This window comes from Lytechinus pictus, chromosome 18 (genome assembly GCF_037042905.1).
Source record: "Lytechinus pictus isolate F3 Inbred chromosome 18, Lp3.0, whole genome shotgun sequence".
NCBI classification, from domain to species: Eukaryota; Metazoa; Echinodermata; class Echinoidea; order Temnopleuroida; family Toxopneustidae; genus Lytechinus; species Lytechinus pictus.
This window is the reverse complement of record NC_087262.1, coordinates 25,242,802-25,314,890: the sequence shown is the minus strand read 5'-3', so window position 1 is coordinate 25,314,890 and position 72,089 is coordinate 25,242,802. Positions and strand designations below refer to the sequence as shown.

The following is a 72,089-nucleotide window of genomic DNA, read 5'->3' as shown; positions in this document are numbered from 1 at the left end:
TGTATACTCATGATGTACATGTAATGTAGAATTTACCTTATTAAAGCATCTGATTGACCTCATCAACTGTGGTCAAATTAACAATGACGTCCTTTTTTTTATTCTGCTACCCGATTCAATGACCTTTTTAAAATCTTGAATATTACATTGCAATATCATAACAAGCGCATTCTTGTTATCCATAACGAATGAATCCAACTGAATCCAACCTCTCTGCCGAGTGTTGCAAACTCTTACGAATGTTTGTTTGCTATATCAAATCTATTTTCGAATTGCTTCTGTTTGCGGAAAAAATAGGTTCGCAAAAAAATGAACTTGTTCAAATTTTCTTTGATAAAAAAAGACAACTTCTTACAACAATGAAATTTTGTTATGACTTGTATTGCAACCTGTTACGAACCTTTTGTAACCTGTTAAAAGAATCCTGGCGTTATCTCAAATTCGTCACATTCGCAAGCATTCTCCTCTCTAGTCAGCGTGATACACGTGACCATCGAGTCTCTCCTCCCGACATACCCGATAAAACCGATTGTGGGTGTGCAGAATGACCACTTTACATTGGGTGCGTCTTGTATGAAGGAAACCAAAATCCAATCAAAGAATCAAACAGAGAAGAAATAGTTAACTAAGATAATCAATTGAAATTTAGTTTTATCAAAATCGGTTATAAAGTAAGAAAATTTTGGAAGTTTGAAAAGTATTGATGTACTATGTATGGGGATCCTCAAGTTGGCAAACATGCTTCAATATATGTGATATATATAGATAATATGAAAATATATGGACGAATTATGGGCAAAGATAAGTGACACCGTACCCCCTTTACAGTTAAAAACACAATACTAATGCCATAAAATTGAAGTTTTGACTGATGTTGGAAAAACATCATATGTTTGATAAACATCTGAAAGAGCTATAAAACCATCAAACGTGACATAAAAATACCATCAAATATAAAATTGTAATTTTTTTGGTGTGCTTCACGTGCAAAATGCTGCATTATAATTTTGCGCGCAGAGCTCGCCGAAAATTTGGTGTATTGTCTTTACCCCCTCTCGCCGTCCAAAACATGGAGAGGCATTCCTGACTCTAAACTATATGTTTTATTATTTTAGTCTCAATCAGCGAGTATATAGCGACAGAGCCATTTCCAAAAAAATATATATATCCTAAAGAATGACAAAAATTCGAAGCGCTTTTGACAAAACACGGATATGTTTAGGGTTAAAGCTTCAATTTTTGGGCATTAGTATTGTTATATCCGTGGTGGGTAAAGTATGGGGAGGTTAATCTGAAAAAAAAATTGCAAGGCAGTCTACCTTATTGCAGGAGATCATTTAGATGCTATTTTGCGAGGGAGCGTTTAGCGACCGAGCGATACAATTTTCGAATTTGAGAAGTAAAAACTTAGGTTTTAGAGGACTTGACAACATGAACGGAATACTGCATTTATCAATACATATATACACATATATGACCTACATATATATCTTTTTTTTTTCTTTGTGGTTGAACATTTTGGGGGGCTTCAGTCCCCAAGGGCCCCCCTAAACCGAGCTTGCATATCATGCAAGTAAGAAAAGAAAGACGTTGGCCTTTAACGGTTACCTTCTATAGACTGATTGATGATATTCGTAGAGGGAGCAATCTTAATGAAATCCTAGTAGGTCACCAATCAGTAAGAAACTAAAAAGAGGAACAGATCATTATCCCCTTGGATCTAAAAAGAGAGAAACGGGAAAATACCCTCTCCTGTAACCTTGCCGCATGAAATTGTGTTATATCGTTTGCAAACTGACATGTGCACTGATCAACAATTATTATTATCATCTTCAAGCTTCTCATAAAAAAAAAGAAATTGTTTTTATTGTCTCTTATCACGAACCATTAAAAAATGAAATAATATATGCATTTTATATCACTGACAAAACATTTGGGGGAGCTGCTCTTATACAATATGAAATCAACAACTTAACATTTTATTAACTTACTTAATTCAGTAATGGATTTTCCTCAAAACTTCACCATAATTTTTGTTTATTTTTCTGGTATTCAACAAAAATATTTTTGCCATGGTGCTCTTTCCCTTTAAGCAAATTCAGGCTTATACAGTACATGTTGACGGTTTGCAAATAACCTTGTTTTCCCCGCTGAGGTCGTAGACATTTTGAAATGCCATGCAGATCGGCTATCCTTCCGAATGCCTTTGTTCATTCATACCCCATGTCGCTCTTCATACTTTGCTAGCTGCATAATCATGATAATAGGAGCAAAGAAATGTATTGCCAAATGACCTTCATAGCAACCAAGAAGTCTTTGTCTAAAAGTGGTCGCGCGGTGAATCAAAATGGCAGTTTCTTCCTGGAATTTGGACAAACGACATTGTGTGCAATTTTCCTAAGCTCAGAAACTTAGGACGAAAATGCTTTTTACGGATCACCTTTTTTTTCGACAAAGACCTCCTAGCTGTTCATTGTGATTTGACTTGCATTGTCAATACATTTACTGTGTTCCTGAATTCGCTCTGCATAGCGGTGCAAAGACTTCCTATGCAGACCTGGGCCTTGTCTTACAAAGAGTTGCGATTGATCCAATCAATCTCAACTGTGTGGAAATCCATCCACACCATTTTTTTCTACAGGATATTGACACAATCTCCTTAGTTAACAAAAATAATCACACTGAATGTTCAAGAGAACGATGAATGTATGTACAGTATATGTACATCATATCTAGAAAACATTTTGAACAAATTTGCATTTTAGATGTTGACGTTGATGGCGGCCCAGGCCATAGTTGAGGTTGATCGGATCAATAGCAACTCTTTGTAAGACTGGAAGACACCAATCAGTTCGCCTGTGCATATAATATAAATAGTGTTTGTGCTGAGCATTGGTTAAATAATAACAATTTGTTCGATACATTCACATGATTACCACAAAATCGAACAAACTTATATTTTTTATATGACACACATATCCTGCATGTCTTTAAAAATGGAGCGCTAAAGAGCGCTATGCGTATGCTATGTAAACTACACTGATTCCTGGCAGGCAATAATGCGTGATAGATCATGCTCGCCCGCCATTACATTGTATGCTAACGGATGTTGCTAACCATTAGAAAATCAATAATACACCAGTAATAAGGGAGCAATAGTTTACATGCCAATTGGGTATGTAATGAAACAGTGCATTCGGAATCAAGGCACAATGTGCAAATAAAGAGTATCGGTCACACAGTCACGGTGTCGGCTGAAATGCTACCCAAAAATGCATATTTTCCATGTGTCGAGCGTATTTTTAGTGACTAAAAATATTTTCATAGTACTGTATATTGGAGGAAACCTTCTCAAAGTAATAGAGAGTAGGAAATTGACTACGCGACACATAATGCGCTGCAAGCATAAATATTTGCACTGTCCAGATAATACATTTTTTTTTAATGAATATAATTGTTCAATGAATAAAGAGCGATCATTTGCAGTTAATTCATTTTGGGGTATCTACTGCATTTCCCACTAGGTCTGTGTGAAAAAGCCCAAAATATTATCGTATGAGGTGTGATTGTTGGGTTGATGTAAGTATTCCGGTGTGACTGGCTTCAGATCCAAATGATACCCAAGTGGAGATGATATCGGTCAAGAGATTGATGAGGTAAGGGAGTTGGGGGTAAGGGACACTCTTGGGTTTCCTACTTGAACGAATGAATAATAAGAGTCAGATATTTACGGAACCAGAATAAACGAAGAGGAGAATGAGAGGGGAAAATGAAAAAATACTCGGAAGTATACTTCGATAATTTCATTTAAATTATCATATTGATCGTAGGAATGTTCAAAACGATAAACCCATATCCTGCCTGACAGAAGGGCATTAGGTAGATCCAATTTCAGTTTTCATTTTCATTTCATTTTTAATTTCATTCATTTATTCCAAATTCTTTTTAAAAACATACAACATACAAATCAAATAATACACTATAAACAAACAAAGATACAAAAAATAGAAATACATTTAACAAGAGAAGAAATGAGAATATGAGGGAGTCAGCATAGGCCTTTCTAATGCTGAGCTCCCGAGACCATGATGAAATCATAATAATCAGAAGAGAGAGGGAGAATGTAATGTAAACATCGAAGTATATGGGTGGATAATAAGGCAATTACAACTTATTTTCAGATTTATTTATAGGGCATCAATAAGGATTTTTTTATATAAAATGCCAACTCCGTCTTTAGACGGCTTAATCATCACATTCCGTCTCCTACGGTGAAAAGCATAAAAACTATGATAACGCATTATTGTAAGAGGAGACAAATTTAGAAAAAAAGAGTAAGATTTCATGCAGACAGGTATTCATTTTCTTTTTTTTTTCCAATGGCTGAATCTTTTCTTGGTGTGAATATAAAAGCAATTTCCTTAAATTCACATTTTGGGGGCGGTGAGGAGATCATAATAATCCTAATACCAATGTTGATTCTAGTGTCTTAAACGCATTTTTTTAATATTAGTAATATTGTGCAGCGGATAATATCAAAATTATATCACGATACAACGCGCACACTAATTTCGTGCCATTCACAGTCCACCAAATTGATAGATCTGCAAAAAACCGAAATAGCATCTTGAGGGTGATTGGCAAAATTAGGATAGATCGCATGACAGTCTTAAATCACACAGCAAAAATCTCGACATATCGCTTCTTAGCATACTATGATAATCATGTAAGAGATGATAAGATTTGAATGGAATAAAAAGGGGAAATACGAGTACTTTTAATGCATTTTAAATGTATTTTATTCTACCAAATTGCTAACTTCAATGGGAAACAAACTTTCTATAGAAATTATTAATGTGAAGTCAAATTAGATCTAAGATACTTTGCCTGCAATGGTAGCCTACCCCTAAAACGCAGAAATATGGGTTGCGCCTCCATCGCATGTTCGACAAAGTGCTAATCATTGTTCGATATCAGTAACGAACAAAAAACGACTTTGATGGTGCTATTTTTCATTTTCATTCCTCTATGGAATAGCTCCTCAGAGCTTGTCTATCTTTTATTCTGTTTCAATAAAAAGTCCATACGTATCTCAGGGGCCGCGGAACAATTTTGAGAGGGGACTGACCATGCTTTGTTTGATGGTCATTTTCTCTTTTTTGAACAGTGCTACAAACAGAAGTGGGGAGGGGCGGCAGCCAAAGTTTCCTCCCAGACTCTACGGTCCCTCTATCTGTACCCTTATGAACAGTAACATTATACAGCAAATATCAAAGGGAATATTCAAGCGTCTCATGAATCTCCTTGAATCCAGTAATTAATTTTTGATTGCCTATTCGGCCTTTACCTATTTAAATGCGTCACTGGCTGTGCACTGAGTGGTATATCTATATGAAGTGGTCAGTAGTTGTATTGTCACCACGGGTTGTCAAGATCTATGAGTGTTTTGTGTACTTGAGGTGTCCTAGTGCAAAATGTATATGAATGTAAGGACGGTAGATTTATTAACTTCATTGCTCAACAGGGTCTGGCCCGAATCTTCAAACTACAGGGTTTCAAAATGAAAAGCGAGAGAGAGAGAGAGAGGGGGCAGAGTATAACAATCCATACGGCATATTACATCACATGAATACAGACATCATGGGCGGAAATCCCAGGGGGACAGGGGGCGCGCCCCCCTACCCAAAATAGTAGGGGGACACAATATAAAATGTCCCCCTACTATTTTTGGTCTTTTATGATGGAAAGAAATACATCATTCAAATCTAAATAAAACATGTATTTTGGTCGAAATTACCTTACATTTGGGGTGATAACCTTTTTTTTTGCTTGTCACTTTTATTTTGGTCGTAATAACCTTACAATTGGGGTGACAACCTCTTTCTTTTTTTTTGCTTGTCAAATTTTCCAGCCTCTAGTCCCCCCTACATTTGGGGAGAGATTTCCGCCCTTGAATACAAACCTACTAATTAGAATGAAGAATAGCGATATCAATAATAATAATGATAATATCAAATTTTTATAAAGCGCTTTTCCCAGAATGGCTCAAAGCGCGTTACAGCATATTATTACCCCGGTCATTGGATTAGATATTAATACATACACTCTAAAAAAATGAAGTGCTAATTTAGCTCTTAACTGCTTAAGGAGCGTATATAGTGACTGCACTTTGTAGTGCCGATTTTGCTCGTTCAAATTTGAACTAGCAAATCAGCACTCCGAAGTGCTGTCACTATACATGCTACATTTAATTAGCACTTCATTTTTAGAGTGTAACCAGAAGTATGCCCTATAGTCTAAAAAAAGAAATTCATCCATGTTAACGAATCTTCGTCATGTAAGTCATGCGAGTAACACCCAGTGATGGGGAGTATATCTTCTTTATTTGACCCAGGAACAGTGGGCAGGACATAACAATGAGTGGTGACAACCCCTGGAGTGATTGGAAATCAATGGTTCTAGGACAACTACCCCCTGGACAATCACCCCCCGGACAACTACCCCCCGGACAATTACCCCCCGAGGACAATTACCCCCCGGACAATTACCCCCCGGACAATTACCCCCCGAGGACAACTACCCCCCGAGGACAATTACCCCCCGGACAATTACCCCCCGGACAACTACCCCCCGGACAATTACCCCCCGGACAACTACCCCCCGGACAATTACCCCCCGGATAACTACCCCCCGGACAATTACCCCCCGGACAATTACCCCCCAGACAATTACCTTCAGAAAATCCCCCCTTCTCTCCAGGTTTCCGAAATATTTTCTTCTTTATCTTACGTTAATAACTTTTTCTTTCTCTTTTATATTGCTCTTTCTACTGTTCTCTCACTTTCTTCTTTTTTCCTTTTTTGTTTTTGTTTAGCGGCGCCTTCTGCATCATGAAAAATGGGGGGGGGGGGCTTGCACCCGAAACCTCCCATTTGGCTATGCATATATACATCAGAAAATTTGTAAACTTGCCCTCATTCTAAGTTTTCATAGAACAATTGAACACGATTAGTCATAATAATCACAAATGCTGAATATCTCTGATTCCAACTGATCTGATTTTTTTAAATATTTATTTTGGGTTTAATTTCAGGTAAGAAATCAGGCAAATAGATAAAACGTAAAAAAGACACCTTTATAGGTAGAAATAATGAAAGTCGATAACGCGACTATCAACACTAACACTGTCAATTAGACCTATAAATCTGTTAGTTTAAAACAGTTTAACTAACAAGAAGCTAAGAATTATGAAACAATTGGTGCACATTCCAGATTAAGATGTGGCTTTATAACTTAATACAGTAAGCTAAAAAACTTTATGCAAAGATAATACACACAAGAACACCTTATGAATTACAAGGTGTTTTTGTGTGTATTATTATTGGGTGAAAGTAATTAAACATTAAAGTAGGTAATTAAGTACCAAATTTACTAAATAGTAAACAATATGACATAATCAAATACAGTGTTTGTTTCTATACAAATTGGCAATCATGATAGTATACAATTCGTTTAAGGTGCATTTTAAGGACGGTTTGTAAGAATTTATAAAGAAGTAGGCCTATGCAAATCAAATAAAGCGACCGAGCACCGCGAGCTGAAAATATTAATATTTAGACCATAAAACGGAAATTTTACAAAGCACTTGAAAAATCAATTTGTAAATTTAAAAACAATGAAAGCTCGATATCCGAGATGAAATATGTTTTGTATATTGACTTCGAAACTTGATATTTTAAGCTCCATATCAGCCTATATTGAGCAAGATATTAATCTCATTGAAAAAGCAATGCGGGCGCGAAGCGCGAGCGAAAAATACTTGATATTCCGGTATGAAAATGGTGAATTTGAGCACTATATAAAGCATTGTGTATGGTAATTGTGAAGTGGATTTGGAAAGCACTTAATAAATGATGCAGATGTGAAGCGCGAGCTGATATCTTCATTATTATTTTGACCTAGGACCTGGACATTCTAGGTCTAAGGACATTTTGTCATCATATGAAAATGATGACAACTTTCTTATTCCTCTTCCTGAGCGCGATATGAAACATATGAAACTGCGATATTGTCGATATTCTTTTCTGAAAAGGGACAATTTAGTCATTAAGAATTCATGAAAATTTTATTATCATATTTATTAATATAATAAGCCTAAATGAGTGAGTAAAATGTGTTGACACTGAGGCCTGAAAACTGGATATTTTAAGCACTTTTGTAATCATGAATATGATTTGTGAGTTGATATATTTTTAACAAAAATGCGAGCGCAAATCGTGAGACGAAATTTTTAGTAAACTGTCATAAAAGGGGGGTTTTAAGTAGTTTGTTATATACATGTAATTTGGCAAATCAAATAATGCGAGTGCATAGCGCAAGCTGCAAGTTATATTCACACCATAAAACAGACATTAAACAGAGCACTTAAAAATCAGTTTGTAAATCAAACAAAATTATGAATAATGTCCGAGCTGAAATATGCTTTGTAATATCGACTTCAAAACTTGACATTTTAAGCTACATATCAGCCTATTTAGCAAGATGTGTATCTCATCGAACAGGCTATGCGAGCGCAAAGTGCGAGCGAAAAAATTAATATAGTGACATGAAATATATTTTTTAATCATTTTCCAAGTCATCCCCTGACCTTTTTTTGCACTCGTCTCCCTCCTCTTATTTTTTCTTTTTTTCTTTCTTTCCCCCTTTTTTCTTCATTTTTTTGCTCTGCCGATAGGGGGGGGGGGGGGCCGGGCCCCTCGGCCCCCTGGATCCGCCTATGGATGGAGCTCAATTTTACAGCTTTGTTACGGCGTACGTTTGATTCCAAGATACTCGAGAATGCCTTGAGTACTTCTTACGTCAAACGTACGGCCGACGTATGACTCTGTGCACCCCTTTGTCTAGGGGGTAATTGTCCGGGGGTAGTTGTCCGGGTGGTAATTGTCCGGGGGGTAGTTGTCCGGGGGGGGTAGTTGTCCGGGGGGTAATTGTCCGGGGGGTAATTGTCCGGGGGGTAGTTATCCGGGTGGTAATTGTCCGGGGGGTAGTTGTCCGGGGGGGGGGGTAGTTGTCCGGGGGGTAATTGTCCGGGGGGTAATTGTCCGGGGGGGGGTAATTGTCCGGGGGGTAATTGTCCGGGGGGTAGTTATCCGGGGGGTAGTTATCCGGGGGGTAGTTGTCCGGGGGGTAGTTGTCCGGGGGGTAGTTGTCCGGGGGGTAATTGTCCGGGGGGTAATTGTCCGGGGGGTAGTTATCCGGGGGGTAGTTGTCCGGGGGGTAGTTGTCCGGGGGGTAGTTGTCCGGGGGGTAATTGTCCGGGGGGTAATTGTCCGGGGGGTAGTTATCCGGGGGGTAGTTGTCCGGGGGGTAGTTGTCCGGGGGGTAGTTGTCCGGGGGGTAGTTGTCCGGGGGGTAATTGTCCGGGGGGTAGTTATCCGGGGGGTAGTTGTCCGGGGGGTAGTTGTCCGGGGGGTAGTTGTCCGGGGGGTAGTTGTCCGGGGGGTAATTGTCCGGGGGGTAATTGTCCTCGGGGGGTAGTTGTCCTCGGGGGGTAATTGTCCGGGGGGTAATTGTCCGGGGGGTAATTGTCCTCGGGGGGTAATTGTCCGGGGGGTAGTTGTCCGGGGGGTGATTGTCCAGGGGGTAGTTGTCCTGATACCGAAATCAATAGATGAATTGAATTCTGAATTAATTCAGATCTCAAATCTGATCCCTTTCCTTCTTGAGTATTGTCAGTTTTATGTTCAGTTAACGAACCCTAGCTCTCGTATTCATGATCCAGGCTCCCTTCAAAAGCATAAAATATTTCTTCTTCTTTCGATTTCTTTCATGATAAATTTCTTTGTGAGAGGAAGGGTATAACATCTTTAATGAAATACATTGACTTGAATCAAATCCTCGCGATAAATGATTTGATGAAAAAAAAGGAAGCCACGGGGCCGGTTGAATAAAGAGTTGCGTTTAAACGTAAATCCCGAATGCTCGCTTCTGATTAGTTAAAAATCAAGTTGCATATTATTTTCAGAGTTACGATCGATTGCATCTCTTTCTGCAAAGGACACCTGGTGGGTGTTACATAAAGCTGTTCGTAAGTTAAGAGCGACTTTAAGAACGACTGGTGAACCTTTCTTACGCTCTAAGTAATCACCAATGAACATTTAATGGTCAATATCATGTACCACAAGAAAGGATCACCAGTCGCTCTTAAAGTCGCTCTTAACTTACGAACAACTTCATGAAATACTTACCTGGGTTCCGTAAGGAAGTGGCCTATCAAGATCACCGTTGCATGCGCATTTTGCTCAGGATACTGACTAGAAACCAATCAGCATTGCTTTTTCAAATTATCGATCAATCGCTTAACATTTGTGTTACGGGACACTGTTCCTACTGAGAATTGGGATTAAGAATGACGTAGATGGAAAAAAAAAACACCAGCAACTGGAATCTTCATTATCTTGTCTAACATATTTGTGACCAAGAGTGAAATGCACTAAGATTTAAGACTCCCCTAAGGTCTCCACTTCACGGTCAAACAATTTTGAAATATTGTTGGGCGATAGACATGTTACTCCCATGATAATTGGCGACGTCGAAACTTACACTCGCTGCACTGCCTTTTTAAATATGACTTATTATTAGGATTACTTGACAAAGTATGCAGAGGGGAAGGTTGTAAGTGCGCCAGTTTGACGATGAAGAGATGCCAAAAAATGACGTACGAATGCGGTTCAAACTTGTTAAGTTGACTTAAACTTTCATTTCCTTTCCTTCTCCTTTCATCTCTTTCCATCTTTCTTCTTCGCTGTCATTTTCTCCCCACTGGACGCCATGAAAAAATAGCATGCAAGGATTGGTACAGCTGTTCATGGGTAACCCAGTTGATTCGATATTTTATAGTCATTTGATTTTTATTGTGTAAACCTGCGCGCATTTTTATAATATCTTTGTGATATTTTTTTGCAACTATTTTTTTGAATTAGAAATTTGAAGAAATTTTTTTTTTCTACTATTTAAGCCAAGATCTTTCATTCTACAGCTGTATTGAATATATTGGTATTGGGGGATAAGAATTATATAAGCCAAACCATGAAAAGGTGTGGTGGAATATAGTATGATTCCTCGGCTCGGCTACAATTGTGAAATGCGTTACAATTATGTGATTAGTTGCTCCTTACGGGGTTCAAAGATGAAACCATTCTTGAAAATACTTGAAACTATATACAAAAATGGTTAACGACTTTGTTGATTACGTTACATCAAGATTTCCAGTTATTATAAACAGTTTAGTTGCGGTAGCCACCTGTTTTTGACAGAATTGATCCAGGCGATGATACCAAATACTAGACACATTTACGAATCTGCTTACATTTCTCTTGCGTTCTTTGTTATTGGCATGCAAGCAGATGTAACATTTTTTTGGAAATTTGATCCTTAATTTGGAGCCAAGCTACGGTGAACTTGATTAGGAAATCTAAGGTTTATACTTTACTATAAAAAAAAAAGAAAATTGTGGAGGTGAAATCGGATTATGGTAAATTAAAGGCATCTATGGAAGGCCAATCTGGACGATATTAGTCTGTAAATGGAACGTACGCTCTCCACGTAAAAATTCACTGCGTCTACATTTTCCTAGAAGCCTATTTTGGCCAGCTTAGCTTTCCATATGGATGGCGTCGAGCTGGAGTGATGACGCTCTCATGAATTGGGGACCCCAGAGCTTTTATATCTCTCTATACATAAAAATATTATATGTTCAGAGAAAATTCAAACGATTGTATGATTTTTGTTTAAGTATCATTGTTTATCATCATACAGGTTTTCAAGTGTACTTCCCGGCAAACCAATACATGTATACAGTTCCAGCTGATTTCCCTCTCAACCGGACTATAGCGCGGGTATTGGCGTTAACTCGTCACGCGGTCAACGGCGTGCGCGCGGACATCAGATACAGCATCCGTCATGACCATCATCGAATCACGCTTGACGACGGAGTTGCCAATTTTGATAAGAACTTCAGGATTGATCCAAATACTGGGAGTTTTTCAATGATCAATAATATTACAGGTAAAGCGAAAATTAACATATGTCGAATTTACCTAAATTAAAACAATGATAATTACGTAATTTCTATGGATAGGTTCTATAGTGTGTTTGCTACCCTTCTTCAATGTCTTTTGAGGCTGATTGAAAAAAAAAATTAATTTGATACAGAAGTTGAGACTCTGCAAATGTATCTAAAAGAAGGGGGTTGCTTCATTTTGCTGATGTTTCAAATAAGTAGTCTTCACGAATGTAAAGATTGCTTCACAAATCATTTTGGAATAACCTTCCTTTAAATATAAAATCCCTTCAAAGGAGCCTAGAATCATATTTGATTGATAACCGCAATATTATATTCTTTTTTCTATATTACAGGCTTTATCATTACTTTAATTATGTTATACGTCTTTAGGGTCTTTTTAGGTGTTGTATACTGTAAGGTTTTTGTATAATTTGTATTTTGTTCCTTTGGTGTCAGCACCAATAAGGCTTTATTGCCCTCTAAGCTGTCTCATTTCATACATTATTTCTATTTCTTGTATATTTCTATATCAATATGTTTGTAAATGTTATTGTTAAGCTATGAACGAAATAAATGCATATGCATGAATGAATGAATTAAAACTACACTACAGTACCATTATTTTGAATTTTGATGAAGTCCATTATAGAAACAAGTGTTGAAGGTAAATGAATAGGAAATGTAACATTTTCCGCTTCCACTTTTAATTCAATAGTGGATTCAGAAATATCTTAAAAACATATGTAAATCGCTTTCTTAGAACCGGGAGGGAATGTACATGTATGCTGTAAGGTACGCCTGAAGTTCACCTTCACGGTAATAAAAATCGTTCAAGAGGACCGATTTTTTTTTTAATTCTTGGTCACGTACGTGGACATTAGATCGGTCCCAAGAAGTGAATGATTACATATGTTTAATACTTACCTTAGACCTTAGCTCGTTCTATCCACATGTGGACATTGATCCGCAATGTCCACATTAATACTGGTCTGTCAAAATCAAAATACAAACACGCCCGCACAAACATATCAACCATGCGTAGACAATATACCTGATAGATTAGTTTATTATTTATATCATTGTTGAAGGGAATGATATCAGAATACCAATCCGAGCCAGTGGTCATCATTGCGGTAGGGTTAGTGAGGGAAGCACATGGATTCGTCTTAAAGTGCGTCACAAGGTCCCATCGTGCATGTGTAAGATAAGTTCTGCCTTGCACGTCCACGAGTCGCAGTTCCCAACGCAATCCATTGCATTTTTACATCAATCTGTTGGTAGCGTTGATGGTGGTGAGACAACGAGATTCGATATCATATCAGGTGGGTAAGCATGAACCCGGCCCTCCCTCCTTATTTTCTTATTTGCTGGAAAAAAAACAGTGTGCAACAGAATATCCAAAGAGTTAAAAACAGTGTGAAATCATATTTTTTTTAATTGTGAAAATAGTTAAAGCTGAGTATTTTAACAGTGTGAATCGCATCCATACAAATTCCACAATGTAAAAACACCGTGAGTACACACTGAACCCCCCCCCCACACACACTTTTTTTCTTAAACCATGTACAAACACGTAAAAATTACCATCTGATTGTGACTTTTTGCATGTTCAGCCCTCCCCCCCCCCCCCCTACACACACACACATACTTTCAAAACCTCAAAATCGTTCCGAGGCCCCGGACATTTTACTTGTTATTGTCAACGCTTGTGTGGGTCCGATATTTCTTTTTGAAAAAAAGAGGAAAAAGGGTGATTGGGTTTTTCACGAGGCAACTGGGGGAGTCATAAATAAATGATGGCATTCCACAAGGATGTATTCTGGGTTCTTTGTATTTTGTTTTGTTTTGAAAGTTGCTTATGCATGTGTTTTTAATACTAATTTGCTTTGCAGGTTTGGACTGTAAAATTGTGATAATGAAACAATACATAAAGCGTTTTTTCCCCTTTACAAATAACTAAAATACTCATATCGAATATTACTTAGGGTAGTTGTCAATTGAGAAATTTTGTCATCTTTTAATGTTTGAAATAAAACATTTATACATTACTTAAAACCAAACTGAAACGCACTGTCAAAATCATATGAAACACATAATGATTAATGTATAAAAACATGCTTAACACTGCGTCTGAGTGGTCATTGTGGACAGGTGCTGTCCACTTCATAATTTTCGTTTTTAATAATCTTTTATCCCTTATTGACGTTATATTTTTGATTGTCAAATCGAATAACTTATTTCCAGCACACCCAAGCAGCATTTTTCACATCAACAACACATCTGGAGAAATAAGCATACGCACGTTCACCTTGATCCACACGAACCAAACAACGGGCCATATCACGGTAAGGTGTCAGAGGTTCAGGGAAAATGGAGAAATCCTGAAAGGGAATACTCAGAATATAACTCTCAACATCGACGCTTCTTACAACACGACGGTTCAAGAGAGATTGATGTATAAAAGAATCAAGGTTTGTTCTCGTGCATCATGGTTTGAAGTAAATAAATATCAACGTTGCTGTGTGTATGTTGGGTGTACTGTGCATGCATGTGTTATTCGTACGGTGTGTGTGCGTGAGGGTGTGTGTTCGTATGTGGGTGAGGGTGCGTTTGTGTGCGGGTGTATGTGTGTGTTCGTGGGTGCATGTGTTTACGTATGTGGGTTTTGTGCAGAAGTGAGTGCTTCGGGGATGAGGAGAGGAAATTTTATTCATGAGCAAATATAACAGACTTTTTTTTATATTGATCTATTTATCCTATAAAATCATTAAGTCAATTATTAGGTAAAGGGAATCGTATTCTGACTTCGAAATTGATATGTAGTTTCGTTTCACCAATGCAATATGTTTCATGTTATGAATATTCCGGTTTCCTGGAATACGACATCATTCATTGAACATATAAGCCATTTCAGTAATTTCTGTTCACAAGTCGGTTTCGAAACTACTTTGATGATAGTTTTATAATGTTTGATTTCACTACTGACTTCGATGTTGTTGGAGATAAATATTCAAATCGTGTTAAAAGGGTGAGTTGCTTAATAGTGATATTGTGGAAATGAAAGTAACAATGTTGTGCTCCACGTGGTGCTTCCTGGGCGTTCATTCTCTTGGTCTCTTGTGTGTGTCATCAGCAAAATGCTGGAGGATGAAAATACAGATAATCTACAAAAGCCTTTGTATACAATATGAATAGGAGGGGACACAACAGACTTCCCTGTGGGTAACCACATGTTATACTGTATAAAATGGAATAATTGTCTGTAAGATAAACGAATTATTTGGGATAGGTTATTCATGAACCACTCCAACCCATTTCCACGTACGACCACCAAAATGGGAAAGTTTTTTTTTATTTGTAATAAAGATCCACTGATCTATGGCACATTTTGCTAGCCATCCTCAACCACAGGTAGACTAGGTGTTGTACGAGGGAAGGATAGGGGTGTGTGTCCTTGAAATCTTAAACTACTTACTATAAGAACAGAAGTTTGAAGTAATATATCGTCTTTTATTGTATCGAATGTCTTGGGTAATATACCAACCATTTTCATCAGAAGATAACAGAGCATGAACGATACGCTGCATTTTTCTCTAAAACTGATGAGGGTTGATAGATTAATGCGTGCTATTTTTAACAGGGGTTACCATAGTTACAAAGTAATACTATGCAAAAGCGTGGCGAATATTAAGGCGTGTGGTATAAACGTTGCAAATAAAATCAGTACAAGAAAGTCTCCTTTCAATTTTAATACTTGTATTTACATGAACCGTTCATTGATGTTCAGCGATATGTCATATTCCCTTTGTCTCACCCCCCCCCCCCACCTCGTCTTTATCTCAGTACTGAGACAGTCTTTTGATATTCATTCATAGTACGTTGTATGGCCGGTTCACAGATTGCTGTAAGAAATGATCATATTCATAAAAAATATATATCGAATATAAAAATCGAATTCTGAAAATGACTTCGGATCAAAGCTATCATTATGAATGTCTATATATCCGCATGGTGTCTACATGGTCTAGAAGCATTACCATGATGATGATACGTGTTAATAAGCATGATGTGCGAATTGTGGATATAAAAAAATTAAACCCCTTGCACACGCATTACAGTGTACATGAGTCTGCACCGTTAAAACGGTTTATTTAAAGAATGAAAATCGATTTATTTTATTTCTGCTTTCACATTAGAGAAGAGTATACAGCATGATACATACAAAGATAATAAGCACATAACAAACCAATAATACAATGTAATGGAAATAAATAACAACAAAATGATAATTTAGAGGAATGCAGGAGACCGCCATCGTGAGCGATTAGTATTTCTTCATTGATCAAGTGGGCGCAATGCAGGTGCTGGCGCAGTCGAGAGCAGTTGATGTTTTAATTTGAAGGGTGTGAAGCATAAGATGGTTCATATTTTTTAAGATTAGCTTTCAGGAAGTAAAATGTGGAGCATGATATAATATCTGGAAAATGCAAAGTTTAGGTTGACCAAATCTATTTCTAAAAGATTGTTTGCACTATTCATACGTGTCTTTGTGAGCAAAGCGATTACCAGTACATTGTTCGATTCGATTGTTGTGCGATTCATGTGACGCATTTAAAAAAATAACATCTCAGATGCATGAAAATATCACAGACTGATATATTAAGCGGATATTTGATGTGCCAAACAAGACCGCTTTAGCCATCCACATTAATATATATCCTACATTTGTAATGATGAAATTTTGGAACGAATTGTGTGTATTGAATTCCCTAGGGAGATGAAGTATTTAATTACACAGTGCCTCAGCACCAGTACCGCCCATGGATGAGGCATGCAGAAGTTTCCTTGCTCGGCGATGAGGTGGCTAGAGAAACATTTGGAGTAAAAAAAGTGATACCAGTTGGACAAGATGCGCTAGGAAATGCTGCTGTAGGTGAGTCACTCAAATGATCATATCATAGTTCACCTGTTTAACAATCATTACTTGAAGATAATTTGATTTCACATAAGATGCATTACGTAAAATATCATGGACAGTATTGCTATGCTAAATATACCTACCCACCCTTTACATTGTATTTGTGTTTCGTTTACATTGTTCATACGAATATGTAATAGGAGGCTGCATTCTACAAGCTTCGCTTTTTAGCAGCTTCCTCCTTTTTCGTCCTGATACATGGTTATCTTGATTATTATACATGTAAAGTTTCCTTCTTTTATTGATTATAATTATATCAAGATGTATGTAACAAAACTTATTGTAAATGATTGTTGGAAATGAAAAAAAAAATGAAATGAAAACTTCGTTGTGCGATGTAATATTTTTGTTTAAGAGGGTATCCTCTTAAATCCTCGTATCAATGTACCTATTAAATGGATGGATTGGGCATTGGCGAATGCTTCAACGTGACCATTCGTTCTACGCATTAAATACTGTAACAGGATGTGGGGGGCCCCTTTATCAAAGGATAAACTTTCCTATTATGGCAACTACCATGGTAACAGCTCAACAACCGATCACACTCAAGCTTACCATAGTTGTGGGATTTTTTTTATGAAACTGGCCTTATAGATATATTTTATATCATATTTAACCAGTTATAAGTTCCATAATTCATTCTTATATCGTCGCAGAGATATATTTATTACGAAGTATTCTACGGGATCTCTCTGGCTCCGTTGCGCTCATCGTTCGGATTAACGAGTATGGGTGTGGTCGACGTGGCAATGAAACCATCAAAGGTGGACGAACACTGGACATCGCTTTTAATGTCACAATCTGGCCAATGGTCAATTACGAGAGCATCGTGTATAGTAACATCACGGCGGGAAGTCCGGTAAGACGCCCTTTTTATTACAGGCAGGTAGAATTATTCTATTGAATCATAGTGACGTACAGATCTTGCCCCTCACCCCCCCCCCCAAAAAAAAAAATAAAAAATGGATAAAACGAAAGAGAGGATGGTGAAATACGATATTATTTTTCTGAATATTATAATAAAATCTATTACAAAATTTGATTTTTATAATAAGAATGTCGAATTTTTGCTCGCTCGTTCGCAATTTTTGATAAATTTTGCCCAATACGCCATATCTGGCCCCCTCAAAATTGCTGGCTCATAAAGCCACTGGTTAATCATTTTAATGACAGAATGAAATGAAAAGGCAGTTGCAAAATTTATCATCAATGAAAATTCGAAAAGATCAGTAGGCATATATATATATATATATATATATATATATTGTAAAGAAATGGATGAAGAGAACAATGGTAGGCGTAGCTTAAATCAAGGTTCCCCAGAGCTATCTACCCTTTGGAAAAATTGGTAATGCCGAAAAAATGTCTCTGCCGGGAATCGAACCCGGGCCCCCAGCTTTGAACGCCGGTGCCTTAACCACTAGACCACAGAGACGGGTTAGTGGCTAGGGCGACCCCGATCCGATTGACCGTCAGATAGACAAATTTTCGACACTATACCAATTATAATTTATATATATATATATATATTCGAGATCAAGTGTATGGAGAGGGCCGTAGCTAGGTCAATACCCGTCTACATCAAGCTTTCGGGCACATGCCCTTCATCAGGATCTAAATCAATATATAAAATACAAAATACAGGCCTACTTATAACAATGAAGGGCATGTGCCCGAAAGCTTGATGAAGACGGGTATTGACCTTGCTACGGCCCTCTCCATACACTTGATCTCGAATATAATTATGAAGGAGACCCGTACACGTACATCGCCAAGATTGATCACACTTATATATATATATATATATATTTATATATCATATGTATGTATGCATGTATGTATGCATGTATGTATGTATGTACAATATTATATATATATATTGTAGCCGAACCGACTTTCTTTCCTGACGAGCTGGTTCGTTTCGGCTGCAATATACAACCAGTTGGTGTAAAGTCCGTCTTTTTCATTTCTGACTCTTTGCTCCTTCTCAGTAACTTAGATTATATATCATGGATTCAACATCTCCGTCATTCCGTATCTCCATTATCTCAGTCATTCCAGTATTCAGTATCTCAGTAATTTCAGTACTTTCAGTATCCTCACTCATCTCGGTATTTTCAGTATTATCGATAAATTCAGTATTTTCCGTATCTCAGTAAAGTCAGTATTCTCACTCCTTCTCTAGTCAGTACTTCGGCTTTTCCGACCATGTATACTTGTAACTCTGTTTGTAGCTCTATGCTCTGACCATAAAACAAAATAACGACAAGCAGGAAGCAAGGCTTTCGGTTCTTATAACATTACAGAAGGAATCATGGTCATTCTGTCGCAGTAGGTTCCAATAAAAGATTGAGCAGAGCTACTGCCAAGCATACTGCATGGCTCATAATTGAGCATGGAGCTCATCATTTTTCGAAGATCGTGTAAGGAGATTGTCAGCCAGTAAAATTTAATCATCTATTAAAAACAGTTAGAGTTATGAAATAAACCTTTTCAACTACAGCAATCGTAATTGTCATTACTATTTATACCTGAACAGTGAAGAACAATTAAAGATAAACATCTAACATAATCAAACAGTTGTAAACATCGTTATTTCTCAGCAAATAGTGCTTAAATACATTTTAAAGAAAAAGCCTAAATAATCGATTACAAATGATTACTGAATTTCCCAATGCAACAATATTTTTGGATTAAAAATTCTTCTACGCTCTTCACTGTTACAAAACCATGCTGAAAATTAAATAAACCTTTCATTTCGTTACAATATATATATATATATATATATATATATGTGTGTGTATACGTTCTTCGGCTTAAATACTCCATACGAGGTCATTGCAGATTTTGTTTTCAAAGTTGATATAAAAGGGGAATGATTATCAATAAATCCATTGGTGCTGGTAAAAGATATGTATGAATTATACCACTTTTATCAAACTAATAGAAAATTTAACTTGGAATGTTTGACTGTTCAAAACAGCTGATATATCTCTTTATAAGTCTATTTGCATTGTATATAAGTTAAATATTCTGGCTTCATTTTAATTTGGGATTATACTCATATACCAGCAATGTGACGAAATTTGCGACGCTGTACATCGGACACCACAGATTGAGAAAATGTACATCAATGTAACAATCTTTATGCATTATTCTTCTATCTAAAATCGGAAAAAAATGTGGAATAAGACATTACCGTTTGGTTACTTCTCCCACGACAGAAAGTGCCTTTTGTGCCTTCTAAATCACTTTGAAACATTTAGACTGTAAGAGTGACATAATTGAACTTATATAAAGGGGTCCCTATCTACTTCACAGATTGCTTAAGGCGCATGACAACTAGATCCAAAGTGGCCCACATTTTATGTCACAAATATAATGGATACATACAAGTGGAAGGTATACTTAAGAGGCTTTGTCAAGTTGCAGAGTGGGGTTTTGTATGATCATCCATTCACATTATCAATAATTCAATGACTCTCATGTCCATTGTACATCGGATTTTTGTTCAGGAGTACTTTTTACTCGTCGTAGTATTTAATTATTCAATATTTACAATGACCACTGCTATAAACACAGAAGGATTATCTAACCTGCCGTTAGGCCTACTCCAGAATACTATTTTCAACAGTGGCCATTATGGTACTTATGTAAACCATAGATTGGGTCTTTCTTTTTTACTAGGCTGGTAAATGACCTACTTTATGACCCATGTCTATTCATCTGTCTTTCGAAATAGTTATAACTTTGAATCAATAATTTACAAACCGATACACAATTAAGAATTTGATCAATATAGAACGGTTCCCATCTGCATTTCTTCGGCTACCCCCAAAGCATGTTAGAAGCTCCATTTCAAAAATAATTCGATCTTCCAAAGTTTGAAAGAAGACCTACTTTTGGTTTAATTCTAAAGAAAACAAAACACTGATTATCTAGACGTAGATGTGGTGTATAGTTACTTACAAATAATCAATGTCATGTTTAAATAAATATTAATATCTTTCCATTGATTTTCAAGAGCATGTTACCATTTTCTTTCATATTGAAGCACTCGGTGTTTAAAGATAACGGCGTGGGACTGTCCGCAATTTAGATACAATATATAATACAATTATATAATTCATATCATGATGGTGAAATAACATTGCCATTTATAAAAAAAAAATAGTACCTGCAAAAAATAGGTTTTATCAAGGTAAACTCGCTCATGGAATGTAATTTGATGAGATAATGAATACATACTTTTTGATATAAAACAAAACAAAAATTGTCATTCCATATATATCACGAAATTCCAGAGTACAATAGAAATACAAAAAGGATAGGGTAAATAGCAAGAAAATTAGAAGACAAACCATCAACAGATATAACACATGCAGAAGGAAGTGTATTGTTTAATATTATTTTTTCATTTTGATAGCGAATAAGGGTATAACACCATACTGATAAGATTAATAACAATTATAACAATGGTCCGTGATACATTTTACACCTCCTCTATTTCCTATACATGTACCTCCGATAAAAATCCGAGCCGGCAATGCGTCTATTGTTGCCGACAGTTCGAATTTATTCTGGGATAAAAATCCGAGCCGGCAATGCGTCTATAGTTGCCGACAGTTCGAATTTATTCTGGGATAAAAATCCGAGCCGGCAATGCGTCTATAGTTGCCGACAGTTCGAATTTATTCTGGAGCGAAAGCGATATCCCCCACAACTCAGATTTCGACCACTCTGTTTTGTAATTAATGTTTTTTTTTTTCCTGGCTGCATCGTTAGAAATAGTAATCTTGCATTCAAGGTTTTCCTTAGTTCTCATCGAACTCACACTTAGTAAATGCTGCAGTCACACCCACAAAACCGACTCCAAACCGATAAAAGCTATTACGTTATTTCGAATGGCATTATCATCGGTCGGTGTGGAGTCGGTTTCGGTTACAGTCACACCAAATAACCGACTCCAAACCGATCAAAGCTAATTACGTTATTCCCAATGACATTGTCATCGGTCGGTTTGGAGTCGGTTTTGGTTACAGTCACGCCCACGAAACCGACTCCAAACCGATCAAAGCTAATTACGTTATTCCCAATGACATTGTCATCGGTCGGTTTGGAGTCGGTTTCGGTTACAGTCACGCCCACGAAACCGACTCCAAACCAAAGCTAATTACGTTATTCCTAATGATATACGATCGGTCGGTTTGAAGTCATTTTCACTGTTGTGACTCCTCAAACTAATTATGTAACATAGGAAGGCATATCAAACTTAAACCAGGCTGAAAATGAAGGCTTTACAACGTGTTAATTTTTGAACGTGTTGAGACACACCGTCACAGTACATATCATTCATACAACAATATGTAACTCATATATATATATATATATATATATATATATATATAGGCGAAAGAATGACAAGACGATTTGACGTTGCTGTAGACCACAATTTATTCCGAGCTTTCGGCCTTAGGCCTTCTTCATATATATATATATATATATATATATATATATATATATATATATATATATATATATATATATATATATATATATATATATATTTATATATATTTATATATACATAAATGATATATATATATATAGAAATAGTCTGCTTCGGCATATGGAATATAGTAATCACAAAAGGTTTAGTAAATGCCGTTGAAATAAAATCGTAGATTTTAAAAGGAGCATAGCTCTAAAAATGAAAGGTAAAGTCACACTCTTCGTCAGTGCCCATGATGTGACAAAAAAGAGAATTAAAAATCCGTTTCTGAAACAGTCGCGAAAAACACGTCTGTTCATGGGCATACGGATTGTGAAACTCACCTTTCAAAGAAATCAATGCGCTGAAGATGGAGGAAGCGCACTGTAAAAGACGCATCTAAGGACGCGTTACCATGACTTCAAGATGACAATGGCGAATCTCCGGCTCCAAAACAGGAAAATCTGAAAAGGGCCTCACCGCCAACAGTCCAAGTATAGTAGTAAAAAATACCTGAGTAAAATAGAAATAGTCTGCTTCGGCATATGGAATAAAGTAATCACAAAAGGTTTAGTAAATACTGTGGAAATAAAATCGTAGATTTTAAAAGGAGCATAGCTCTCAAAAATGAAAGGTAAAGTCACACTCTTCGTCAGTACTATATATATATATATATATATATATATATATATATATACAGTATACATTCCTGCCATTTAAAAAAAGAATATACAGTAAATATATTCTAATTAGTCATGATCATATATGATTACAATTTTACTCTAGCCGAGAAGGAAGTTATATAACCAAAGCACTATCTCTCCCAGAACTAGCCAAACTATTTAAATGATGATTGATGCATTGTAGTATGTCTCCAAGCGCTTTACAGATATGTGATATTCATGTTATGTGATCACGACTCCTTAGGGAACATTCCCGTACGAACTAAAAAGGCAATGGCAAGAAATATTTTGTAGGGTGACCCAGATAACCTATGGATTAGCTTAAACATAATCGGTGCGATCATTTCCTGCCATTAATAAAAACATCGTAATATGGTTGCATCACCAAACGCACCCTTCCTTTTTTTCTCACTTTTTGTGTGTAATACTTTATGTTTTATGATTATAATAATAATAATACCATAAATATTAATGACGATAACATTAAGCACAATAATCACCGTTGGTGGCGGAGACGACAGACTATCACTTTCGAAGCTGAGGAAAGATATCGAGTACTTCCGGCTCGCCGAGGATCATTCTTAAATCATTCTTCATGTTCGTATGACTCTATAGTCCGAAGTAATCAGTGAAACATAAAACTCACCGAGGTTGATGATTGATGGGAGAACAGCACTTTATCACGTGATTGACTTCTGACCAATCCTATAGCAAGATTTTTAGTCTGTGGAATATGATTATCTTTATCACTTGAAAACCCATGGATATAGTTTCATTCCTCAAGAACCCATCCCGGAATCGAATACCAATCCAATTTCAATGGCATTGATTGGAATCAAAAATGACACTAGGGCTTAAACCAGTGTACGATAATTGGTGGTTGTCATCATGATGATAATATTGAAACCTTTGGGTAAGAGACCTACTTAAAAGGGATTCACGATCACGATGTGTAGTCGTAATCGCCATCACCATGACCACCGCCGCCATCATCTATATCGTCAACACCATCACCCTCATTACCATGATTGCAATTACTAACCGATAAACATTCTATATTGGATAGGATCAATGGCATACTTAGAAAACCTCATGAGGAGGGGCGAAAATGTTCCCATTCCAGTCACAAATTTTCGGACAAAAAATTGTCAAATGTCAAAAAAGAGGTCAAAATATCATAAAGATTATATCCTTGGAATTTTTCAAAACAACCCTACAAAAAGTTTCTGTTCAGCTCAAAGGTTATCAAAAAGGATTATTACGGTTATACAAAATATATTGGATAACATTGAAAAAAAATGTCTTGGACGTTTTTGTTTAAAAAAAGATGATAATTTTAGTATGCTGAAGCCTCGGTTGTTGTTTTCCACACAGTTCAAATCTCCGGGGAAACCTCAGCAAAGCGCACGCCGTGAAATACAACCACCAAATGCTGTGTAGCAAGCGATGCGTGCGTGATTTATCTCTGCTTTTGGTCATCTGCTGAAGAGAAAGGTTTCTTTCTTTCTTTTTTAAATTGAAATGGAAAACTTCAAGATGGACGCGGGCCCCTTCCTGTGCATTAATATACAAAAGAACCGTAATAGTAGGACGAAGGTGAAGGGGTTCATGAAAATCAAGTTTTTTTTTCACTCTTTATGCAAAAAATCTCGGGGGGAAAATGGTTTCCTTCTTCATGTTCTTGATTTACATTCCGATCGTTTATTTGATTACCCTAGATAAAACTAAGAAAGGACAACTCTGATTTCCCGTATATTTTACATCCTTTGCCGCATTCGTGTCCGGTTTTGAGTTTCTCCTCGTTAAACCATGGACCTATTATAGGTCCATGGTTTAATACATTCCAATGCAACATAAAAAGCTCTTAAAGGCACCTTAATATTTTGCATGAAAATATTCATGCAGTTTTGATGTTGTATAAAGATGCGTCCCTTAGAATGAAATATGATTCCGGAAACAAGACCACTATGTACTTGATGTGATGTTGTAGCCTTTGTTGAATAAAATGGAAAGTCCGTCGCTCTAAGAAATCTCAACTGAATTCATTTACTTGCATTCATCCGTCCACAAAATCAATATTATTCGCGTTGTCTTGTTATGATTATTATGATGCAACTCTGTTTTCAATCAATACTTCTCTTGTCATCATGTTCCTATCATATTCAGCTTTACGGCCTATGAAATAGTGATATGATTCCTAATCAAATGATTGGCTTAAATATGTCATGTGACCAGTCATTTATTTTACCATTGAACAGACATTTTGCTACTTATAACCTGTTTTAATGACCGGACATGGTTTTGACATGATAGTTAATTAGGATCTATCTTATACACATGATCATCATTATTTTAGTTATCGTATATATTGAATATCGTTGTCATCGCAATAATCGTTTTCATTTAGGATATTACAAGCAGTACGTTGTAATAATCTGTTTATAACCCCTTTCCCTTCCACTCCTGGTTTTAAAGATTGCAGACCTTTCAAGTTTAGTTTTGGCGTTGAAACGCCCTCTACCAGCGGTCAACGGTGAATACTGGCACTCTATCTTTGAGATGGAAGAAACAATGGAAATTGTTTACGTCACAAACAGAACTGCATTGAAAATTATCGCACCACGCGTTATCACTCTGTATGTTGAGTACGGATCTGCTAGTGATATTCTCGATGCTGGAATTATCATTAATCTGACTATCACTATAGAAAAGACAGGTGAGTTTTTAATTTTCATTTCAAAATGTTTCCCTAGATTTTAATGTTACTCTGATAACCACGTTAATTCTATGTTGCTCTAATAATAAAATATTATTACAAACGAGTTGGCAAAACACAACAAGAGCAATTCACTCAAAATATGAAATATATGAATAAATACATGAGAATATTCGTTTAATAGTTGATTTTTTTCTTGAAATAAATCAACATGATTGCATATATACAAGATTTGAATGATTCAAAATAAAGAGTTGAATTACCGAAGGACGAGAGTAGTGTTGATTTTTTGTTTAAGCAATGAGTGAATTCAAAATGACCATTTAGAAGATGACAAGAAATGTATTTGTTTTCTTTATTCATGAAGTAATATAAAAAGTGCTAAGACCAATACAATGATTATCTACCTACCGATGACACATTTATCTTTTTAATTTCAGAATTACAAAGTTGTAGGCTTGGTAAGTAATATCCATGTGTATTCCTCCTTATTGTTAAATTGTTTATATGCTTCGAAACTGATGTTAACGAAATAACTTTGACATCAATTTGGCAATAACTTTAGTACTTGACCGATTGTATCATGTCACTTGAATAATTTTCTTGTGTCTGTAATGGCTGTTGTTAACTTTTATATAAAACAAAATGTCAAACGAGAAATATGAAAATAAATGAAATGAAAAGTGAAGTATCCTCCTCTTGTCATCGACTACAATTTCTGAGTAAAAAAACAAACACCCAATCAATCGGTGAATCATGCATGATGCCGCTTTATAAACAGTCACATGGGTCATTTCATAGTCCATAATCATGAAAATAACTGGGAATAATAGCCTTTTGCTTTAATGTGCTCACTCACTGACTTTGTTACTAGCTTTCATCTGTTCTAAAGCATATCTAGATATTTTTCTTAACTTGAAAATTCTCACTTTGGTTATCTTTTATTTTATTTTCTGGACTTAAACTGTCAAAATTCATGAAAGGTGGACTTTTCAAAATTAACACTTCAAATCAGAAATTAAGAACTGTTTAAAGTGCAAAGGATGTTTCAAAGGTTTCATAACTAGATAATCACGCCTTTAGAAATATATATATATTTTTTCAAAACATGGATTTAAGGCATGATGTTAAACAAAATTCAGAACGGAAAATAAGCATTAAAAACCAGATTCTCGTCGTGCATGCCTTAAAGGATAGTTTCACAGGCGTATTCATGTTGACTGTATATGTTTTGTTTTTATTTCACTATCTCATTGACTTAAAAAAGTTGACAGTTGTTCCCGCTTGCGCAATCGTGCCGATTGTTTGACCCACTGTGGTGCAGGTTCAATACATGACCATTGTTCATGGAGGGCTGATGGATTGAGACGAGCTATGTCCACAGTGTATGCAACATGTACCCCTAATATCAACACCTGTCCTGATAACAGATGCGATCCACTGGAAATGGAACATCGAAATGATATATGCCCTCAAGACTGTACATGTGAGTATATGGGTATTTGATTTACTTATGAATTAATTGTTTTATGTTAGATAATCCTTGCTGGAGAGAACAGAGTGTTCCACAGTGTAGTCGCAGTGTGGAACACATTGTGAAAAATCATCTTCACATTGTAAAAAAAATGTTCAAATTGAACATGAATCTCATAACTCACATAGTCAACTTTGCGAAAAGCGAAGCACTGTGCACTGTGCACATCTGTGAATGGAGAAACTGTGACGTCCAGGGTAGGCCTGTATAATATAGTCATTGGTAATAGTCATCTTTGTTCATTCACCAATGATCCAGGCATTAGAAGGCATGTTTCTGATATCATTTGATGTCTTGTGTGGATCTTTTAACAAAGTAGGACAATGTGAGACTTTCAGTGCCGATTTTTTTTTTCTATCATTGAGCACTGGACTTTCTCTTCTTGATTTTTCAGTGAGAACGAGCGGTTTTCGTAGACCACTCAACAAGAGCCTACCTGGTATCCAGGTAGCCATTGGACCATGCTGGTGTGACGCTGGAGGCAGATGTACGTGTATGGGAGCTGATGCAAGGCAACCACATCCCGATCCGAAACCAGGACCTACTCTCCCTATTGTCAGGTTTCCAAGTAAGACAATAGCATTGAACTCTTAAGAGATATGGTATCATGTCTGTGTCTGAGACTACGGCCCAAGTTACACATACGTCGAAAGATGGACTGAGGCCGGCCCGAAGCAGGGGCCGCGGAACGGTTTCCAAAGTGGGGGGGGGGGCTGACCATGCAAAAAATCACAATCATATGGTCCTTTTTACGTTTTTGTACACTTTTTTTTTTTTTAAGTGGGGTGGCTGAAGCCCCCCCCCCCCCCCCCGCCTGTTTCCGCGGCCCTGCGAAGGCGGCTCGGCGTATGCGAATATGCTCACTATTTTTTATTGCCGGACCGGACTGAGTACACCTAAAAGGCGACTTAACCACTGAACTAGAAATATTTAATGATAACTAATAATAGAAAATGTTGGCGTGAAAAGCAGTCGACTTTTGTCATGAATCTGGGAGCGGTGTGAGACTTCTTTCAATTATTTTCAATGCAAGTGTATCCCCACAACTTTGCAGGCTTGAAGCCGGCGTCCGACATGTCCGAGGCAGCCTCGAACCCGACGCATGTGTATCTCGCGCTTTTGACTTGTCGAAATTGGCTTTGTATTGTACTGACACTGACGACGGGCCATGAAGGAATGAAAACGATCTCATTAATGTCCTAGGGCATATTGCAAGAAAATATTTGTACTGCAATGAGATGGACGATGGCCCAAGCTTGAAAGAGGTCTGACGAATTTAGAAGTGACAGAGATTAAATGTCTACGAATAATATCATATTCCTTTACGTGATTACTATACCACTTTACATTTAAATCGACCAGAGTATGTACAGTGTACTTCCAGTATGAAAGAAAGACAAAGGTCGTGAAGTGGAATATATAAAACACAAGTTATATTCTGGCAGACTTGATAATGTTGTCGGAGTAACCAGCTCCAGATATGGAGAGAGAAAGGGGGAAGAGTTTAAAATCAAGTAAGTTCTCGAAAAAAAGAGTAACACATTAAGAAAATTTAAGAGGATGATTAACTTTGATAGAAAACAAAGCTCGGTTTCCAACGAACTGACGATAAAAAGACGATGCGTTTGCATCTGTTTAAACATCGATCCCGTTGATCAGGCTTTTTATTTTCCTTTGGTCAAAATAACTTCCAAATGTGAATGATGCTTTTTTAATGTAATTGATAAAAATTTAACACGTAATTAATTCCATATTTTAGTAGTGTTTTATGTTCTTTTTTGTTTTGTTTTTAAAGTTTCACTTTGTAAAATTATTATCCCTTTCATTTTATACTATGTTCTGAAACAGTTACTACTACTACAGAACCGGTCGAAATACACCCAGATCCAGAAGATGAGATGTGTGGTCCCGAATGCTACCTCGGAGTTTCTGCAGGAGTGTTTCTGACTATCCTTGTTACAACCATCCTGGCGATACGCAAGAGAAGGGAGAGACTCCACCAGCGTCGGGCCTATACTTCCAGTATCTTCAAGCCCCCGCTTGATGCCCCAAGTACGGCTCGTGGTAGCATGGTCCTGACTGACTATGCAGACGAAATAACTTCAGGAAGGTCTTTTGGATTCAGAAGCAGATTTGAAGTACGTGTCAACGGATCTCATTTTGGATCATCCATTTATTCTTTATTATAATAATGATAATAATTATTTCGCTTTTAAATATCACTAATAACGGAAATACGTCTTTGTTGAAGCTCAGGCAATTCACATGTGACCTATAAATATGAAAATGTGATTACAGGAATGTTGCAGTTATGACTTTGATTTAGAGTCAACTTAATAACTACGTTTAATATATTTCAGGTTTTTCCAGTTTTGAATGTCCGCCTGCTAAAATTGTCTGAATCCTTTACATGTTAATCAGCTGATCAGCATGTGCTCCCAGGACATTTTTACAATAATATTTCCCTCTATTCATTTTTGCTTTGTAATTTTCATTTCAGCACGACTCTAAATGGGAGTTTCCTCGGGACAAGTTGTTATTGGAGGATGAACTTGGCGAAGGTCACTTTGGAAGGGTGGTGCGTGCGCAAGCATTAAGTATACGAGGTCATACAGGTTACACTACGGTGGCTGTCAAGATGTTAAAAAGTAAGATTTGGGTGGAAATAAATGAAACGTACCTACTACTACTTCTTTTAACATCAGTTAATAGTTATAATGATAATATAAATGATTTTTATGACAATGATAATGATGAAATTGATGACGATAACAATGATGATGGTAATGATAATGATGATGATGATGATGGTATTGGTGATGATGATGATGATTGTTAAAAATGATGATGATGATGGTATTGCTGCTGCTAATGACGATGACGTTGATGGTGATGGTGATGATGATATTACTGCTGCTGCTGATGATGATGGTGATATTGAGGAGGAGGAGGATGATGATGATGATGATGATGGGAATAATGATGATGATCATGGTGACGATGATTATGATGAAACCTTTGGCTACGAAAAGACAATTATACTCTGTTCTATTAACGCTAACGTCTACCATTCTTATTAGAATGTATAAACTGCACTTAGTAGTCATGTTTTAATCCAACGAAGAGCTTTAGCTTGTCAAAGAATATCGCGTACCTAGCCAATTCTTCAGGTTCCCTTTGAATATTATAGCATATATAAATAGAGAGAGCACCAGGGGCATGCTTAAGACAGTAATCATGGTAATACTAGACGGTGATGATAATAAGGAAAAGGGTATCCATCCACCATTCCACATGAGGTAAAGTTCTATAACGCAATCAACTTTGACTTTTAAGTTAAATTTAACTCTTTGTGAAAAGGCTCCCAGGAATGAAATATATCCTACATTCATTAAGGTAGGATTGGCGCCACGAGGGGGCAGGGGCGACTACCCCTATGATTTTAACATGTAAAACAGACAAAAAGGATGGGGAAACAAAAGGAGGAAGTATATTTGAAAAGGAGATACCCCTGTGATTTAATTGAGAAATAAATAATGACGTCACCTTTGGGTAGACCCAGTTTCCATTATCATTAACAATCATAAATGTTTTTCACTGGTGCTCATGAACTGTATCGTAATTATAAACACTGGATCATAAAAATGTTAAACTAACCTGACTGAAGGTAGCAGAGGTTTATCGATCATAATGTTCATTATGAAAGGGAAATATCATCGATCACGATGTTCAAAAGTATGTCATCTTAGCCCCGATCAATCTGGGAAGATCGTGGCAATAATTCGATGTTAGACGATTACATATCCTTCCCCCTTTTTTCGACTGCTTTTTATTCTGTACGCTGATAAAGGGGAAATTCCATAATTACTACCGCCCTTTCAAATAACACGATCATAAAAAACGCCGGGTTGGAAGCGATCGATGGTAAAGGGTTAAATAATGACAAAGTTATGGATTTATCTATAGCAGCGAGCTCATTATTATGGAAATGGCGAATTACGACTGGAGATCTGAAAATCCGCATAAAGGATAATGGTATCATTGTGACTATCCTTTTAAATATCATATCGCACGAGAGGGATCGCTTATACAAGTCATAATTTATTTTACTAAATGCGTAGTACAAAATGTACCTCCATTTTAGTATCATTTTGTTTCACATTCCATGCCAATCATAATACATGGAGCCTACACAGATGATTCACTGGCCCTTGTTCTTTCCTTATGATATATTTCTTTCTCAGGTACGCTTTGTTTTATAGATTTAACATGATATTCAGAAAATATATCATATTTCACCCTTTTCCCTTTCCTTTTCTTGCTTTTTATCTTTTTGCTCTTCGTCATGAAACTTTTGGGGTTCATGGTCCCAAGCGCCCCCCCCCCCTCATTCATCCGTACAGTCTTGGAAGAGGCGGATGTAACATAACTTGTTTTTAATATGTGTCTTGCGCTTTTACAATATAGATTGATGTACACTGTTTGTTGGATTATGTGGATAATTTCCAAGAGCACGAAATAATAAGAATATGAATCAAAGTGGTATTAGCCTGTAATTATGTATGATTGAACTCCCTCAATGCCGAGGCAGACAAAATTATTTAATTGTTATGTTATCGAAAAGTAATTTCATCTTTAACTCTGTTATTTGCAGGGGATACTGCCACCAGTTCTGAACTGCAAGATTTGCTTACAGAATTAGAACTACTCAAACTGCTCAATCATCCAAATGTTATTCGACTTCTTGGTGCTTGCATTCCAAAAGGTAAGACGAGTCAGAGTGATTTTTATTCTATCCATCACGTCGTTTTATGAGTTACTTGTAAAATTGCTGAGTTATAAAGACAGAGAACGCAATAAAGAGAGAGAACTAGGGATTTAATTGAAGTTTAAGAATGATATAATTTGAAGGTTTGCATGCATAGATTTAAAAACACGTGCACGCGTAATTTACAGCTTTTCACGTTGAAACCCTAAAAGTTACGTAAATGTGCCATTAATCTATGTACCTAAAATGACGTTCAAGCATTACGAATACAAAGGTAATTATTGACAGATGGTATCTTCAAAATCAACGAAAATCAAATGTTATACTGAACTTCTTTAAATGTATCAAACATGTCAAATAAAAGATGTATACAAATATTGAATCAACTATATTAGTCTAAAGTTGAAATAAGTGAGTTTTTTTTTTATTCATTCAATCCCATTTTTATAGATCCCTTTGACATGTGTGTGATTGTTGAATACTGCAAACACGGGTGTCTTCGGGAGTTCCTTCGGCAAAACAGAAAGAGGGCGCTATATACTGAATACATCTCATCAGACCAATCGTCAAGTATCCCAGGACTTTCACGAGGAAAAAATGTAATCAAACGTTTTGATATTGGGTTCAAAGAAATTGCATCATTCGCTTGGCAGATATGCAAAGGGATGCATTATTTATCCTCACTTAAGGTAATCTTACTATTCGGTTGATTGGTCTTTTTTTTTTCTCTCTCTTCTCCCCCTCCTCCTTTATTCTCCTTCATTAAACACGTTGTTTAAGCCTTTCTAACACTCTAACAGCTAAATGTTTCAACTCTTAAACATTGTTCAAATTGTTAAACAACCCTTTTAAAATTTGTTAGAACTTGTTTAAATGTTTAAACAACAGTTGTAAAAGTGACGGGCTTAAACCGCGTGCTCAAAATTTGTAACAGCATATTGACTATTCTCTTCTTCTTCTTCTTCTTCTTCCTTTTCCATGTTCTTCTTCTTTTTCTACTCCTTCTTCATCTTCCTCAACTTCTTTTTATTTTTCTTCTTCTTCTTCTTCTTCTTGTTTTCTTCTTCCTTTTCCATGTTCTTCTTTTTCTTCTCCTTCTTTTCCTCCTCCTTCTCCTCCTTTTTCGTCTTCTTCTTCTTCTTTCTCTTCGTCCTCCTACTTCTCCTTCTTTTCCTCTTCTTACAAAATATGCGCACTTTCTCTATAGAATGACCTAACTTTGTGAATTTTTATTTGGTAACGGTTGTGTTTACAGGTTGTACATCGTGATTTAGCAGCTCGTAACATCCTTGTAGCAGAAGGTCTTCTTATGAAGATATCTGATTTTGGTCTCACTCGGGATGTTTATGAAAGAGGGCTATACGAAAGACAAAGCAAGGTAAAAAAAACATCGTTTATCAATCTTAATCATGTTTCTTTCGTCCTGTAAAATTAGTCTAAAGTTTGACCAAACCCTCGCCTCATGACAACGTTGAACTGTACAGGAATTGTTTATTTCAGTTGTCATTTGACTAAATTAAAGGCTTCGACATCGAGATTTAAATTTAGTCCGCATGAAAAAAGTGAATGGCTATCGTAACATTCTTTGTATTTTTAAAATTAACATAAATAGTATATGCTCATTGCAAATCATACATGTTATAAAACTAATTAGGTTAATATGTATAACGAAGTGAAATGATTAATTGAATACATAGATCTATAGAACTTTAAGATGTATCCAGTTCAATTAAACATATATTGTTTAATGAAACACTTTTGATTTCTCCCAATAAATCGTTGTTCTTTGACATAAAATTATATACAAAATATCAGGAACAATTTTCAATGATTGTTAAAGAAAATTATTCCTCATATTTTGTAAAATATGACTGTTAATCTAACAGTCATATTTGACTGGCGCCCCCACCTCCCATCTTTCCCAATCATGCAAATGAACATGCGCTCTGCAAACGTATTTTCACACTCATTGCGCAGACGCTTTCTGAAACGTTGGGAATCTATTGAAAATGCCCGTTAAATCACAATTGACAGATTAGAGGTCATTGTCAAAAGTTTATGGACCGGGACCGCACATCTTCTTGAGATTCGGACCGAACGAAACATTGCACATATGTCGTTAGTCCATGCAGAGTCCAGGACGACACTGCTGTTTTGTTTTACCGATTTTCGACAATGACTTTGTTATGAAGGGCTTTTGGCAAAAGATTTTCAGCGTTATAGAAAGTGTCTGCGAAATGATTGTGAAAATGCCCTATCATATCAGCAATCCATGTATACTATTCAGGTTGAATAACTTGTAATGATCAGATGATGATAAAAACATAAATACTAAGATAGTAACGAATGTATTGGTTGAATGATAAAATGAAAATTCCAAAGTAAGTGCACGGGCTCCCCCATCGATTTTTCAAGTGCATCTTAAGAAAAAAGGGGAAGAGAGAGAGGAGAAGTGAGAGTCATTCGATTCTGTTACAAAGGGGGCATTTGAGTGCAAAATCATAAATCGGATTACCTGTGTTGTTGCTATATATTTTTTTAATGATATTATTGTGCTTTATGTCTTTATATCTCATAATTAGTCACTACTTCCGGTTAAATGGATGGCAGTAGAAGCTCTGTACGATAATATTTTTACTGTGAAAAGTGACGTGTAAGTATTCATCTTCCTAACGAATTAATATTCAATGTATGGCTTTAAATTGGGGTTGTAGTATCGTTAAGTGTTAAGTGTAATCTATATCGAAATTCCAATCACAAGTTGATTATTTTGAATAAAATAGAGAATAGTCAAACAAGGATAACACGGAAAAGTTTGTTAAAATGATTATGTAAAATAATAAAGTTATGGCGGATGATACGCAAATCACAGACCCGACGATGTCACACACTGTCTTTGTTATTATATTTATATGAAATGTGGAATAATTTAAAGGAAGATTTTTACTATATCTGCATAACGTAAAATCATGTGCAGATAAAACGCACAACCATTAAGACACAGAATATCCTGGAACGCATGCAAGACTTTTATTATTTTACGTCAATAATCATGACGCCCCTGTGGATTATCCTCATGATTATGATTTCAACCCTTTCCTCCCAATTTTTCTTTTTTAGTCTCGAGGTAAAAGATGCATTTTGTTAGTGAAAGAAAGTTGGGCTATAGTTGTCTCACCGTATCTATAAAAAATTGTCTGGGCTTTATTGCATTACATCCTAGAATTTCCAGAGTTATTATCTTTCTTCACATGGATATTAAATAAAGAAGAGCCAAATTCGATGGAGCTAAAGATTCTCATATCATAAATCCGTGTGCATTTTGATAGTCTTGATACAAAAACCCTTTCATAAAACAATCAGAATGTCTTGTTAATTTGGTTCATAACAACGAGGATGGTCATTCAACTCAAATTGAAAAGAGGGGTTACTTGGAATAACTGTGTATGTTGTAATTATAATGTTCTTCTCTTTGCAGATGGTCATTTGGTATTTTATTATGGGAGATCATAACTATGGGTACGTATGTTATTTTATGTTTTGACTCATGATTAACTAAATTGACGTTATATGTGCCTCTTTTTTGCGTATAATTAAGGTTTGTCAACATAACAGAAATATAAGGAGGTAGACAATAAAGCCCCCGTAATAAATGCATTTTGCACTTCTTCGTGAAGTTTTTTTAAAACTAGGTTCTTGTATATATATTTTCGGTGAGTTTTATCTATTTTCATGTTTTTTAATTGTTTATTTAAAAAGGTGCTATTCCATATCCCGGGGTTACTGCAGAGAGATTATGTCAGCTACTTCGTGAAGGATACAGAATGGACAAGCCGGCAGAGTGTTCAGATGAATTGTAAGTACCTGGATTAAATATATCATCATAGTAGTTACCTTTAATTTGAAGTCCTAGAAATTGTCAGTACATCGATCTAAAACATAATCACAGTATTAAGCTCTAATCTAAAAAGGAAGCATCTGTCTTTGGAACGCCAATGTCACATTCCGCCGGTGAGGATTTTTTTTTCTTTAGTGGATAGAAATTTATGGGTATCTTGTCGGGATCGTATCTGTAGTAAAAGAAAAAAAAAAGGTTTATTTTTATCAGAACGAACGTACTAGTTAAAATCATGTATAAAGTTATGGTAAAGGTGCCTTAATATAAATTGAATTTGATAAAAGATAACCAAACATTATGTGAGTTGATTATTAAGGCTGGCACGGTCTGCCAGTGGGAGAATTCTTAATGTATGTCATAAATATTCTAGGTAGAAATCTATCACGCCATATGTTTTTTTTATGATTGCATATGATATTGAACTCAAACTATTTTTTTCTCTCTCTCTCCTTCTCTCTTTTTCTCTCTCCCTTATTCAATATCCCTCTGGAACATTGATGCAGATATACAATAATGAAGCACTGTTGGTTAGACGATCCACGCGAACGACCTTCATTTGAAGAGCTTGGTTTTCAGTTCGAGAAAATGCTGGAAGAAACAATGGTAATATTTTCTTTACGTAAAGGTTTAAAAAAATGAAATAAAGTTCACGAAGCCCCCGTAGAAACATTAGACGAAGTAGTTTTTATCGTCCCCACCCCCCCCCCCCCACATATTATTGCTTGAAATACATGACCGCAATGTCTTTATTCCGATGACCCCATAGGTTAATAATGACATTGTATTTTTTTTTTTGCTTTTGTTTTTCTTTGTTGAAAATGCATTTCCATCAAAATAGGTACGCTATGCCAGTCATTGATTGAATATGGTATGGAAATACAACGATATTATCGCAGGGGTGACACGACATTTGCTCCTGCGACAATCGCTCCGGGCTTAATTTCGTCTAAGATATAGGGTTGAAGTTGGTCATTCCATTAGTGTGTGGAATTTAGAGCGGAGCAATTGTCGCCGGAGCAAAAGTCATGGGACCGATGGTAGTGCCATAATATTCCAATGCTTATCTTCGCTTCCTGTCATGCCTCTGTATGAATAGGGTATCATAATATTGTCATCACGCTGTAAAAATACCGGTGTTTATTTAACACCAGCTCGATATCTATATAGGACATCACCAGAGAGGTGTTGAAAGAACACCACTTCGGCTTTTGGCTATTTAAACAACATTAATGAGTGTTAAACCAATATCGGTTTGATTCTTAACTGGTGTTGTTTAAACTGTTTCCTGGTGTTTTCCGATGCATATACTGGTGTAAAATCAACACCGGTGTTTTTGCAGCGCACCTAATATACAAATTGTTGGAGGATTGACTTGTTTTACATGGGGATTGTTTCACGAAGTATCTTATCAGTGATTTCACCAACTAATTTGTTATCAGCCAATCAGATGCAAGAATTTTAGTAGCTTATAACAGTCATTGAAAATCACAGACTAATTGTTTCATGGAACGTATCTGGGACAGGAATACCTTGATCTGTCGGACATCAATGGAGACCTTTCATCGGAAGACGAAAACGAAGACAACGTGGAGTGCCACAAGGAACAGTGTTGTCTCCTACGGAAAAACAGAGATGGTGAGAAGAGCTGTGACCCCCGAGGGATATCACACACTGCTACATTATGGTACATAGTGCCCGTCCTGTAGAACAAGGGTGTTATAGCACATCCCTTCAGTTATAATTGCTCTAACTAAAGCTGGCTGTTACACAAAGTGTGTTTAGAATAGGAACAATATATTTTGTATTATTACAATACTCTACATAGTAAATCCTTATTGAACATACTGTTTTGTAAGTAAAAAAAATAATAATGGCACTGAACCAAATTGAGAACAAAGAGTGATTGTTTTGGAATGATACAAAAAATTACAGGCCTATGCAATGATATCAAATGTATAACATCCAACAAAATCCCTCTTTTTTATTAATTATTGTTATGTCTTCGTTTTGTGCATATTGATCTGAGTCATGTGATTAACACAGCGTTGACTATGTAGATGAGATAGAAATAGCGATTTGTTTAAGTGATAGTGTCTTTAGCTTTTACCGCGTGCAGTTGATTGATTTATTTATCAATTTATTTTGTTTTATTTCAACAGGATTGTGTACTCGTCTGTTGATTGAGCAATAAATAGTTCTTCCAGAGGATCGTGAATAGCATGTCTTTAGTATACATCATCATTGCACCATGATTCATGTCTAATAATTGGTCCTTCGTGAGAAAAAAAAGAAGTAAACAATAAAATGAAAAAAATCGTTTAAACGACTCGTCTGTGGTTCCAACCAAAGAACCCGTTGATAAAACTATATCTTTCTGCAAAATATGCTCCTGAATGTTGCTCTTTATTTCTTAATCAATTATTATATAACTCTCTTTAAATGACATCCTTAATTTATTTCGTTTCACTAGTATCATAGAATATCAACCCTGGTCTTGCAAATCGACATTTTTTTTTGCGGTTCACTTTTACACAGATTTGAGCTCTACCGAGACATCGCCCGAAGAGGATATAGCGCCCCCAAGCTATGGAGAAATCGCAACTTCTGGGGAGACTGACCCAACGCGACAGGTACTGAAGAAGATACAGCCAACGGTGAAAGACCCCTCGCGTTCACACCAGAGTTCAGAGGCGATATACAGTACGATTGAAGAGGCCGTTCACATTGAGGCAGTGTAGATTGAAAACACATTCATCTAATGATTTTGGATGTTAACTCACTTTGTAGGAGAGGGGTTAGAACCTCACTACACCAGTGCCGACCGTACAGAAACGTTGTGAGCCTAGATAACAGAGCGCTAACAATAATCTCAGTCACATCTTACGGATTGTTAAGTCAAAACATTAAATTCAATGTTAAGCAAGACGTAACAGTCGCACTGGTGAGAATCATTACTTGTAATGAAAATACCACAACAACAACAACCAGAAACAATCATGACAAAAGTTTGATCACGTGATAAATCTTCCTGCCATAAAAATCGGCATCCATTCATGATAAGTCGAATTTCCATTATTCATGGCCGTTGAACTTATTACCATCGAGTCAACGACTTCGACTCTGTAGCGCTGAGAAATTAGACGTGATCAGTCTGAATTTACCAACTTACCTCAATTGTGCCCTTGCAAGGTTGTGACGTCAAGATTATTTACTTACCAAAAAGCGAGATCGATATGAAGAGAGACAAGGATTGGAGGCGTAGGAATCCGGATTTAGAGACTTGTCATTTGAAAGTTTATTGTAAAATATCTGTCACATTCAGCTGTTATTTCACCAGATTGCATTTAACTTCTACAAACAATAAAATTGAGTCATTTTTCATTTGTGTATCATATCAAACACAGAGAAATCTTTCCCATTTCATTTCTTAATTCTTTTACGCGATTACATTTTTGTGGAAAGGGAATATCAATGTTTTCCTCATAATAAGATATCCGACATTATACACAACATTACAAATCAACGACGACGTGTATATAGAAGAATTGCTGCTGTGACACGTTTAGTTCTTCATTAGACATAGGCCTATATGGTTAGGTATTTGGGCTCAGAAAACATGAGTGTCTGAATTAATATAATGGATAGGTTTGGGTCTTTTTTTACTTATTTTTTCGTCCTGGAAAATAATCATCATATCATTTTCATTAAAATATATGTTTGGAGTAGACGAAAAAAAATATGAAGACTTATAAGCAGAAAATGATATTAACCATCTGTAATTAGAATATGAACATAGGGATAATGATATTTTCCCTGTTTGCCTGTTGGAAGTTTTTCTTCTTCGTTTTGAATTATAAAGTTGATATACATGTCTTCATTTACAAATCCAGGAGCTATAGAGAACTTATACTCTTCTTATTTTATTCATGATATTTAATCTTATGCACATCTCGAATGATATGGTGTCCGTTTTAGTTGAATTGACATAATTTATTTGCAGTGCTGTAATGTGTCGTTTGCCATTATCATACACATATCTTCCTATATTTCTTTGCAAAGAAATAATTAGGAAATATAGGCCATGGGACGAATGGACATAAGAAGAAAAGGTGTGTATTCATGCCCGTAAGTTGTCAATGTAAAGCGAGATTGTAATCAGCTTTAAAAATACATATTGACGCTAAGAACTCGAGATGTCAACACCACGTCTTGAGACAGATCGATCGATTTCTACCGTTCTATATAATCATGATTCTTCACCCCCCCCCCTCACTCCCTTTCTCTCTCTCTCCCCCTCTCTATCACTCTCTCTCCCTTTCTCTTCCTCTATTCAATCCCTTCCTCGTTTGCTTTCTTCCTTTCTCTAATATTTTTTTCTTCTTCTCGCGCTCTCTGCTTCTTTTCTCTTACTTTATATCTGTTTCTCCGTATAACATGTATCCCCCTCTCTTCCTCTCTCTCTCTCTTCCTCTCTCTCTCTCCCTCTCTCTCTCTCTCCCCCTCTCTAATTATCTCTCTCGTCCCTCCCCTATCATAAATGAGAAGAAATTATAATCCTCACAATAAATAAATACCTAAAAAAAATAAAAAAATCCGAATTCAAAGCATGGTTATTTTATTCAAAATTTTAGCATACTTTGCAAAGTACAATTGTTAAAACACAAATGTCTATTATCTTTGAAAAGTATTCATTTTGTACTACAATTTTCTAATCACCATTTCGCAAATATTTTATTTAATTACTTAATCTGGTATTTTTGCATGTTATTTGATTTAAATGCTAAGCATGTATGTATTGATTAATATGTATGTCCCATTATCATTGCCATTATACTCGTTATCGTTATCATTAATATTATAAGTAACAATAGTAATGCTGTTGTTGTTTGAATTATCATTATTATTATTATTATTATCATCATTACTATTATTATTACCATCATTACTATTATTATTATTGCTGTTATTATTATAATTATTATCATCATCATCATTTGCAAGTCTGTATTTTATACTGATCTTCCGACAATATGTGTCTTTCTTTTATTTCCATTATGTGGTGAGGTTCATTTTTTTCTTCTGAATGTTGAGACGTAAGTTGTCTTGAAACATATACATGCAGGTCCATTATGGGCCGATTATCTCTTCAGTATACTTTATGAACATGTAGACAATGAATACTGTAAACGGATAAAACGCGTATTAAGACTTCTATAACATGTACATGATGTATGAGACTTTTATAAACTGTCTTTGGGCGTTCATATTCAACATGTCCATGCCTATACAATGAATCGAAATGTACCTCACGACTTATATGTGCAACCACTGTTCAGTACTACCATGTCTGCAAAGAAATGTAAAGGTTATTTACATATATATTTCAGAGTGTAAAAAATATAAATAGTCAAATATTTTGCTTATTTATGTGTGCAATATTAAAGACGATGATTGGTTAAAATTGTGTACCTTTATTTTTAAAGACGTTACATGAATTATTCCTACTAACGTTTAATTATTCATACATTGTACGCGCTATGGTACTTTTTATTTTTAGCGCCTCTAAATATCCATTATTAATATTATTATTATTAATATTTCAGTAGTACATTTTACTTATTGTATTGAACAATCAAGTGCGCTGGCAAGTATATACACGATTTTTACTTGAATGTTTTTATTACACAAACAGGGAGCCCGGCTTTAAATTTCTTTCCGTTTTTTCCCCTTTTATTTTCCTTTTTTCATTCTTTTCTTTCTTTCTTTTTTTTGTCGTGAAACTTTTTTAGGAGAGGGGAAGTGTCCCTCAAGCCCTAGCCCATCGGTACACTGCAAAAACACCGGTGTTGATTTAACACCAGCCCGGTATCTATATGTCCACACCAGAGAAGTGTTAAACAACACCAGTTTGGTTTTGGTCTAACACCAGATAGGTGTTTATAAGACACCAATTAGTATTAACAGCATCGGTTTGATTCCAAAATGGTGTTTCAATAATTCTCTGGCGTTATGTGGACATAATTAGATAAATTCTGGGCTGGCGGTAAATCAACACCAGAGTTTTTGCAGTGTATGTCGTTCATGTCATTGCGTCAGTGGAGTCTGTCACTGGTACGACCGCAACGTGACTCTTCTTATTTTAAACATAAACATGATAATGTTGTAGGCGTTACTGACACCAAAGTTTGAAGGTGCTTCATTTAAAGCATAGCTGCAATCAATATGCAGAAAAAATGATACATTCAATGATAATTGGCAGTTCAGTAGATTGGATTATGCGAATTACTTAATGAAGTTTGCACATGTGATTTGTGTTTAAAAATGATATATTAAGAAATGTATGTGTATATTTCATACCACAAGATATATTGACAAATATATTTGTTTTTATTGTTAAATAACCTTTACCTCATTCGTGTGTTCTTATACATGAGTGTAAAGTGTGGTGCTATTTGTGTGAAATGTGATAGTGCTTTAATTACTTTTGTACATCAAAGGCATGACAAATGCAACCATTTGGGTCAATTAAACATACCTTCGAATTTATGTTTACTTCCAGGTTGAAACATGAAAGTATCTTATGCTGGAAAAAATATCAATTAATGTCCATTTTAAATATCCAGTTCATGTTTATACACTATATACGCGAAATAATAAGTACGAATTACGAATATATTTTAGCTATGATAATTATAACCAGTGTAAATATGCTATCATTCTGTATCATAAGTTTATTAATGGGATTCAAGTTTTACCTTAATGTCATTTGCAGCTTCTATTTTTCTTTCAATCTTTTTTCAAAATTCCGTGAGGAAAATATATAAGTGCATTATTTCGAATGTATCATATCATATAATTTATTTAAAAGTAACAGTTTCGGTGCAAAATTATAATATTTATACAAACTAACAGTGGTATTGACTCGGTTGTTGTGATTGTTGTCGAATAAATATGAACATCTAGGTTGGTCTTGAAACGTTTGAGATGCGGTATTAAGAAATTATGGAGAATATCACGTAAATGGAAAAATCTTGGGAACTCATATGCAGTGATTTTTTTTGTAATCCTTACGGCGTGTCCCACCAAAAAAGGAATATTCCAACTCTAAAACTTCAATCCCTTTTTGCTAATCATATTTGATATCAAAACAAAGAGGGAATAAATGATAATGCGTATAAATATCATAATTCATTACAACATGCTAGAAAATATGTAAGATTTTTTTTTTCTCTGGGACACTCTGTGGAGTGAGAAGTTTGTGTGTGTAATCAGCTAGAAACATTAACACATTTGTTGGTGCTTTAGATGGATTATTTCATTGTTAGTAGTCAAAATCATTTTTAAGTAATTTTTTTTTCATTTTTTCGTCAATTGAAAAAAAAAAGTTTTTTTCCTAAAATGTGAAATAATACACATAATTTACTATCACTCATCGTCATTCCTTCGGGCTATAGAATTCAACCAAAATTGTTCAAGTCTATGAAGTACTTTTATTGTGAAAAGCGTTTTAAAAAGGAAACCTCATTCTCCTTGAACTTTAGAGAACCATTGACGTAACCTATTCAGTAGCTTATCCTTACTTCTTGACTTGAGAAATAATTTTAGGTAAACAGACAAGTGCACGGCGAAATGGAAGTAGGCCTACTAATGGGTTGTATCCCAGAGTAGAATAATAAAAACCACATGAAGAAAAGGTGGAATATATCTGCTAACCCCTCCCCTCACCTCATTGCTATGCTGGGTTGTAACCGGTTGTAACAGTGTGCGTGTATTCGTCTGTGGGTGAGGGTGTGCACGCGCGCGCGCGTGTGTGTGTGTGAGGGTATGTTGTGTTGTGTTGTCGTATCCTGATGATTGTTAGCAAAATTTCGATGGTATTATTTCTTTTCTTTTAAAGGACAAGTCCACCCCACCAAAGAGTTGATTTGAATCAAAAAAGAAAAATCTAACAAGCATAACAATGATTTTTTTCATCAAAATCGGATGTAAAATAAGAATGTTATGACATTTTTAAGTTCTGCTTAATTTCACAGAATAATTATAAACACATTCTGGTCTGTATATGCAAATAAGGGGAATGATGTTTTACTCACTATTTATTTTGTATTTTATTAAGTGGAATATGAAATATTCAAATTTTCTCCTTAAATAAAGTTTAATAATTCCTCCCTGAATACGTGAAATTACCATTGTTTTGTCATTTTATGGTTCAGTCAAGTAGGCCCTTATTGTAAAATCTGTAAAAAAAAATGAAATTTTCTTACACCTTGATTGAACAGTTCAAGAGAAAAGTTATCGTCAGACAATGAACATTTTTGTAATATCGAGGGGGAATGTATTCAATTGTGGCAAACTGGAATCTGCCTCTTCCGATTGCATGTCCTCCTTTGTCTTAGTAAAATCCTAAAATGTATTCAAAGCAAGATATATGCTTGAAAAAAAGATTCATATGAAAAACAAATATTAACATCATACCTCAGATCTAAGATCTTATCGTTTACACAATATGTATATCATAATATCTACATATAGAAGTTACAATCGGAATTTAGATAAAGCACACAATGTTTCGTTCCATCTGATAATAATTGTGATTATTGTTAACATGATGAAAAAGAACTATTTTAAGGTGGAGCGACATTTCTTCCGGGCTTCGATGATATAAAAAATAAATATTATATTCTATTATAAGACTTCACCATCTCGTACCTACCCTGTCGTGGCGCCATCAATCATTCAGTCAGCTTAACCTAATATTTGTGAAAAAATCTGCTGGAATTCAATTATCAAGTATAATTTCTGGAACGATATTGGATTAACGATGTCTTATCTTGTTTGCGACTACAACTAGGGATCATACGATTTGACAGGTCGACATTTGGTACAAGCATTATGTCTCCTAGGAACACTTCTTTTTATACATTTTTTACGTTCTTCTTTTTTTATAGACGTATCAGAATTTTTACCTTACACCGTGGAGAAAACGAAAAAAACCCGATTTGATGTTGAATGAAATGTTTAGTGTGTATTAATGTTTAAAATCATGTCTAGAAGATATTTAAACACCATAAAAAAAATACAATTTATATTATTCAATACCCACTGATTATATTTGTTGTATCAGTACATCAGATTGCTTGCACTATTAAAGTAATGCTGCCCCCCACCCACACACGCACAAAAAATGAATAATAAAATAATAATAATGGTAGTAATAATAATAATATCAATAATAATATAAATGATGATAACTACAGGACCATCTACCCTTTTCCGGTTTAAGAGGTCATTCATCTAACTCCTGCCATCTTTTTCTCTTTTTTTAGACCTCTGAGCGGTCTTTCCTTTCTTCCTTATTATTCCCTGATACGTGTGAATTCCTTTATATCCATTTCTCATTTCACTTCCACGATCTTGACTTTCCCGAGGGGACTACATTTCATTAGCCTGATACCCCAGTGAATTGACCCTTTCTCTTTAATTTCACCATCCCCTCCAGTTTACTTGATAAAGACATGTGTATGAAGTCACGACCCGTCTCAATAATATTGGCTTTACTAAATTCGTGGGAAACTTAAAGGCCATCGTCTTTATGCGCAATGCTTGAAAGGATAAAATCTGAACTCGTAAATTCACTGCTTGAGCCTCGTCATAATTTCAATAGACGAAGATGACTATCTTTAAAATTCAAACTGTTTTGAAAACAAATATCATCCCGCCATGTTTGATTATTTTGTTTAAACAAATCATAATCTTCTCCATCATCATTAACAGTTACATTATGATACTAAGTAGAAGAGTCGTTATTACGACTATAAGTATTATCACAATTGTCACATTTACTATTTTTGTATTATCATAATTGATAATACACCTTTATTATGTTTCATTCTACTAATAACTATTGAAAACAAAGCCAAGGAACCTGCAACTTTAAGCATTGCTTTATTACCTTCAAACACCTCCGGATGTAGGAGTTAATGAAATTTAGACATAACCAGATCCGGTATTATTTCATATGAGACCTAATTCCCCGGGACAAACACTGCCCTTATTCCAATTTATTGAATATATGTTGTAACTTTATATTGCGTATTACTTTTATAAAGGGAATTAAGTATAAATGTGATTGAGGTGTCGTTGACATAATAAACTAAATATTCTGAGGGGGGCAAGACATGGCGCATAAACAAAAAAAAGCTGTGAGTGAGCAAAGCGAGCGAGCAAAAATTTTGAACTATTTCATTTTAAAAAAATATAACAGATTCTGATATAATATTAAGAATAGCTATTCGTTCGAGTCGCTCATTTTCAATTCAAGCATAAACAGAGCAAACTTTAATAAAAGTAAAGATCAGTTGATATGGTGTTTGGAAATTGTTTCAGGGACTGGTTTGACGACTCGGGATGTAAGCATGAGCTTGTCTGCATCTCCCACCCTTCGTACTCCAAGGTTACTTTTGAGTTTTTTGTAAGTATTATCCTCCCTATACTCTATACTTCCACAATTGCCCCCCCCCCCCCAAAAAAAAAAAAAAAAAAAAAAAAAAAAAAAAAAGAGGTGTCAGGCATATGAATAAAGTATAGGAAGGTGATTCTCAGCTGCCCAACTACAGTCATGTAAATGCAAGAATTCAATTTAAACCAATGATTTGATTATGGAATAAAGGAGACTCCCACATTTTTGTTATGTTTCTTTCTACATGTTCTATCTCAAAATGGAAAGAAGAGATTCGAGAGTTAATATCAGGAAGCTCCGATCAAGATTTTGGTGAGGAGAACATAAATATTTGCCATAGATCAACTTTACTTTCACTGACATACAGTACACTAGTTGAGGTCTGCATACCTATGTCTCTATAAACTTGCACTTCACCATCTCAAAGAGATTGAGGAAATAGAGATGTTTGAATGTGAATTTATATGAATGTGAGACTTTACCTAACACTGAGAAGACAAACCATTCGAATGTCACGTTGTCTTGAAAGAGAATGAGAGAGAGATGGTGAGAGGGAGACAGAGATGGTGAATGGATAATTTCGAGAAAGTAGGCAAGGAAAGAGTGACTGATGCTTAGATAAAGAAAGTACATTTGCTTATGAATAGCTAACAAGTTTTCCTAATCGACGCTTAAAAAAGAAGCAAAAATTTTGTTGTATGTTTAATTCTATTTTTTCCCTTCTAACTGTCAGTAACAATTACCAAGGAAGATATGATGATCATTTCCAGAAGTAATCTGGTGTCCATATCTGAATTTTCGTAGGAACTGGATGATCCTGAGCAGTCAAATAATGATGCCGAATAGAATTGAAATGCAAAAGGGATTAGTGATACTTTAGGACTTCAGAACTGCACTTTCGATTATTTTGCTCCAGGTTTTATTTCACTTGCGTCCCGTAACCTCACGCCACATCTTTAAAGCGATCGGCTCTTGAGGCAAGTGGTGTCGCTTTAGCACCGGTCATTTAATGAGTTCTCGAATGCCGAATTTGAGAGTCAAATTACAAATCAATTCCTTTCTTTCTGCCCTTCATTGCTTTGTGACATGATTTCGCTAGTGTTTCGCAACAAGGGGACACGGGTGGCAGGAATTGGAAATGTCAGAGGAAATTCAATATTACTCTAGCGAAAAGCGTCAATCCATTATTTTTTCATTATCTTTTTTTTGCGAAACATCATAGTTGGCTCAACTAAATTAAAGATATCGATAATTTTTCACTAATAAAGGGTGTCATTTTCAAAAAAACTGACGGTCGCACATCCTTAAATTTTCATGATGTTTTGATTCTACGTGAATTTAATTTAATTCTAATGATATGGTGTCCACTAAAGAGAGAATGGCCACATTAACCAAATTCAAGGTTTACCTTTCGTAGCTATATACTGTATTTATATGACCTTTTTCTTTTTTTCTCTATTTTGTGTTTTATTTCTTGTTTGTTTATGTAATATTTATGTTATGGTGTTTGCTTTTCAGAAATGTTTGCCTACACGTCTTCCATAAAATGGCGATGCGGGTAGGCTTCTTCTTCTTCTTCTTCTTCTTCTTTTTAGTTGTCAAGGAATCATTTTTTTTTAGAAAGGAAGTGCTTCTGGAAATGGCGGCGAACTTTGACCTTTGTATTGTCTTGTCAGATTTTTTGACCTAAAATTGCTCCCGAAAATGGCTTCCCTTTTCAGTTCAAACATAAACGTATATTGTAAAGATATTACTTTAAGTCTTTTCATGAAAGAAAATATAAATTTTGACATTAAACAAATATGGATGAATGCAAAATAACGAATAAAGATGAACGGAGGTTGCGTCAGTACTGAAAATGCAGACGTGTTGATACATTGAACATAATGCCTTCTCTAAATGTCATGATTGAATGCTATTATACACTGCACCTGCCACTTATTTTAACAGTGAGTATCAATTTATCTTAAATTCCATTTGCATCTTGAATGATATCGACTGTATACAGAATAAAAAGGTATTCACTCGCATTCGGAATTGATGTTTGTTCATTTGTCTATTCAATTAATTATGATCAATTTCAACTTTCATAGAATCTGTAAACGATGCGTAAGAGAGTTCATTGTTTGAAACTATATTAAATGGGAAATAATTCATGACTGAATATTGATCATGTTATTCAGAGAAGTTCCAAAATGATGTATCATTCAATGGTATATTTGCAGTGTGTCAATCGATAGACATTATTTTGAAAACTAGTATATGCCTGGATCTGGATAGACTGATATACATGTATACATGTAGATGGCGGGCAACAGGTGTCACTTTAACAGCTATCTGTCTCTATACCTAAACCTTTTTTCTTAGCCTATTGGGTTAAGGATAGTCCGGTATGTAGTGTGAAAACCATATTACTATGTTACAGGTGATTCGCTTCACGGATTTAGCTAGAATCACTCATGGAAAAAGTTGATAAAAACGAAACAATCAATTGGTTATTAAAAAAAATTAAGCGATAATTAAACGGATGCTTTTATCACGTTCAATCTACTAACGTATTATTCATATCACTCATGTAAAATAAAACGTAGCAATTGACATGTCTTTTAATGATTGAAATTCTATAATATTCAATTGGTACTTGTATAATGTTTTATATTGTGTTGTTACATAACTGATTATAAAGCAGATACGAAGTTGACAAGTAATAACTTACAAAAACTAACCGAAACGTACTTGTAATTGATAACTAACAAGTAACCACTGGAACGTTATAGGCCTACATGGTTGTCTAAAATGAGATGAGATGTTTTTGTAATGAAAATAAATTTGACAGATTTTCATTTCATCGTATTTTCTTTTATTCTGGACACATTTAGGAAGCCAAACGTGAATCCTGAATTCAAATTCCAGTTGGGATGGTCGAAGAAGAAAAAGGGGAATCTCAAAACAAATCATCCCTTTTTGTTTTTCTTTCTTTGTTTGTGAATCTTTGTTTTTATGCTGTTGTTGATTTGGGGTGATTTAATACTTGTTTTGCTGTCACCAGCCAAGGTTATAACGTACGTCATGATACAGATGTCATTTGATTACGTCACTCCTTGCTTTCTAGAGACGTGTTCCTTTAATTAGTGGAATAGGGATGAGCATTACAAAATACCTGCAATCATGCAGTGTCGTATTTCACATGTGTCGAATACCCGTAAAGGCAAAGAATGAAAAAACGGGAGAAATGAAATATGGCTGAAAGTTATTAAAAGAGAGGATGGAAGAGACCAAAGAAGTCAAATGGGGAAAGAAATAGAGACCAAAAGTGGGAGCAGTAAAAAAAAAAAGTGAGAGAAATGGAAATTAACAAGGAGAGGGGGATGAGAAAAGGGAACCAAAAAGAATGGAAAAAATGCATTACAACATAACTGTGGAGAAGATACACAGATATATACAATTGCATAATCAGAAGAATATATTTAAAATACAATTGGAATCCGTCCTGTTGGCGTGACAGAAGAAAACTGGAAATAATTCATAATTTGATTTTTTTTAGAGGTGGAAAACCTGAGTAAACAAAGAGGCTTTAATAGGAGTAATTATAATTTGTAAACGAATTTTCGGCATTATACTCCTATGTGTTTAAGATCACATGCTCGATCTGTGATGAAAATCATAAGTCAGAAAATACGCATTTGCATTGCATATTAATGAGTCACAAAGAAGAGGAGCGGGGGTATTTGAATTCCAGTTCATCGTGACTTGGCCGTGAACCAGAATAGCCTGGTGGTTAAGTCGCTGCCCGGCAAGCAGTAGATGGCAGGTTCGAATCCCACTGATTCTGACTTATGATTTTCATCACAGATCGAGCATGCGATCTTAAACACATAGGAGTAATGTCGAAAATTTGTTTAGAAATTATAATTTCTCCTGTTAAAGCCTCTTTATCTACCAAAAAAATTAATATTTTTAGAAATACATAAAACCGAGAGAAATATAAAGAAAAGGTTACATGATTTTTTTTTTCAACAGAGAAAAATGTGGTTAATTTCAGGGCTTTTTTACATGTGAATCTTGAATCATCATTGTAATGATGATTGCAATCCGTCTTTATCATCTGACTTTTCACACGCTCACTCGAAAACTGTGATTTGAATTCGAATTCCCGAGTGAAGGCGGTATGTGTCCCTGGTGACTTGTCAATCTTTTTACCGTGTGAAAGGACGGATAGAGTATTACAGACATCATTACAAACCCCTATTTTGGCACGAATCATTTGCCAATTTTTATCAGACTGCTATTGACTCGCATAAGAACGAACGCAGAATTCTGACCGCATTTAACATCGCATCTTTTATATATGGATTGACAAAGGGCCTTTTCACACGCAAATCATCATTGCAATATTGATTGCATTTCGTCTATAGAATCGTTGGAACTTTCACACGCTCACTCGATTTAAATACGAATTCCCGAGTGAAGGCGGTATGTGTCCTCGGTGACTTGTCAATCAAAGCAATGCATCGCAAATACAAACTACGGTGACTGCATGACAATTATATTATCTACGAAAGTGCTTGAAAGGTCACGTAAGCTCCACTCCAAAAGTTGTTTTGGAGGTCAAGCCTTTCACACGCACAATTCGTACAATAATTTGAGTGAATCTTAACTGGAATTTACCTCCGGAGTAGAATTTGAATTCGTGATTGTGAATAGCGTTCGCGATTCTAATCATGTCCTAGTTTGGTTTCACACGTGCTAAATATTTGTCATAAGCTTTATTTTCACTGGAATCATCACTCATATTACGATTTTGTTTTAACTTGTAAAAGAGCGAAAAGACTTGAAGCTTCCTACGAGCTTCCTATGAGCTACGAGTCCTCGGCAAGTCATGGTCTTTATTCAAAGGTCAGTGGCGAATGTTTTTTATTTACAGCACATGCTTTTAGCCTCCAAAACTTTGATGCATCAAATATCGATGTATGAGAGGCGATAGTTTAAATAAGAATACTCTAGTCAGTGAAGCTAAAATATTTCTCAGCAAACATTTCCTAAATGATGGACCTAGTAATGTTGCTACTACATTAAACAGTCTTCATTGTATTGCCATTGACTATCCCAAAAAATGGTTTTAAAGTGAAGTGAAAAAATAATAGAAATATAAATTTAGATTGAAATGTTACATATTTACATTTTGTAGTAACCATAGAGGCGTCAACCCTTTTGATCTCTGCGTGCCCATTTTCATTTGTCATTCATTCTTAAAGGACAAGTCTACCCCAGCAAAATGTTGATTTGAATAATAAGAGAAAAATCCAACAAGCATAACACCGAAAATTTCATCAAAATCGGATGTAAAATGAGAAAGTTATGACATTTTAAAGTTTCGTTTAATTTCACAAAACAGTTATATGCACATCCTTGTCGGTATGCAAATGAGTGGAGTGATGACATCACTCACTATTTCTTTTGTATTTTATTATATGAAATATGAATTATTCTAATTTTCTCCTCATTGTCCTGTGAAACAAAGTTTTATTCCTCCCTGAACATGTGGTATTACCATTTGTCACCACTAGTCTCGGGAAATACAAACAGGTATTAAATAAGTCTGTAGAGTTGTTTGATGGTTATAAACTAGGTAAAACCAATTACCATCTTTATTACTCTTTGGAGAAATAATAGATTATACCTGGTGAATTTGATCACAACAAACAAACAAATCTCGATAATTCACAATAGTTCCATACAACCGTAAGGTTCACCTTTAAACAAGATTTGGTTTAAAAAAGAGTACAATGATTCAAACATTTGGAATTCGTTGCAATTAATTTGCATAGAAAAGAATATATAAAATACAATTGTTTTGAAGTATGAATGCATTTTCTTGATAAACTAACAGCAGTATTAAAGAGTCACATTCGCGATGAATACATACAGGTAGCAGTCTGTGGATGATTTAATATCATTTTTTTTCTGCCGTTGGCATGACGTCGATCTTGTCAGCTTATCGTGGGCTACGACGTCTTCAAGTGATGGTCGAATTCCTCAATCGCAGTGCCGAGGAAGATTTCCTCCAGTCATTTATCCTGCAGACAAAACTGGTTCCACAAATGGCGGCCTGGTATCACAGGCTTACCAAGGTGTGAGAGTTTATCTCGTCAAAACAAAAGTGTAGTAGAAACCCCGCAGAACAGCGTTGGCGTGGTCCTTGTAGGGACTTGGTTCTGACGGCTAATAAACTGGAAAACATTGCATTCTGACAAGAAATCTCCATAGCCTTTTCACCTCACTTCCCACTACACCACGCCCTGGTCTCACTTGCCCTGCACACACACGTATACGGCCTTTCCTGTACACGGCTTTTAGCATTCTGCCAACGTGGCGCGAAAAACTCTCAACCCTAACGTAGCGACAGCGAATCATTATACGCATGGACGCATCGCATTCCGATACTAGTGTCCTAATTAAACGCACGTATTGGCGAACTTTGACAATTTACCCCTCCCTTAAGACAATTTTTCAAGGGAAAAATTTCCTGAATTATATAGTTTTTAAGAAGTAAAACAGTGAAACAGGACATAGCAAAAAAAATAAACCTAAACGCCTTAGTGTCTGATATTGAGACTCTGCATCCTACACCCTACTCAGATAGTCTGCGCCAACATTTTCTTGCCCCTTGATGGCTTCGACTCTGAACTTGTACTGTTGGAGAGCCAACGCCCAACGAAGGATTCGCCCATTAGCTACTTTAGATTTCTGAATTGCCAACAAGGGCTGGTGGTCGACTTCGAGTATGAATTCTCTACCAAAGAGAAAGGTCTCGAATTTAAGCACAGCCCAAACAACCGCAAGACATTCTTTCTCGATTGTCGAATAGGCTTGTTCCCGAACTAGTAACTTCTTACTAGCATATGCTATCGGGAACTTCTCTCCATCAAATTCTTGTAGGAGAACTGCCCCGACTCCTTTGTTTGATGCATCGGTCCTCAAGATGAACTGTCTGTTCACATCAGGCAAGTGAAGAATGGGTTCTTTGGTCAACATCACCTTCAGACTGGTGAACGCGTTCTCATGTACCTCGTCCCAGTCAAGCATGTTTGGTTTCCCCTTCTTCAGCAGGTCAGTTAGAGGGACAGCAGTTGAAGCGAAGTGGGGAACAAACTTCCTGTAGTAGCCGGCCAATCCCAAAAACGACCGTAGCTCTTTCTTCGTAGTTGGCCTTGGAGCCGTCTGAATGTCTTCTACTTTGTTGTGGAGTGGTCTGAGATACCCTCTACTCAGCTGGTGTCCTAAGAAGTCGACTTTTGCAAATCCAACAAAACACTTCTTTGGTTTTGCCTTGAGGTTCGACTCCCTCAGTCTTACCATCAGAGATCGCAGAGCTTCTATGTGTTGATCCCAGGTAGGTGTGTGCACGAGGATGTCGTCAATGAAATTGTCGACAAATTCAAGACCCCTGAGGACTGTTCTCATCAAGCGACTGAAGCTGGCGGGTGCATTCATCAACCCGAATGGCATGGACGTAAACTGATAAAGTCCATCGGGGGTTACAAAGGCAGTTATTGGCTTTGCCTGCTCCGTTAGCGGCACTTGCCAATACCCCTTGGTAAGATCGACCTTGGTAAAGAAGTTGTCATTTGCGAGTTTGGCGAATATTTCCTCTTGGTCCGGTATCGGCTCTGCATCTGGGACAGTGATGGCGTTTATTTTCCTAAAATCGCAACAAAACCTAACACTACCATCCTTTTTGCTTATCAAGACGATTGGAGAAGCGTAAGGAGAGCAGGATGGTTCAATCACTCCGAGAGCCAACATCTCCCTTATCTCATCTTTGACGGTTTGCCTTTTAGCATGAGGCAATGGATAAGGTCGGCTTTTCACTGGCACGTCATGGATGAGCTGGATGTCATGATGTCCAGCTGTACTAAGACTTGGGACATCAGTGAGTATGTCATCAAATTCTCGAAGAAGGGAGGACACTTGTCTGTGCTGCACATCAGAAAGTTCCTTAGATACTTGAACATCTGAGTATGTTTGCGTTCTGTGCAAACTGGGAAGGGGTAGTAGAGGGCTAGGCGATGATATAATCTTGCCAGTACCTTTACCATTGTTGTTCCCACCAACCTCTGAGTCATCCTCGTCCTCAATAACTGAGGTCGCAACCAAGTCCACCACAGCCGCATTCGTCTGCTCTGGTTCCTCAGCTTCACGTCGTAGATACTGCTTGAGGAGGTTGGCATGGAGGGTTGCCACTCTCTTACCCAAATCAACTCTGTAATCAAAAGGTCCTTGGGTCTGGACAATGCGGAATGGACCCTTCCAGTGCATGAGAAGTTTGTTATGGTCAGTCGGAAGAAGAACCAATACCTCATCACCTACTTTAAATGAGCGTTTCTTTGCTTTTCTATTGTAGCTCTTCCTGTATTTCTCATGCGATTTGTGTAGTTCTCGTTGAGCAATCTCGCAGGTCTTTTCCATCTTCTCCTTTAGATCCAAAACGAATTGGTAGGTGCTCTTGGTTTCAGGATGATCAAAGTCCTTTGTCCATAACTCACGTAGTATCAACAGTGGTCCCCTGACCACCCGTCCGTATAAGAGCTCAAAAGGTGCGAAGCCGGTGCTAGATTGGGGTGTCTCCCGGTATGCAAACAGCAAAGAATCAATGTACCGGTCCCAGTCTTTGGGGCGTTCTTCGCACATCTTCACTAGCATCCTCTTCAGTGTACCATTGAACTTCTCCACGAGACCATTACATTGAGGATGGTAGGGGGTAGTCATGATATGCCTTAAAGACAGTAGACGAGACACCTCCTTCATGACACCGGAGGTGAACTGTGAACCCCTGTCCGTGAGCATTTCTTTCGGAAAGCCCACTCGTGAAAATATACTCAACAGTGCCTCCGCTACACTGGATGTATCAATATTCCTAAGGGGCACTGCCTCCGGATACCGCGTCGCATAATCTACGAGGGTGAGGATATATCGATTTCCTTTCGACGAGATTGGAGCAATCGGGCCAACTATGTCTACTGCGACGCGATGAAACGGCTCATCGATTAGCGGTGTTGAGCCGAGGGGCACCTTTGTCACCTTCCCTTTGGGAAAAGAACGCTGGCAAGAATCACATGACCTGCAGAACAACTTTACATCATGGTGCATCCCCGGCCAGAAGAAATTTGCTAAGATCCGGTCACCCGTCTTGCTCGCTCCTAAGTGTCCACCCATGACTGACTCATGGGCCAGCTTTAGAACCTGCTTCCTTAATGGCTGCGGAACTATTAACTGAGTATTGACGTCGGCTGCTGCCCTTGAGTCTTGAAATTCACGGTAGAGCACACCATTCAACATCTTGAACGAAGACTTATTCCCATTACGGCTTACCTTGACCTCTTCAGCCGCAACCCGTTGTCTAATCTTATCCAGTGTCTTGTCAGCTTCCTGTGCTTTCCTAAATCCATCTGGAGTTACCTCGGTCAACTGTCCAGGTACTTTCAATCCTTTTATAGGTTTCCATCTCTCTCTGGCTTGTTGTCTGGTCTCTGCTGCCAATGCATAAGATATGGTCCCTTGCTCTGGTGGTTTCCAATCTAAGTCAGGATCGCTAGCATTTCTGACTCCATCTAAGTTGCCTAAAATCAAAGGGTAAATTGGATTACTAACACACAGAACTTCCAATTCCCCAGTAAAGTAGGGGGTATCTACATGTATACGCGCCAGTGGGAATCTCCTAACCGTCCTATCAATCAATAGGCACAGTCGCTGTTTCCCCGTCATTTGACCAGGTTTTACTAACTTCTCTTTTACCAGGGCAGCTGTGCTTCCACTATCTCGGAGGGTTTCCACTAAAACTCCATTAACAAGACCTCGGACAACTGGCATTGAACGCACAGACTTTGCCTCACATGCCACACTCACTACCGGTAAATCTTGCTCCTGAGACCGGTTTGCCCTGCCTGCTTCAAGGCACGGGATACATGAATCAATTAACAGACATGCTGCCTCACCTATATCAAGAGTGAAGTTACTCTCCTCAGTGTGGTGATCCCCTCTCTCTACCTCTGTCCTAGTCTGCATCTCGGCCGTCCCATACGACGACATCAGGGGCTGTGGTCCCAGACCAGCGTAGCCGCGTCCCGATGACCCTTGTGGTTCTGCCAACTCTACCATGCCAGCAGCAAGCCTTCCCTGTCTCTTCTCATTGCAGTTCCGAGCGAAATGTCCTTTGCTACCACAGACGTAACATCCCTCTCGCCTTGGTCGGTTGGTCTGTTTGTCCTGGGACGGCGGCTGCTTCCTCGCCTCTGGTGTACCTGTTATCTTAGAACGAAAGTCAGGACGTGAGTTCTCAGTTCGAGGTTTGTGACTTACATTGGTCAAACGCCACCCACCCCGAGCTTCTATAAAGCGATCCGCTATCTCTGAAAGCTCATCCAAGCTACGAGGTTTGCGCTCTCTTATGAACATCGCCATTTCTCTTGAACAACTATCATAAAACTGTTCTATGAGAACTAATTCCTTCATATTATCTAAATTTTCCTGATATCCACCTAGTATTAACCATTTCTTGAGATAAACTCTCATTCGATAAACAAATTGGCTCGCACTTTCTCCGGAGTCCGGCCTTGCTGATCGCAATTTTTTCCTATACTCTTCACTAGTAATGTCATATCTCTTCAAGAGCGCCCTCTTTAGGGTATCGTAATCTAACGCTTCAGTATCGCTCAGTCTACTATACGTGTCTAATGCCTTGCCTGTCAAAAGCGCGCTCAGATTAGTAGCCCATGACGCCTGTGGCCAGGATTGCGCCGATGCGTATCGCTCAAATCTGCTAAGATACGTATCGAGATTATCCCTATCCTCGCTGAATGTAGGCAATTTTGGTGCTCGTACATGCACTCTACTTTCATTCAGTGTTTCCTCGCTTCTCTCACCTCTCGAACGCTCTAGCTCCATTTGCAACCTAACCAACTCTTGTTCTTCCTTCACTCTCTCACGATCGAGCATGCGCTCTTCTCGTGCCCGATTTTGCTCTACTTCTATAAAAGATCGTAACTCCGTACCTCTCAGGCCAAGAGATTCCCCGATGCTAGCGAGTTTTTCGACTTCCATTTTGAAATCTAAACTAGCCTAATAATTAAGATTTACACTTACCGCCGTTCTTGAACCAAGCCGCCACTCGAACCAAGTTTTCGCCAGCTCTGCACTCTCTACCGATCCACTACTTACATGTCCTATACCAAGAAAATTTCAAAACATTGTTTTATCATACCACATACCAAACGTTCATGTATATCAAAGCAAACGTCTTATACTAATGAATATCTAACAAGTTGTATCACCAAAAATAAAATCACTACCAGTGGTTGACATATAATTTGAAAAAATAGAGGTCCCTTCGTGGTCGCCAAATTGTCACCACTAGTCTCGGGAAATACAAACAGGTATTAAATAAGTCTGTAGAGTTGTTTGATGGTTATAAACTAGGTAAAACCAATTACCATCTTTATTACTCTTTGGAGAAATAATAGATTATACCTGGTGAATTTGATCACAACAAACAAACAAATCTCGATAATTCACAATAGTTCCATACAACCGTAAGGTTCACCTTTAAACAAGATTTGGTTTAAAAAAGAGTACAATGATTCAAACATTTGGAATTCGTTGCAATTAATTTGCATAGAAAAGAATATATAAAATACAATTGTTTTGAAGTATGAATGCATTTTCTTGATAAACTAACAGCAGTATTAAAGAGTCACATTCGCGATGAATACATACAGGTAGCAGTCTGTGGATGATTTAATATCATTTTTTTTCTGCCGTTGGCATGACGTCGATCTTGTCAGCTTATCGTGGGCTACGACGTCTTCAAGTGATGGTCGAATTCCTCAATCGCAGTGCCGAGGAAGATTTCCTCCAGTCATTTATCCTGCAGACAAAACTGGTTCCACAAATGGCGGCCTGGTATCACAGGCTTACCAAGGTGTGAGAGTTTATCTCGTCAAAACAAAAGTGTAGTAGAAACCCCGCAGAACAGCGTTGGCGTGGTCCTTGTAGGGACTTGGTTCTGACGGCTAATAAACTGGAAAACATTGCATTCTGACAAGAAATCTCCATAGCCTTTTCACCTCACTTCCCACTACACCACGCCCTGGTCTCACTTGCCCTGCACACACACGTATACGGCCTTTCCTGTACACGGCTTTTAGCATTCTGCCAACGTGGCGCGAAAAACTCTCAACCCTAACGTAGCGACAGCGAATCATTATACGCATGGACGCATCGCATTCCGATACTAGTGTCCTAATTAAACGCACGTATTGGCGAACTTTGACACCATTGTTAAAACATCTTATGGTTCAGTTAAGTTGGTCCTGAATGTAAAATTGGTAAAAATTGAAATATTGTATAATTCAAACAATAAAAAACTTAAGAAATAGTGAGTGATGGACATCATCGACTCTCTCATTTGCATGTCACTGAGTTGTGCATATAACTGTTATTTGAAAAATAAGCGAAACTTTAAAATGTCATAACTTTCTTATTTTACATCCGATTTCGATGAAATTTTCAGCATTATGCTTGTTTGATTTTTCTCTATTAATTCAAATCAACATTTTTATGGGGTGGACTTGACCTTTAATTAAGTCTCATATTTGGTAGGGGGAATAGTGAAGAGTGTGAACATTTCAACCCAAAGTATATATCGTCAGTTTCGAGTTAAGGTTCAATGAAAAGGTCTGATATTAAAATATGATCCCCTTTGACACAATGGCATGTAGATGATATTTCCCTTGGACAATAATCCCATCCTGGCTGCACGTAGAAGTCTATTCAACTTATAAATGTTACGTACAGACAATAAATCGAATCGCGACTCCTATTACCGATATTCGATATATTTGGTAGAAGCGGAAAGGGGGTATTGTCGAAGAGAAAATAAAGAAGAAAAGGGTGATGGTGATCTGTATCACGATACCACGAGGTTCTCCCCGTGCGTTTAGGGTTCCAGCAAGCGTAGCAGGTGATATACATCAATAAAGAAGGTGAAAACCATATACAAGTTAAAATAAAAGTGCAGTCGTAGTGCTTCTTATCGCTAATCGTCAATAATCCGTGGAATGAGGTACTCAATTTTCATTAAGGTGCTATGCATGTATAATCCAACTCTCACTCACAGTCATAATTCAATACCTTGGAGAGTTAGATGGGAATTATATAGCTATATTTGGTTAGAAATTCGAGGTAGAGCTGATATTGATATTAATCATTATTCATCGCACTAACTTTAGGAATAAATGGTGAATCGGTTTGAATAGCGATGTACAATGGAGGTTGACGTGGTCCAAGGGTATTGTCACTGTGTAACCCCGCTTATATGCCGCATTCATGATTACGTGTACCAGCTTTTAATATCTGCCGGATTAAGTTTTTCATATAAAAAGAAAAAAAGTCAAAAAAATATTTCGTAGAGACAAGGAAGGATAATGACATACTTTCCTGTCATTACATTTCTGTTCTAGAATAAAATATAATACAATAACTTTATTGTCAACCTGATTTGCTAAACTCACTCTCTGCATAAATTCCTATTATCCCCCCTTTTAACACTTCGGGAATTATGCCAATATCCGTCTAAATTAATTATATTTCGTACATTAAATACAGTTGAAAGTTTATCCGTATGTCCAAAGAGTTCTTTAATGTAGTCCAACCTAGCAAAAAGGTGGTCTGAATAAAAAAATGAAAATCAAACAGGCATTATTTAGAAAAAAAAACGTCGTTGAAATCGGGTGTAAGATACGAAAGTAATGACATTTTAAACTTTCGTTGATTTCACACTTACGTGCACATCTTGGTATGCAAATGGGGGAACCGGAAAAGTAATCACTCCTGTTCTAATAAAATATAAATGGTAATCGGTATACAAAATGAATATAAAAATGTTAAACAACATTTGAACATCTGAAAATATCATCAATAAGTACCCGATTTACTGTAACCTGTAGTCATTCCTGGTCATTCCCGTAATTATATCAAGAACAATCCCCCAAATAGCATGTAAACATTATAAGAAAAATACTCAGTTTCTTCGAGCCAAAGATTTGATATAAAGCCTTCCGATAATAGTAGGAAATGGATTAATACGCTTATTATGTCTAAACGATAATTGATTTTCGTCTGTTACTTTACACCAAAATCGAATGGAAACGTATGAGCCGATTACACATAGCGGACATGTAATAAGCGTGTGAATCTGGGATGAACAGAGAAATCGATAGGAAATCGAAAGTTACTTGAATTTAGGGACATTGGAAAGAGCTGGACTGTGATACTGCCTCGAAGATCAAGAGTCTTCTACTGTATATGGAGGATGTGTTTTCTTCTTGAGATTCAAGGAACAACTTAATGAGTAAATTGATACCTTACCCTCCTTATTTTGTTTGTATTTTAATGCCACGTAAATTTGAACAATAATGTGATAAAAAATGTCATTATAATGATAATTTCGTAATCGATAAGAGAAGTAACATTATTTTTGCTTCCCTTAATTCAACCCCCCCCCCCCTTACAAACGACACTCTTTTAGGGTTTGGATGCAGAGGCGTATTTGACAAACCGTATCAGGAAAGGCAACCAAATTCTGGCAAGCCTAAAAAAGTGGGTGAACTGAAATTCTACCAGGGGCACCCCAAAGTGGTTTGATGTCATATTTTAATCCTTATGCTCTAATGCTACTACATGAATCATTTATTCTGATGGCAGTGGTGGTCATAGCGGTTACTTATATTTGCTTTCTGTTCGCACTGATTGTGTTCTTCTGTTTGTCATTTGCTTCTTTGCTCATTATTGTACTTTCTTTATTGTTTCTTTATCATTTTCTTTATGTTTGTATGTACTTCCCCCTTTCCTTTTTATCATTTTATGTTCTCCTCTCCCTTTCTTTGGAATACCTCTTATTCATTACAAATTTGAAGGCGCCCCTCCCGCAATGCTTGGAGCATAGCAGCTACTGACAAACTCTAGGAATACCTCAACATTCCACTTGAGCCAAGTGCCTGTGTATCGCATTTTATCTTCCCTCCCTCAAGTAGGCAAACCCTTGACTCGAAACTCGTGTTTATTACGGGTCTCCGTCAAAACAAATGCAATGGCGCGTTAACTACCCTGACGTCACTGAGGGGCATCTACTTTTCGCGCCATTCGGGTTTACAACCACACCAACGAAACCGACTGCAAAACTGATCGATGGTATGACATTGGTAATGACCAACGTAATAGTTTTTGTCGTTCTCGGGTCGGTTTCTTTGATGTCACTGTAGAAAATAAATGCCAGTCTCATCTGGCTAATTATAATAAATTGTGGGATTTTTTTGACAAACTCCGTTAGAAAGTTAGAAGAAGAAGTTAGAAATAGCATAAATATAAAATAGGATGTTACCATGGTTACATCATTTACCCTATAGCAGGATGCATGGTAACATGAACGGATGCGGTGTGAAAGATTTTAATTTCATGATTTTTTTTCTTCAAGAATTAACATTCTGGTTTATGATGCCATACGGGATCAAAACTGTTTATTATAAACACTACTATCTTAGTATTGCTATCATAATTATTGGTTTGCCGAGTCCCTTACGTGCCCTGCCAAAATCGATGGTCGGATTACATACGCTTTGATCTATATTTATCTTTGCAGCTGCTCTTTGGAGTGAACAATGATGTTTACTGGTCATTTGTAAAATTGAGTTCATATTTCATGGATTGTAATGCAGTTATGAGTTCATAAAATCTGTTCATTCATAACAATCGTTCTGAAATTGAGCAACTGATTGGAAATACATTGTGATGTTGTTTTCCCCCTTTATTATTGTTATTATCATTATTGTTACTATTATTTGTTTGGCGTCACCTGTGCCTGGAAGGCGAAAGCGAACTGAATCACTATGACCAGCAAATCTCTCCTCCCGATATAACTGGTTGAGGGGAGTGCAGGTGGACCACTACTACTTCTTTAAAACTCTCTCTCTCAAACACACACACATGCACACGCACCCACACACGCGTCACCTTCATATTCAAAATCACATACGCGCGCACGCCCACCCTTCATCCCCACACAAACACACACACACACACCCAATCATCGCTCATTTCTTTTCTTGTTGTCCCCTCTCCCTGAAAATGTAAATCACCACACTGTCACTCGTGTTTACACATTCATGGTTGGGTTGAATGTCTTCTAACAACCGAGGCCAACACTTACCGGCAACACATTTCAGCGGGAAGGTAATCTTACTGGCAGCCGGGGGGGGGGGGGGTTGAGCACACCCTCGACATGTTCCTCCTCCTCATCCTCATCACGAAATATTTGAGCTGAAAAGTAATATAAAAAAGAAGAGCCAGAAATAAAACGATATTGATACGATTATTGTCAACAGTATGGATTGCAAGCATTTTCATCTGCCGTTTAAACAAGTTTTTAACTAATCGAAATAAGAAAATTGGTACCTAAATTCGTTGCGGTAATGCAAGACTGTTGAATATTCAGAAAGGATGCGCGTGTTTCTTATTATATACTCGAAAACGAGTATCATCTGGATCTGTGTGTCTTAGGGCTTCGATGTCTCTACTGTTCCAAAACTGTCTTATTTCATCTTTTTTTTTTCTTCGAAGTAGAATCAGGCTTCTGCTTTCTCGTTTCAGTAATATAAATGGATCGGCTCTAATGATATAATTGGAAGTAAAAACATTTTCAGGGAACAGTGATTCATTATTTATTTACAGTTAGCAGTAATGACCTCTATTATGATCTATCTATTCGTGGTGTCTCATTTTCCCCTTCTTTTATTGATCTCTTTGTTTTATTGAATATTCAACTGCATTTATTCCCCTATATGTTTAACATATTTATCTATTCATCTGCTTACGGTTTATTCATTTATTTGATTTATTTCATTTATCCAATTAATTGATATTATTAATATTCGTCTATATATTTATTGTCCATTCATTTAATTATCTGTCTATCCATCATTGAATTATTCATTTAATAATTTCTTAATTTATTTGTTTATTTCCCCTGTGAATATATATTTATATATGACACTTAGTGTACGTTAAAAATGCTCAAGAAAAAAACAATTTCAGCATTAATACGACCCTTTTCTTTTATACTTCCAAAATGTAATAAAATAGGTATAAATCTCAATCCTTACTATTTAATGAAAGCTATTGCTGTATTCGAACTTGCAACCATATTCATTGTGGTCTCTAGTGTCGAAATTGAATCAATTAGAGCGCTTATTATATTTACTGAACTTTCCTAGTATACTACTTAAAACATAAGATTATTGACAAATGGTGTAGTTAATCAAATAATAGCCCTCCTCTCGATCACAAGGGGGCGCGTGACGTTGCATTCTTGGCCATGTAGATGGGTGTGAGATTGAATTACTATATACATTGGCCTACATACATGTGTGATTATTCAAAAGGGATACTAACACAAGACTTTATACTATCACGTAATGCATGCTAATTTTGAAGAGAAAAATGCAAAAAAAATACATGGTGTTTCCAAGTCAACAATGATAATTAGCTTTGAAATGAAGTAACTTTAGACTGAAGCGAAAAATCAGTAAATCGTTTCTTGAAATGATGATTGAAATAGCCCTTAATCCCTTCCAACAAATTTCTGTAGGCCTACATATGCGATAATTGGAAATTGAAATAATTTGATATGCTCATTGCTGCCTCAGTAGATAAACAATCATGATAATTGGTCATGTGAAGGTAAGTAAACATAGTATTTACAGACTCTTTTTTCTGTTCTGGTAACGATGTTTTCCCCACTTTATCCCACCACAGGGTTCCTTTATTAAAATTCAATATAATTATTTTCATCACAGTATATAGTTGAATAATCAACATAGTATACATGTATTTCACACAAAAAATATACTTATACAATATTATTCCATGTAATTGTCATATCGTTATTTTGTAAAGAAAAAAAATATTTCAAAGTGTAAAAAAAGTCCAGCCTTTCATGAATTTGTTTTTGTAGGTTTGTGTTATATAGATACTTTTTTCATATCATAAGATTTATTGTGGTAAAGATGCATGGGTCGCTTAATATATATGGTCTTTTAACAAAAAAAAATCATTATACACACACGTTTAAGTGTAAGCGACGGAATCGTAAGTGTGTCTTCTTCTTAATTTAGCATATACTTGACATGCACTCAGACCTAATGTCGCATCGGTTGGACTGAATTAGGTCGAATGCAAATATCAAATCCTGTTTCCTAAGTTGTTTATTCATACATTATCATATCTAACATATACATCTAATGCAGCCTAACACAAATTCCTGTGCTTCGCTTTGTGAATTTGGGGCTCCCATTCAGTCTATCGACTTTATTTTCTCCTTCGATTCGTCCTCTTTATTCTAATTATACCCTTTTCACGATTCGGGAAGGCTTCCGACCCAGTTAGTTATAAAGTCCAATATCGGGGTCAAGCATACTTTGCCTGTGCAGCACCATATATCACTCCGATCAGTCTGATGCATTGTGATGAACTATACATGTATATCTAATCTAGGGGCTTCGTTCGACCGTTCAAACAATTTCCCATTCGAAGTCCTCTCACCCGCTACTGAAATCCCCATCCTCTAGGGACTAGAATTTCGAAAATATAATAGAATTCAGGTATTCCTTGAAGAGAATACCATTATCATACTTTTATTTAATATTGTGTATTGTTACGAGTAACATATTCCGAGGATCTTATTCTTATAATGCGATAGGCTTGAACCAAATTAAATCTGCATCATTGCTCATAGAAGCTCTTTCAATCGTGCTTATGAATGGGTTATTAATGGGGATTTCCCTGCTGAAAAGAAGACAATGTCCCAGATTGTGTCCTACGGTGTGTTACCATTAGATAAAACATAGTAATATCACCGTCACAATATTAAATTAGAACATTTTAACAGTGTGAATCACATTTTCATTTAGTGCACTATGAGAACACACTTTTAATAATGTCACTGTACTGGTGTTCCCAGTGTGGAATTGTATTAATTTTGAGGATTCTAGCACTGTGAATTACGTCTTAAGTGTTCTTTCCACCAGGATTACACATGGACTGAAACTTCACATTTTTTATTTTTTAAGGATTCAATAAATATTTTGAAACATAGGATATAAATATTTGACCATAAACAACAATTCCTACAAAAGAAATCGAGACAGTATCACACCATCAAACGCCAGGGCCGTTTCACAGGTGAATCTTAAATCATCATTGTAATGATGATTGCTATAATTATCGTGACTGTGATTAGCGTTCGTGATTCTAAACATGTTCTAGTTTGTTTTCACACGTGCTAAATATTCGTCATTAGCCGTATTGTTCACTGGCATCATCATTCAAATTACGATTTTTTTTTACCGTGTGAATAGCGGTTAGTTAGATCATTTCACTATTAAGCGGCATTGACAATTATGATAAACCAAGGACTGCTAACCATTTGTAAACAATACACAACCCTTTAAGAAATCCTTACTGATCCAACAATTATATATTAAGTATCCATTTTCAGAATATAGAGTAACCAAACCGACTCCAGACCGATATATATTGCTTGCTTTTCTAATGGCATATTCTCAATCGGTTTGGAGTCGGTTTCGGTTACAGTCACACCAACAAAACCGACTCTGGACCGACCAAAATTATTACGCTATTTCGAATGGCGTATCATCGGTCGATTTGGAGTCGGTTTCGTTGGTGTGACTAGCGCCAATGTGTTTAACCAAGCTCACCGAAACTTTGAATAAACGGGAGATCATTGTTGATCTGATAAAAAGTAATGTGGTTTCCATGACCATCCATCAACCTCTCTGATTTCTTTCGGTTACTCGATAAAACATCCATCTTTCCTGACCGTTCAATTATGTTACCGAAACCTGACCAGATGAAGGCCATGGAAGACTCTCCTGATGAAAGCATGATTGAAAGAGAGCTACTGGGTCTTCGATATGTCTTGTCTTGATCGCAAATGATAGATTTCCAGACTATTTATGTGACAACACATCTCGGGGAAACGAGGGATTTTTTTATATAAACAAGTGGTACAGATATCTGTTAGAACCAAATGCTGAGCAATCTATTTTTTTTTTACATTTTTGATAATGTTATTCATACTTGCCAGGAAAGGGATATAATTTCAGTTTCCCTACAATGGTTTTATTATATTGTTTGAAAAAATGAATTCATTCTTACATACAATTTTTCAGTTTCATTCTTTTATAGCACTGAGGCAGCCCTATAGTCCGTGTCCAAAATGATATCTTATGTGGCCTTGATAAGAAACGAGAAACCATATTAGTATTTGAAGACTTTTCTTTGGCTTTTGAAACAATCGATCTTTATTTATTGAAGCAAAGGTTATCATCACAGTTTGGCTTTGGTGGTACTGCTTTGAAGTGGTATGTATCTTACTTATCTGATCTTTTCCAGACTGTGTCTATAAAATCTGTGAATTCTGACAGATGTAACCTGTGGCGTGGAGTCCCACAAGGCTCTGTCGCTGGTCCGTTGATTTTACGATGTTTATATCTCCTCTTCAGGATATCATAAGGGCACACGGTATTTCATTATGATTTACGCTGATGATGTTCAATTATATACAACTTTTAGTGCTAGGGATCGCTCATGTGCTGTCAAAAAATGGAAGATTGTTTGAAGGATGTTAGAGCTTGGTCATTTCAGAATAAACTCTCTTTAAATGATTCTGAGATTGAACTTGTACACTTTCATTCTAAGTATTGCTCTGATGTTCCGCAAATTAGTGCTAGGATGGGGCAGTCTGTAAATTGAGCCTTCAAATACGTATTTCAGAATATTGGTGCTGTCATGGATTCATCCCTTTCCATGTCTCAAAATGTTGATATCATAATGTAAGTCTGCCTCTGTAGCTTTAAAAAAAATAAGTAAAAAATCCGTAGGATTCTTGACCAGAATACAGCCCATTGTCTTATTCATGCATTTGTCACATCTCGCTTAGATCTCTTTAGTCTTTCCACAAAAATGAACTAAAAGCTCCAGCGCATCCAAAACACCGAGGCTCGTCTTCTTTCCTGTGTCCCTCGTTCTTTCCCACAATACTCATGTGCTTCGTAAACTCCATTGGCTTCCTATAACTTTTTCTTGCTTTCAAGTCATATCATGGTGTAGCTCCTTCATACCTTTCTGAACTCCTTCCTCGATATCAGCCTGTTCGAGTTCTACCTTCTGCTTCTCAATCTCTCCTTTCTCGATCTCATACTTCTTACGAACAATACGGTCAATATTTTTTCTTATATAGCTTCATTTCTTTGGTACAATTTCCCCCTACAAATTCGCAATGCTAACTGTGTTAATACATTTAAAGTTATGCTTACAACTCATCTTTTTAAATCTTAAATGGATCATGTCATATCTTTGTTGGCTTGCCAATTTTAATGGTATTCCTTATTCATGATCTGGTGAGGACGAGTTGTAATTTGTAATAGTTTTTGATACATTTTGTAGTGCAAAGTATTTCTATTTCTATTTCTTCTTCACTTTGTATTTCCTTTCTCTTAACCGTTTAAAGGCAATTTTTATATTTCATATTTTTATTTTTTATTTGCTTATACCTAAGCCGCCTGTGCTTTCATTTTTTATTAAACTGATGCATAATATTGCACCGATTTCAATTTATCAAATGATAATATATAGAAATGCAATTTTACACATGATCATTTCATCGTATACAAATGGAAAACAAATGGGGATGTGTGTGGGTGTGTGTGTAGGTGTGTACTGAAGTGAGGGTGTGGAGACGGTGTTTTTTTAGTTGAGATGGTAGTTTTGAGAAGTGCCAGGATTATCCACGTCATTCACTGTTAATAGTCTCGAAAAACGTTAGCGAATTTGACGAGATCATTACTTTTCATTTTAATAATCGCGAAGATGGCCATTATGTAGTATGTATACACTGTGCACTTGTACAATTGAAGTTGTATTATTCGAAATTGAGATTAAGGTAGTAAGAGGCGAAATAATGTGAATACAATGATGACAATATTGACTTTACATCTGTCAGCTGATCGTGACAATGGTCTATTCAATTGTCAATTTGCTTGAATTAAAACACAGGGGAATAGACATGATCGGCCCAAGTTACTGTTCTATGCACAGCCAAACTGGCGAGACCGACCCCAGACCGACAAAACATGTGACGATATTTCCAGTGGCACAGTATGGCGCATGTGACAAATATGATAATAATAATGGTCTTTACTGATACATCAAAAAACGTTCGTTGCAGCCAAAGGCTGAAGTGCAAATGCCAGTACAAGGTAACAAAAATGACATATAAATTGACAAAAAACGCAAATATACAATCAAGGTATATATTATATATGGATAAAGAATATATATGAAACGGCCAGTCAATACACAATAAAGAGTGACCTCCATTCGACCTTGCAAAGGTAACAAGAAACATAAATGAGTGGCGATATGGAATTAGGTTGATAAAAAATCAATAAATATTTAACACGTGTGGAACAGAAGCAGTAAGAACAAGAGGGGAAAAGAAATGCGCAACAATTGGCATATCATTGAGTAGCATTGTGGATTATTAAATTATAAAGAGAACAATATATCGGTGTAATCGAACAAAAAGGCGGTTAACAAGGTTGAATGGAGCACTGAAACATAAAATAGATTGTTGGACATGCATCAAAGTTTTAACAAAAGTACAAGTCTGGCCCAGCAACAAGCCGATCCGAACGAAAAGAGAACCGAAATAAGCAAAAAAAACTTTTAAATCCCTAGCGAGAGAAGCGAGAGAGCAAAACTTTTTACCTCTTTTAAAATGAAAATTTATTTTTGCGTTCGATTTTGAGATAATATTCAGAATATAACATGATTTTTTTTTTTGGGGGGGTCGTTTAACATTTGGGGAACCAATGTTGGTCATGGCCCTCACCCCCCCCCTCTCCCTCCATATGTAGGCCAGTGAATTATTTCCAATGACATGCCATCGGTCGGCTTATAGTCTGTTTCGTTTGTGGGTGACACGACATTTGCTCCTGCGACAATTGATCCGGGCTTAATTTTGTCTAAGATGTAGGGTTAGGGTTGTAATAGGGATTTATATTAGGTTTAGGTTAGAGTATAGTGTTAAACCCAGGGTTGACATTGGTCATTCGATTAGTGTGTGGAATTTAGAGCTGAGCAAATGTCATGGAACCCGTTTGTGCAGGGGCCGCGGAAGCGGGGGGTGGGGCTGGGGTCTTCAGCCCCCCCCCCCCACTTTTTTCCAAAACCATGTACAAAAACGTAAAAATGACCATATGATTGTGATTTTTTGCATGGTCAGCCCCCCCCCCCCCCCACTTTGAAAACCGTTCCGCGGCCCCTGTGTGTGGCTGTATCATTACAAAGTAAACATACCAATTATGTAATTTTAAAATACGTCCAAACTAGATCTTCCCAATAATCAACTATTCAATATTCAATGGATAATCGATGCTGCAATGGTATTAATGAAATAGAAAGGTATATAAACAAAGAGGGTCCCTTATATAACAATATCACCATATTGTTCTCTTTCTAATTTGATTTTTAAGAGTATGCTGTAAAGAAAAAATCATCGGCTGCACTAAAAAGGCATAAAATGCCCAATTAACTTCGAACCAAGAACCACATCGACTTTTCTTTTTGTTTCATCTCCCCTACCTACATGACCTAGCCTCTGCCCTAATGAGAAAGTGTCACTCTCTGGAACCATATTAATAATAGCTGTACTGTACGTCTGTTGTCCATCAAAACGCGACGGTGTCATTGGATTATCGATAAGAAGAAGAGTCAATCTCACCATGCCTAGCTCCCCATTTCATCTCGACTTCACTGTCACTTCCTCCTCATTGGTCAATTCCTCACTCACCGAGTCACTACAGCATCCTCACCACACAGCCGTGGCGTACGCACTTCACTTTACTCCATCCCTCCTAACTCTATCAATTTTTCAAATCTTATGTTTCTCCATATCGGGTGACAGGAGGACATCATTCTTTTGGAACATCAAGGCAAATCGCATCATCCTGGTAGCAGCGTTAAAGCCTTCAGTATTTCACAGGAAACCGTCTGGTGGAATTGGTTTTGGTTAAATTCTCTGGATAGATTTTTTTAATCAATGGTATTTTATTCACATGCGTTCGTTCTCATTTGGATTTGAAAGAAAAAGGGTGAGCATACTTCCAATTATTCAAGTTTTATGATGTAAAGATACCACATTATTGACAAAAAGCATGATCTTTTGCTGTTAATTGACCGATGTTGATGTCAAGTATTTTCAAAGGAATAATATTGGTTACACTCTAAAAACATTGAGTAAAAATGCTCCATTAGGGTAATTATGTGTCCAACCAACATTGGGTATTTCTTTTGGGCATTTTTATTTATCCAGTGTGATGAAATATTTGCCCAGTCTAAAGTAATAATTTTTTAACCATACTGGACAATATGCTTCCCACATTCGGTAAAATACTGCCCCATATTGGTTGGACACATAATTACCCTCGTACTGATTAAATTTTACCCAATCTGATTAAAATGTTGCTCATGTTTTAAAATGACAACGACTGTGTGCCACGATCGAGTTTGGGGTTATAATGCATATTTCATTCGCTTGTTTACTTGTTTGTTTATCCATTTGTTTGTTTTTGCACTTGGCTTTACTGTGCTTGCTGTGTTGGTCCACGGTGTCAGATCTGATAATGCAAATGAAATTAATATTAAAGTCTCAATCAAAATAAATCATTTACTCGCAATTCACTTATGCATGTATACCAACTCAACTTCGAATCGCATGAACTTTCAAACCTTTCTAAAGACAAAGGTTGATTACAATTCCCATCTCTTTTGGAGGAACAACCAAATACTTTCCTTGATATAACTTAAAATATTGTTCATGGTTGATTTATTTATATTGTAGTATGTACCCTTAAGCAATTCACGGTGCTTGACCACTTCAATGGATCTAAACATAATTTTAATAAGCGCAACGGATGACAGTTTTCAGATTAAGGAAAAATCTATCTAAAACCAAATTTATTTAAATACATTGCGCAGCGGAAGTACTATTTCAAAAACTTTATCAGATAAGAAGGTGGTGGCATTTTAAACATTAAATTTCAATTAAGCACTGTTAAGTCAGAATATAAATGATTCGCGCGACACGGATTGTATTCTTATGATGGATCCCAAGATCGTCAGTAATTAATTTCGTGAATAAATGATGTCAAATCATGAATACTGTTTTTAAATATGATTTATGCCCCTAAAGCACAGGATTACATCATCTTTTACTTCGATAATGGATTGACCTTGTTTCGTAAAAGAAAATGTAAAATCATGAATATTGATGGTTACAATTCAATAAAGATTGTAAATTTCTTCA

At 36.5% G+C, this 72,089-nt stretch overlaps 2 protein-coding genes across 3 annotated transcripts; one reads left to right on the top strand and one right to left on the bottom strand.

Annotated features, from left to right (window-relative positions):
- Positions 1-11,820: 11,820 nt before the first annotated feature.
- On the top strand, positions 11,821-40,708 carry LOC129282051 (proto-oncogene tyrosine-protein kinase receptor Ret-like). Of its 2 annotated transcripts, none has more exons than XM_064113024.1 (20): positions 11,821-12,066; positions 13,153-13,386; positions 14,309-14,535; positions 16,838-16,997; positions 17,699-17,901; positions 25,692-25,932; positions 26,373-26,393; positions 27,200-27,418; positions 27,861-28,034; positions 29,315-29,604; positions 29,967-30,114; positions 32,121-32,231; positions 32,685-32,923; positions 33,490-33,612; positions 34,817-34,887; positions 35,713-35,753; positions 35,994-36,090; positions 36,636-36,735; positions 37,656-37,767; positions 38,668-40,708. In XM_064113024.1, exons 1-20 carry the CDS (start codon positions 11,850-11,852, stop codon positions 38,868-38,870), a joined length of 3,231 nt encoding a protein of 1,076 aa, XP_063969094.1. In that variant the 5' UTR covers positions 11,821-11,849; the 3' UTR covers positions 38,871-40,708. The 2 variants fall into 2 exon arrangements, with proteins under 2 accessions (XP_063969094.1, XP_063969095.1); XM_064113025.1 differs by having other exon boundaries at positions 37,656-37,816.
- A 12,507-nt stretch (positions 40,709-53,215) lies between these two features.
- LOC129261667 (uncharacterized) lies at positions 53,216-57,691 on the bottom strand. The gene has a single exon (XM_064112810.1). The coding sequence runs from the start codon at positions 57,689-57,691 to the stop codon at positions 53,216-53,218; it is 4,476 nt and encodes a 1,491-aa protein (XP_063968880.1).
- Between the last annotated feature and the right edge of the window lie 14,398 nt (positions 57,692-72,089).

Coding starts and splice junctions, on each gene's coding strand:
- LOC129261667 (XM_064112810.1), bottom strand. CDS start 57,691: ATGGAAGTCGAAAAACTCGCTAGCATCGGGGAATCTCTTGGCCTGAGA.
- LOC129282051 (XM_064113024.1), top strand. CDS start 11,850: ATGTATACAGTTCCAGCTGATTTCCCTCTCAACCGGACTATAGCGCGG. Junction 17,902..25,691: donor ACATCACGGCGGGAAGTCCG/GTAAGACGCCCT, acceptor CTGGTTTTAAAG/ATTGCAGACCTTTCAAGTTT. Junction 34,888..35,712: donor TTTACTGTGAAAAGTGACGT/GTAAGTATTCAT, acceptor TTCTCTTTGCAG/ATGGTCATTTGGTATTTTAT.